The sequence below is a fragment of the Phyllobates terribilis genome, unplaced genomic scaffold (genome assembly GCF_046119375.1).
Source record: "Phyllobates terribilis strain yellow unplaced genomic scaffold, ASM4611937v1 Scaffold_9__5_contigs__length_417890890, whole genome shotgun sequence".
Lineage (NCBI taxonomy): Eukaryota > Metazoa > Chordata > Amphibia > Anura > Dendrobatidae > Phyllobates > Phyllobates terribilis.
The window spans coordinates 406,396,612-406,457,559 of record NW_027362769.1 but is presented as its reverse complement, the minus strand read 5'-3'; the positions used below and the strand labels follow the sequence as shown (position 1 = coordinate 406,457,559).

The 60,948-nt window shown below is 48.9% G+C and overlaps 1 protein-coding gene across 1 annotated transcript; it reads left to right on the top strand.

The window, feature by feature from the left end:
- The first annotated feature begins 695 nt into the window (after positions 1 to 695).
- On the top strand, positions 696 to 45,341 carry LOC141162646 (uncharacterized). The gene is made up of 11 exons (XM_073648974.1): positions 696 to 720; positions 873 to 1,149; positions 7,394 to 7,588; positions 7,948 to 7,982; positions 8,220 to 8,273; positions 8,547 to 8,600; positions 9,304 to 9,357; positions 10,914 to 10,967; positions 14,574 to 14,627; positions 14,910 to 14,962; positions 45,208 to 45,341. The coding sequence occupies exons 2-11, from the start codon at positions 885 to 887 to the stop codon at positions 45,221 to 45,223; spliced, it is 834 nt and encodes a 277-aa protein (XP_073505075.1). The 5' UTR covers positions 696 to 720; positions 873 to 884; the 3' UTR covers positions 45,224 to 45,341.
- Positions 45,342 to 60,948: the final 15,607 nt, after the last annotated feature.

Below are 60,948 nucleotides of genomic sequence, written 5' to 3'. Positions count from 1 at the left end.
TGCAGGTCCACACAGGATCCACGCTCAGGGAGGGAGATCACAATCCAAGTACCCAGAACCAAGATGGCTGTGGATTAAATATGAAATTTAAAGTGTCACTAAAATGTGAATCCTCCACCCTCACCCACTAGTTGGTTCCCCCTATGTCTTGGTTCCCCAGTCTCCCAACTTCCAGTAGGGGCAGCACCTAGTGACTACTAGCCCCCTCTGGTGTTAGAAGTGTGGTGTTGGATGTGGAGGTGGGGTCCTGACCATTGCACCATTCTTACCTCAAAGGAGGAACCCTACACCCCATTAAAGAGGTGCAGCATCCCTGTGGCGGTCGAACCCTCACGGGCGCCACAAAGGTGTAAAGGAGAGAGGGGCAGATGAGAGGGACAGAGGAGTGAGGGTAGAGGAAAGAGGAACAGGGTAAATTGGACATAAGAGAATGAGGGTAGAGTTAAGTTGTGGGCAGAAGAGGGAAGGGTAGAGGAGTGAGGAGAACAGAGGAGAATGGGCAGAAGAAATAAGAGCAGGGGAGAGGGAGGGCCGAAGATAAGACAGCTGACTAGAGGAGGCAGAGAATGGGACAGAGGATGAAAGAGTAAAGGAGAAAGGGTCAGAGAAGAGGAGTCAGAGTGGAAAGAGAGCAGAGGAGACAGGGTCAGTGGAAAGCGCCAGAGGCGAGGTGTTTTCCGATAATTTTTTCTCTGGGAAACACGTACAGCAGATGGAGAGGTACAGCGTAGCGAGAGGGCTGAAGATAGGAGGTATAATCAATGGGGAAGAGGGGGTTTGTGGACAGAAGGGCATACCAGAGGTGGCTGAGGAGAATGAGGGCTTGAGAGAGTAGTAGAAGAGAGGTGTTTTCTTATACTTTTTTCCTGTAGGACACATTAACGATGCGGGGAGTCGTCGTAGGGATCTTCTCGAGGGAGGGTGACAGCAGCTTCAGTTTCCTCAGTGATGCCCTGAGGACAAAGGACTCGTTCAAGGAGGTGCGGAGCTTCACTATAACCAACTCTGGCCTCTGTCAGTTCAGAGAGGAGGTTTCCCGCTGTGACTATGCCATCTTGTATCACTCGAAGAACCGCGGCAGACTGAACATCACCAACGTCACCGACTCCCTGTACGATGAGGAGATCACGCACCTGTCCAGAGAGTTAGGTAAGAAAATAAGCAACAGCCCCCAACACTTCCCCAATCAGCAACACTCCCCCCAAGAGTGAGATTCTCCACATGAGGGGTCAGAGCGGGAGATTCCCTACATGAGGGGTCAAAGCAGGAGATTCTCCACATGAAGGATCAGAGCGGGAGAATCTCCACATGAGGGGTCAGAGCAGGAGATTCTCCACATGAGGGGTCAGAGCAGGAGATTCTCCACATGAGGGGTCAGAGCAGGAGATTCTCCACATGAGGGGTCAGAGCGGGAGATTCTCCACATGAAAGGTCAGAGCAGGAGATTCTCCACATGAGGGGTCAGAGCGGTAGATTCTCCACATGAGGGGTCAGAGCAGAAGATTCTCCACATGAGGGATCAGAGCGGAAGATTCTCCACATGAGGGGTCAGAGCGGGAGATTCTCCACATGAGGGGTCAGAGCGGGAGATTCTCCACATGAGGGGTCAGAGCAGGAGATTCCCCACATGAGGGGTCAGAGCAGAAGATTCCCCACATGAGGGGTCAGAGCAGGAGATTCCCCACATGAGGGGTCAGAGCAGAAGATTCTCCCCATGAGGGATCAGAGCAGAAGATTCTCCACATGAGGGGTCAGAGCAGGAGATTCTCCACATGAGGGGTCAGAGCAGGAGATTCCCCACATGAGGGGTCAGAGCAGGAGATTCCCCACATGAGGGGTCAGAGCAGAAGATTCTCCACATGAGGGGTCAGAGCGGGAGATTCTCCACATGAGGGGTCAGAGCGGGAGATTCTCCACATGAGGGGTCAGAGCAGGAGATTCCCCACATGAGGGGTCAGAGCAGAAGATTCTCCACATGAGGGGTCAGAGCGGGATATTCTCCACATGAGGGGTCAGAGCGGGAGATTCCCTACATGAGGGGTCAGAGCGGGAGATTCTCCACATGAGGGGTTAGAGCAGAATATTCTCCACATGAAGGGTCAGAGCAGGAGATTCTCCACATGAGGGGTCAGAGCAGGAGATTCTCCACATGAGGGGTCAGAGCAGGAGATTCTCCACATGAGGGGTCAGAGAAGGAGATTCTCAACATGAGGGGTCAGAGCGGGAGATTCTCCACATGAGGGGTCAGAGCAGAAGATTCTCCACATGAGGGGTCAGAGCAGGAGATTCCCCGCATGAGGGGTCAGAGCGGGAGATTCCCCACATGAGGGGTCAGAGCAGAAGATTCTCCACATGAGGGGTCAGAGCAGAAGATTCTCCACATGAGGGATCAGAGCGGAAGATTCTCCACATGAGGGGTCAGAGCGGGAGATTCTCCACATGAGGGGTCAGAGCGGGAGATTCTCCACATGAGGGGTCAGAGCAGAAGATTCCCCACATGAGGGGTCAGAACAGGAGATTCCCCACATGAGGGGTCAGAGCAGAAGATTCTCCACATGAGGGATCAGAGCAGAAGATTCTCCACATGAGGGGTCAGAGCAGGAGATTCTCCACATGAGGGGTCAGAGCAGGAGATTCCCCACATGAGGGGTCAGAGCAGGAGATTCCCCACATGAGGGGTCAGAGCAGAAGATTCTCCACATGAGGGGTCAGAGCGGGAGATTCTCCACATGAGGGGTCAGAGCGGGAGATTCTCCACATGAGGGGTCAGAGCAGGAGATTCCCCACATGAGGGGTCAGAGCAGAAGATTCTCCACATGAGGGGTCAGAGCGGGATATTCTCCACATGAGGGGTCAGAGCGGGAGATTCCCTACATGAGGGGTCAGAGCGGGAGATTCTCCACATGAGGGGTTAGAGCAGAATATTCTCCACATGAAGGGTCAGAGCAGGAGATTCTCCACATGAGGGGTCAGAGCAGGAGATTCTCCACATGAGGGGTCAGAGCAGGAGATTCTCCACATGAGGGGTCAGATAAGGAGATTCTCAACATGAGGGGTCAGAGCGGGAGATTCTCCACATGAGGGGTCAGAGCAGAAGATTCTCCACATGAGGGGTCAGAGCAGGAGATTCCCCGCATGAGGGGTCAGAGCAGGAGATTCTCCACATGAGGGGTCAGAGCAGGAGATTCTCCACATGAGGGGTCAGAGCAGGAGATTTTCCACATGAGGGGTCAGAGCGGGAGATTCTCCACATGAGGGGTCAGAGCAGGGGATTCTCCACATGAAGGGTCAGAGCAGGAGATTCTCCACATGAGGGGTCAGAGCAGGAGATTCTCCACATGAGGGGTCAGAGCAGGAGATTCCCCACATGAGGGGTCAGAGCAGGAGATTCCCCACATGAGGGGTCAGAGCAGAAGATTCTCCACATGAGGGGTCAGAGCGGGAGATTCTCCACATGAGGGGTCAGAGCGGGAGATTCTCCACATGAGGGGTCAGAGCAGGAGATTCCCCACATGAGGGGTCAGAGCAGAAGATTCTCCACATGAGGGATCAGAGCGGGAGATTCTCCACATGAGGGGTCAGAGCGGGAGATTCCCTACATGAGGGGTCAGAGCGGGAGATTCTCCACATGAGGGGTCAGAGCAGAATATTCTCCACATGAGTGGTCAGAGCAGGAGATTCTCCACATGAGGGGTCAGAGCAGGAGATTCTCCACATGAGGGGTCAGAGCAGGAGATTCTCCACATGAGGGGTCAGAGAAGGAGATTCTCAACATGAGGGGTCAGAGCGGGAGATTCTCCACATGAGGGGTCAGAGCAGAAGATTCTCCACATGAGGGGTCAGAGCAGGAGATTCCCCGCATGAGGGGTCAGAGCAGGAGATTCTCCACATGAGGGGTCAGAGCAGGAGATTCTCCACATGAGGGGTCAGAGCAGAAGATTCTCCACATGAGGGGTCAGAGCAGGAGATTCTCCACATGAGGGGTCAGAGCAGGAGATTCCCCACATGAGGGGTCAGAGCGGCAGTTTCTCCACATGAGGGGTCAGAGCGGGAGATTCCCTACATGAGGGGTCAGAGCAGAAGATTCTCCACATGAGGGGTCAGAGCAGGAGATTCTCCACATGAGGGGTCAGAGCGGGAGATTCTCCACATGAGGGGTCAGAGCGGGAGATTCTCCACATGAGGGGTCAGAGCAGGAGATTCCCCACATGAGGGGTCAGAGCAGAAGATTCTCCACATGAGGGGTCAGAGCAGAAGATTCTCCACATGAGGGGTCAGAGCAGGAGATTCTCCACATGAGGGGTCAGAGCGGGAAATTCTCCACATGAGGGGTCAGAGCAGGAGATTCTCCACATGAGGGGTCAGAGCAGGAGATTCCCCACATGAGGGGTCAGAGCAGAAGATTCTCCACATGAGGGGTCAGAGCAGGAGATTCTCCACATGAGGGGTCAGAGCAGGGGATTCTCCACATGAAGGGTCAGAGCAGGAGATTCTCCACATGAGGGGTCAGAGCGGGAGATTCTCCACATGAGGGGTCAGAGCAGGAGATTCTCCACATGAGGGGTCAGAGCGGGAGATTCTCCACATGAGGGGTCAGAGCAGGTGATTCTCCACATGAGGGGTCAGAGCAGGAGATTCTCCACATGAGGGGTCAGAGCGGGAGATTCTCCACATGAGGGGTCAGAGCAGGTGATTCTCCACATGAAGGGTCAGAGCAGGAGATTCTCCACATGAGGGGTCAGAGCGGGAGATTCTCCACATGAGGGGTCAGAGCAGGAGATTCTCCACATGAGGGGTCAGAGCGGGAGATTCTCCACATGAGGGGTCAGAGCGGGAGATTCTCCACATGAAGGGTCAGAGCAGAAGATTCCCGACATAAGGGGATAGGGTGGGAAATTACAGGTACAAGTGGGTGTGCTAAATTGTCAGAAATGTAATCCTCCATTTTCAGCACCACGTGTTATCTCTGCACGTTACTCGTTGGCTCTTGTGTAACCATCAAGTTTGTTGCCTAGTTGGAGTGACGCGGTTGACCTGCCACCTGTGTTTGCCGACATCCTTCCACCATTTTCTGAGCCATTACATCCAATAATTTTAAATGAAGCCTCCCATCTCATCCAGAGGGTCCACACTCGGGCTCAGTGGGGAAAGGTTGGCTCATGTGTTGTGGGTTTGTGTAATGCACACGCCCGGGCTGAGCGGCGTGTGCGTGTGATTCCACTGGACCGTGCCGGAGAGTGAATGCCTGGAGGGGCGTAACTCTGTATTCACCCGATCCGACCAGGGTCGCACGACGGCATACGACGCCAGTGCACCAAGGAGGAACCGAGCAGAGGGACCAGGTGCTACTCCAGGACAGACCCCGGACACGGCTGTTAACCCACACAGGGAAATACAGGAACAGACTGGTAGGCTGGCACACAGACTGGTGGGAATAGGCTGGCACGACTGGTATGCAGGCAGGCGGGTATGCAGGCAGGGGGGCACTAGCAGGTAGGAACACAGGGGGAATAGGACCCAGTACACACTGGGACTCAGGAACAGAACCACAGATGTGGCGGACAAACACAGCAGAGTGAGGCCGCCCAGAGAGGTGAGAGAGAGCAGGGCAGGACAAGGCCGCCTGGAGCGGTGAGCAAAGGGTCAGAGCTGAGCGAGACTGCCGGAGCAGTGAGCAAGGAGTAAGAGCAGGACGAGGCCGCCTGGAGCGGTGAGCAAAGGAGTCAGAGCGGGCTAGAACCGCCAGAGCGGTGAGCAAAGGAGTCAGAGCAGGCTAGAACCGCCGGAGCGGTGAGCAAAGGAGTCAGAGCAGGCTAGAACCACCGGAATGGTGAGCAAAGGATTCAGAGCAGGCTAGAACCGCCGGAGCGGTGAGCAAAGGAGTCAGAGCAGGCTAGAACCGCCGGAGCGGTGAGCAAAGGAGTCAGAGCAGGCTAGAACCGCCGGAGCGGTGAGCAAAGGAGTCAGAGCAGGCTAGAACCGCCGGAGCGGTGAGCAAAGGAGTCAGAGCAGGCTAGAACCGCCGGAGCGGTGAGCAAAGGAGTCAGAGCAGGCTAGAACCGCCGGAGCGGTGAGCAAAGGAGTCAGAGCAGGCTAGAACCGCCGGAGCAGTGAGCAAAGTATCAGAGCAGGCTAGAACCGCCAGAGCGGTGAGCAAAGGAGTCAGAGCAGGCTAGAACCGCCGGAGTGGTGAGCAAAAGGAGTCAGAGCAGGCTAGAACCGCCGGAGCGGTGAGCAAGGCAGAGCAGGGGGGACAGGGCTCTGTTCACACGGAACAGACAGGAAGGGAAAGGCAGAGCCAGATACCCACAGGGTACTTGCAGTGAAGTAGCGAGTGGACCACTAACTCACAAACGGGAGTACGGAGACAACAAGCAGGAGTTAGGTACGAGTTCAGACTCTGCAGAAAAAGGAAGGGAACGGACATAGAGGCAAAACAGGTAAAGGATAGGAGAGAGTTCAGACTGGAACTGAGTGTACGGAGGAGACCGACACTGCAGCGGAATACAGGAGCGGGTCTGGGAATACGGCCCCCAGAGAGGCGGGACGAACAGGCAAGGAGCGTGTTCAGACAGGACAGACAAGATACAGGAGCGGGTCTAGGTAATCGGCCCCTAGAAGGCGGGAGGAACAGGCTAGGAGCGTGTTCAGACAGGACAGACAAGATACAGGAGCGGGTCTAGGTAATCGGCCCCTAGAAGGCGAGAGGAACAGGCTAGGAGCGTGTTCAGACAGGACAGACAAGATACAGGAGCGGGTCTAGGTAATCGGCCCCTAGAAGGCAGGAGGAACAGGCAAGGAGCGTGTTCAGACAGGCCTGGAAATACAGCCTCCAGGATAGGCAGACAAGAGAACACAGAAGGGACCTGGCACATTCAGAGTGCAAGAGCACACTGAATGAAACACAATGCTCAGGCAGGGATTGATTGGAGCAGCTGGGTTATATACCAGGTGACAGACAGCAATAGGCTGAGGACGCACAAGGGGTGTGACCCACAGCAGGTACAAAAAGCAGGAAGTGATCGGGCGCCGCCCTTAAGCAGCAGAAACAGACACAAACAGACAGCATGGAGGGAAGCCAGAGAGACATTCTGGACTGAAGATCAAGTGCGCGCTCTTGCACAGTGGGAGATGGACCACTATGCAAGGACGCCGCCAGGTATGTTACAGTTTGTATGTCCTTTTCCGTTTATACTTTCTCATCCTTTGGGTGAACTTAGACATTTGTCCTTCTTCAATCGTATTAACTATGTTACTATCCCACCTTATGAGGTGGTTCGGACCCCACGACCCAAACCAACCGTCCCTTCGTCCATACAAGGCCAATCCTTCCCACCACGTTGTATCTTTCTGGTTCTCTCATTACCTTGTAAAATCTGCCTCTTTCCCGTAGGAAGGGAGAATGTGATTGTGGTGGCCGACGACCTGGACTGCAGCTCTTCAGAGATGAGGACGAGGATTCTCCAGGGTCAACCTCTCATTGAAGAAATGGCCGCTGGTCTTTTCCTCATTAGCAAAGAAGACAAAAATTCACCAGAACTTTTAAATGAAAAACTCCATCTAATAACATCTTGCATCTCCAGAAAAGGTGGCTACCTCTCCCCCCTTCCCAGCAGAAAGTCTCAGCACAAGCTCAGATGCTAATAACTGGGTGGACGTCTCTCCATCTCTCTGAAGACAAGGAAACCCCATCAGTGCCGGGTGCTCGGCTATCTGATCCCTCTGGGGGAACCATGATCAGAGCACCCTCTGTCTGGTGTAATGGAGCAGGATGTGACCTGCTATCAGGCGGTGGGAGTGGAGACATGTCTGGCCGTTATTAGTTTGGGGTCCGGATACTGCTCTGCTGTTGTTCTCAGGACATCTGGAGCCTTGGTGGTTCTCGAGGACTATCATGGTGGAGATGTCTCATGTGTCACCAGTCTCATTTATGTTTCTTATCTACAGCTTTTAAGAAGTGTGGAAAGAACCAGAGCGTCCCAGTAAGTAGAAGTCCTGGATGATGGTCTATAGTTGTGTCCACACTCTTCACATCTCAGTCTATAGAGCTGATGTCTATAGCTGGTGCAGCCTATAGGCTCCATCTTATCATTCACATTGGGGGGGGGGGCGCTGTCTCTTTACCCTCCACTGGTCGGACCAGCATGCTTTGCTCTCTCCGGCACCGTTTGCACTTTCTGCAGATATAACATTGATTATGATTTTGTGTTTGTTTTTAGGCGGTGATGGACCTTGTGCAGCACCTCTTCTATGTGCCGGGGCCGGTTGTCGCGGTGCGTAATATGGATACGTTATATACCATAGAGAGGACTTCTAGTTACTACATCGGGAACCCCCAAGTCAGCACAGAGGCAATAAAAGTCCAAGGGTTCATTTGGTAAAATCTGACAATAAACCCGTCCACTGAACTAGAGCCCTGCCGGGACCTTCCACAGCTCATCAGTGCTCAGTATTTGGAGGCGGTGGCCTGAGCTACCATCATTACAGCCTTTCTGGAATATGAAGCTGATTTTATCTGACATCAGATGTGATTTGTGTCATTACAGGTGGTGATGTCAGCCATTCTGTTTTCGTACAATACGTTCATCATCTGGGTCATGGTAAGTAATAGAATCCCTCTTTTTTGGGGATTATTTTAATAGACTGTCAGAGATAATTCTTCACAATGTTTTATGATAATTTAGGGTGTTGAGGGAGGGCACCAACGTCCCTTCACGGTTGACCAAGTGAGTGTCAAATTATTATGTTGATTGCGCAATCCAACAGAAAACCAAACGGAGGCAATGCTCTGTATGGGAGGATTCAAAGAATCTCTAATCTCATTTATTTCTACTTAGCATTTTATATTGTTTTGAGTATATCAATAGCCAATCACCTACAGCCATACTACAGGCGTGAACCAATGTTAGTACAATTATTACGGAAATACACATATGGTCATATTATCGTTAGTTCGGTGCATGGTGGAAATTTACAAGGTTATACATGCCGGCTCAGACCAGTTAGATAACAGGAGCAGGGGGTCTCATAGAATGTTCTTGTGAGAAAAGGTCAGTGTGGGAAAGTTGCATGAGAAAAGAAGGAAAGAATGTATGTTGTGCAAGGAGTGATAATAACATGATTTTAAAGCAAGCAGACAAAATGGAGTTGCTCTAGCATGAGTATCAATATGTCCTTTACACTTGGATAGCATGAATATTAATATGTCCTTTACACTTGGATAGCATGAATATTAATATGTCCTTTACAAGGGATTTTTGAAGTTTTTATCTAAATCCAGACCTGATTTGATGTTTTCTTTAGATGCCAGTGAGAGCACTTCACATCGTCTATAATCAGTCGATTCAGGGCATCATGGTAAGAAGCTTCATGTGATGATGGGGGTGATACTTTCCCAAATACCAGGTCCACCACTGACCATCCATCACATCTCACGCTTTACAGCCTGTTCTTGTCAGTCACACTAGGGGGCGCCTTGTGCTTAGCAATCACTGCTTAGATGATGATCTATGGTTCTGTTCACACTCTTCTCAGGCTTTAGAGCTGATGTCTATAGATCAGTGCAGCTTTTTAGCTCCTTCTCATCATTCACACTGGGGGGCGCTCTCTCTTCACTATTCCCTGGTCGGACCAGCATGCTTTGCACCCTCCGGCTCCTGCACTGTTTGTATTTTCTGCAGATGTTAGATTGATGGGCTTTTGCATTGTGAAGCCTTGAGGATCTTGTGCAGCTCCTCTACAATGTGCCGGGGCAGTTTGTTGTGGTGGGTATGTAACGTGGCGCGGGGGCAGTAGCTGTGGTTGAGGTACTCATCTCTTACGCCCTGGCACATTTCATGAAAGTGGGGGTCCGGACTGGGTGTGTGGACTTTTTCTGCGAGGGCGCTACGCTCGTGCAGGCCGCATGTAACCGATGTTGCTGGCTGGCCAGGACCAGATGTTTCACAGGTCAATGAGGGAGACCACCATTCACTAATAAACTCTTTACTGAATGGTAATATATACAAGACACAGAGGGTGCAAAGTCTTATGGACGTTTCCTTTACAACTCAAAGCATTTTCCACTCAGTTTCCTTCCTCTGTAGTTTACTCCGGGGTCTTCTACATCCACTGTTTATCCCTACTTCACCACAATCCGGCTCTAACGCTACAGTCCTCATTAACAAGTCTACTTTACTTGTTCTGCAGTTTCGGATCCTTCTTTCCCTTTAAGGTGTCAGTATGGCCGGTAATGCTGACGCTTTAGGCCTCCCACCCAGGACTCTGCTCATCCCACGTACTCAGTCCTGTTTAGGCCCGTTACCTTCCAGTGTTACAACCCCGGGGTCTCATTTCTAGGCGTCCTCTCCTAGGACCAGTCTGCAGAAGGCCACTGTCTCTCAGACACTTATGCTCAGGATCTCGCTATCCCTTCTCTTCGGTCTCCTCTCATTTACGGTCACCCTAGAATGCAGTACTGCTCGCCTGGGACCTTTTGGTTCTCTTACTCTGCACCTCAGGCCCAGTTCTTCACTACCAAGAAGTCCTTTCTAATTTCGCTACATAGTTCCTTCCTCTCTGGGCTAGTCCCAACTGTTAACTCTCACTGTCCTGTCAGCTAGCTGTTGCTGGGCAGAACACAGCTTCATCGCTAACAATATAAAACAATAAACAGATACGTTATATACCATAGAGAGGACCTCTAGTTACTACATCAGAAATCCCCCGTGTGCACAGAGTCTATAAAAGTCAAAGGTTTCATTAGGTAAAATTCGGCAACAAACCCGTCCACCGAACTACTGCCCTGCCGGGACCTTCCACAGCTCATCAGTGCTCAGTATTTGGAGGCGGTGGCCTGAGCGGCCATCATTACAGCCTTTGTGGAATATGAAGCTGATTTTAGCTGACGTCAGATGTGATTTGTGTCATTACAGGTGGTGATGTCAGCCATTCTGTTTTCATACAATACGGTCATCATCTGGGTCATGGTAAGTAATAGACGTCATGTGCTTTACCCAACCAGAGCACCCGGCTGACGTCATTACAAAAGGAAAGAACGAGGGCGCAGGCGACACAATAATTGTTCTATGTTTGCAAAATCCTGCATCAAACCTCAGCTTTTCATGGACTTGTGCTCCATCCATCTCTGGAATCGGAGAATCCTCTCCTGAGCCCTGCCAGGACCTTTCATGCACTGATATCGCAGTATGTCAGGTCCTCAGTTCTCAGTACTGTACGGCCTCATCCAAGTCAATATAAAAGTCCAATCATTATTTCACTGAGGCCGTTTTCACACACACAGGAGGGAGGATGATTTATGCTTCCCTGACACGAGCCCCCCGTTACTGACACAGGAGGGAGGATGATTTATGCTTCCCTGACACGAGCCCCCGTTACTGACACAGGAGGGAGGATGATTTATGCTTCCCTGACACGAGCCCCCCGCTACTGACACAGGAGGGAGGATGATTTCCTCTTCCCTGACACGAGCCCCCCGTTACTGACACAGGAGGGAGGAAGGTTTCTGCTTCCCTGACACGAGCCCCCCCGTTACTGACACAGGAGGGAGGATGATTTCCTCTTCCCTGACACGAGCCCCCCGTTACTGACACAGGAGGGAGGATGATTTCCTCTTCCCTGACACGAGCCCCCCGTTACTGACACAGGAGGGAGGAAGATTTCTGCTTCCCTGACACGAGCCCCCCGTTACTGACACAGGAGGGAGGAAGATTTCTGCTTCCCTGACACGAGCCCCCCGTTACTGACACAGGAGGGAGGAAGATTTCTGCTTCCCTGACACGAGCCCCCCGTTACTGACACAGGATGGAGGATGATTTCCTCTTCCCTGACACGAGCCCCCCGTTACTGACACAAGAGGGGATGATGATTTCCTCTTCCCTGACACGAGCCCCCCGTTACTGACACAGAAGGGAGGATGATTTCCTCTTCCCTAACATGAGCCCCCCGTTACTGACACAGGAGGGAGGATAAGTTCCTCTTCCCTGACACGAGCCCCCCGTTACTGACACAGGAGGGAGGATGAGTTCCTCTTCCCTGACACGAGCCCCCCGTTACTGACACAGAAGGGAGGATGATTTCCTCTTCCCTGACACAAACCCCCCGTTACTGACACAGGAAGGAGGATGATTTCCTCTTCCCTGACACGAGACCCCCGTTACTGACACAGGAGGGAGGATGATTTCGTCTTCCCTGACACGAGCCCCCCCGTTACTGACACAGGAGGGAGGATGATTTCCTCTTCTCTGACACGAGCCCCCCGTTACTGACACAGGAGGGAGGATGATTTCCTCTTCCCTGACACGAGCCCCCCGTTACTGACACAGGAGGGAGGATGATTTCTGCTTCCCTGACACGAGCCCCCCCGTTACTGACACAGGAGGGAGGATGATTTCCTCTTCTCTGACACGAGCCCCCCGTTACTGACACAGGAGGGAGGATGATTTCCTCTTCCCTGACACGAGCCCCCCGTTACTGACACGAGAGGGAGGATGATTTCCTCTTCTCTGACACGAGCCCCCCGTTACTGACACGAGAGGGACGATGATTTACTCTTCTCTCACACGAGCCCCCCGTTACTGACACAGGAGGGGGGATGATTTCCTCTTCCCTGACACGAGCCCCCCGTTACTGACACAGGAGGGAGGATGATTTCCTCTTCCCTGACACGAGCCCCCCCGTTACGGACACAAGAGGGAGGATGATTTCCTCTTCCCTGACACGAGCCCCCCCGTTACTGACACAGGAGGGAGGATGATTTCCTCTTCCCTGACACGAGCCCCCCGTTACTGACACAGAAGGGAGGATGATTTCCTCTTCCCTGACACGAGCACCCGTTACTGACACGAGAGGGAGGATGATTTCCTCTTCCCTGACACGAGCCCCCCGTTACTCTAGACAGGAGGGAGGATGATTTCCTCTTCCCTGACACGAGCCCCCCGTTATTGACACAGGAGGGAGGATGATTACCTCTTCCCTGACACGAGCCCCCTTGTTACTGACACAGGAGGGAGGATGATTTCCTCTTCCCTGACACGAGCCCCCCGTTACTGACACAGGAGGGAGGATGATTTCCTCTTCCCTGACACGAGCCCCCCGTTACTGACACAGGAGGGAGGATGATTTCCTCTTCCATGACACGAGCCCCCTGTTACTAACACAGGAGGGACCATGATTTCCTCTTCTCTGACACGAGCCCCCCGTTACTGACACAGGAGGGAGGATGATTTCCTCTTCCCTGACACGAGCCCCCTGTTACTGCCACAGGAGGGAAGATGATTTCCTCTTCTCTGACACGAGCCCCCTGTTACTGACATGAGAGGGGACGATGATTTCCTCTTCCCTGACACGAGCCCCCCCCATTACTGACACGAGTGGGGATGATGATTTCCTCCTCCTTGACATGAGCCCCCCGTTACTGACACAAGAGGGAGGATGATTTCCTCTTCCTTGATATGAGCCCCCCGTTACTCTACACTTGAGGGAGGATGATTTCCTCTTCTCTGACACAAGCCCCCCGTTACTCTACACAGGAGGGAGGATGATTTCCTCTTCCCTGACACGAGCCCCCCGTTACTGACACAGGAGGGAGGATGATTTCCTCTTCCCTGACACAAGACCCCCGTTACTGACACAGGAGGGAGGATGATTACCTCTTCCCTGACACGAGCCCCCTTGTTACTGACACAGGAGGGAGGATGATTTCCTCTTCCCTGACACGAGCCCCCCGTTACTGACACAGGAGGGAGGATGATTTCCTCTTCCCTGACACGAGCTCCCCGTTACTGACACAGGAGGGAGGATGATTTCCTCTTCCCTGACACGAGCCCCCTGTTACTGACACAGGAGGGACCATGATTTCCTCTTCTCTGACACGAGCCCCCCGTTACTGACACAGGAGGGAGGATGATTTCCTCTTCCCTGACACGAGCCCCCTGTTACTGCCACAGGAGGGAAGATGATTTCCTCTTCTCTGACACGAGCCCCCTGTTACTGACATGAGAGGGGACGATGATTTCCTCTTCCCTGACACGAGCCCCCCCCATTACTGACACGAGTGGGGATGATGATTTCCTCCTCCTTGACATGAGCCCCCCGTTACTGACACAAGAGGGAGGATGATTTCCTCTTCCCTGATATGAGCCCCCCGTTACTCTACACTTGAGGGAGGATGATTTCCTCTTCTCTGACACAAGCCCCCCGTTACTCTACACAGGAGGGAGGATGATTTCCTCTTCCCTGACACGAGCCCCCCGTTACTCTACACAGGAGGGAGGATGATTTCCTCTTCCCTGACACGAGCCCCCCGTTACTCTACACAGGAGGGAGGATGATTTCCTCTTCCCTGACACAGGAGGGAGGTAGCTCGGTGCTTGTCAGGATATGACGCCGTTGATGTTGGAGGTGTGATCTCATCGCTCTGGGAATAATCGTGTAGTTTGATCTTTTCTTATTTTTCATTTATGAAACTATTAATTCACAAAACCGGCAGAGATAATTCTTCACAATGTTTTCTGATATTTTAGGAATTTTGGAGATTTTATCTAGATCCCGACCTGATTTGATGTTTTCTTTAGATGCCGGTGAGAGCACTTCAGCTCGTCTGTAATGAGTCGATTCTGGGCGTCATGGTAAGAAGCTTCATGTGATGATGGGGGTGACACTTTCTCAAATTCCACGTCCACCACTGACCATCCGTCACATCTCATGTTTGTCCTTGTCAGTCACACTAGGGGGCGCCTTGCAATCTCTGCTTGGACCCTCCGGGCCCTGTCCTGTGGTCTCTCATTGTTCTCTATGGCTGGTGCCCCATACTCTGAGGAGCGGTGCATTGTTCTCTCGTCCGTCCGACCTCCAGATTTATAAATTCACATTGTAACAATTCTTTACATTGAATTTATGCTTCATCTTAGATGGTGCGGAAATTCGTCCTGATCATCTATCATGCAATAACCGGCCCCCCACGGTAAGTCCTAACATTTTCCTATTTCTGAATGATGCTGAGAGTTATGCTTCTTGCAGTTTTTAGGGATGCCGCTCACTCCTCCTCATCTATTCATCTTCTGACTTCCTCTCCTCCTCTATTCATCTTCTGACTTCCTCTCCTCCTCTATTCATCTTCTGGCTTCCTGTCCTCATCTATTCATCTTCTGACTTCCCGTCCTCATCTATTCATCTTCTGACTTCCTCTCCTCCTCTATTCATCTTCTGACTTCCTCTCCTCCTCTATTCATCTTCTGACTTCCTCTCCTCATCTATTCATCTTCTGACTTCCTCTCCTCCTCTATTCATCTTCTGACTTCCTCTCCTCCTCTATTCATCTTCTGACTTCCCGTCCTCATCTATTCATCTTCTGACTTCCTCTCCTCCTCTATTCATCTTCTGACTTCCTCTCCTCCTCTATTCATCTTCTGACTTCCTCTCCTCCTCTATTCATCTTCTGGCTTCCTGTCCTCATCTATTCATCTTCTGACTTCCCGTCCTCATCTATTCATCTTCTGACTTCCTGTCCTCATCTATTCATCTTCTGACTTCCACTCCTCATCTATTCATCTTCTGACTTCCTCTTCTCATCTATTCATCTTCTGACTTCCTCTCCTCATCTATTCATCTTCTGACTTCCACTCCTCATCTATTCATCTTCTGACTTCCTGTCCTCATCTATTCATCTTCTGACTTCCTGTCCTCATCTATTCATCTTCTGACTTCCTCACCTCCTCTATTCATCTTCTGACTTCCACTCCTCATCAATTCATCTTCTGACTTCCTCTCCTCATCTATTCATCTTCTGACTTCCTCTCCTCCTCTATTCATCTTCTGACTTCCTCTCCTCCTCTATTCATCTTCTGACTTCCTCTCCTCCTCTATTCATCTTCTGACTTCCTCTCCTCCTCTATTCATCTTCTGGCTTCCTGTCCTCATCTATTCATCTTCTGACTTCCTGTCCTCATCTATTCATCTTCTGACTTCCACTCCTCATCTATTCATCTTCTGACTTCCTCTCCTCCTCTATTCATCTTCTGACTTCCACTCCTCATCTATTCATCTTCTGACTTCCACTCCTCATCTATTCATCTTCTGACTTCCTCTCCTCATCTATTCATCTTCTGACTTCCTCTACTCCTCTATTCATCTTCTGACTTCCACTCCTCCACTATTCATCTTCTGACTTCCACTCCTCATCTATTCATCTTCTGACTTCCTCTCCTCCTCTATTCATCTTCTGACTTCCTCTCCTCCTCTATTCGTCTTCTGACTTCCTCTCCTCATCTATTCGTCTTCTGACTTCCACTCCTCATCTATTCGTCTTCTGACTTCCACTCCTCATCTATTCGTCTTCTGACTTCCTCTCCTCCTCTATTCATCTTCTGACTTCCTCTCCTCATCTATTCATCTTCTGACTTCCTCTCCTCCTCTATTCATCTTCTGACTTCCACTCCTCATCTATTCGTCTTCTAAATTCCACTCCACATCTATTCGTCTTCTGACTTCCACTCCCCATCTATTCATCTTCTGACTTCCTCTCCTCCTCTATTCATCTTCTGACTTCCACTCCTCATCTATTCATCTTCTGACTTCCTCTCCTCCTCTATTCATCTTCTGACTTCCTCTCCTCCTCTATTCATCTTCTGACTTCCTCTCCTCCTCTATTCATCTTCTGACTTCCACTCCTCATCTATTCATCTTCTGACTTCCACTCCTCATCTATTCATCTTCTGACTTCCACTCCTCATCTATTCGTCTTCTGACTTCCACTCCTCATCTATTCGTCTTCTGACTTCCACTCCTCCTCTATTCATCTTCTGACTTCCTCTCCTCATCTATTCGTCTTCTGACTTCCACTCCTCATCTATTCGTCTTCTGACTTCCACTCCTCATCTATTCGTCTTCTGACTTCCACTCCTCATCTATTCGTCTTCTGACTTCCACTCCTCATCTATTCGTCTTCTGACTTCCACTCCTCATCTATTCGTCTTCTGACTTCCTCTCCTCATCTATTCGTCTTCTGACTTCCACTCCTCATCTATTCGTCTTCTGACTTCCACTCCTCATCTATTCGTCTTCTGACTTCCACTCCTCATCTATTCGTCTTCTGACTTCCACTCCTCATCTATTCATCTTCTGACTTCCACTCCTCATCTATTCATCTTCTGACTTCCTCTCCTCCTCTATTCATCTTCTGACTTCCTCTCCTCATCTATTCGTCTTCTGACTTCCACTCCTCATCTATTCGTCTTCTAAATTCCACTCCACATCTATTCGTCTTCTGACTTCCACTCCTCATCTATTCGTCTTCTGACTTCCACTCCTCATCTATTCGTCTTCTGACTTCCACTCCTCATCTATTCGTCTTCTGACTTCCACTCCTCATCTATTCGTCTTCTGACTTCCACTTCTCATCTATTCGTCTTCTGACTTCCACTCCTCATCTATTCATCTTCTGACTTCCTCTCCTCCTCTAGTCATCTTCTGACTTCCTCTCCTCCTCTATTCATCTTCTGACTTCCTCTCCTCCTCTATTCGTCTTCTGACTTCCTCTCCTCCTCTATTCGTCTTCTGACTTCCACTTCTCATCTATTCGTCTTCTGACTTCCTCTCCTCCTCTATTCATCTTCTGACTTCCTCTCCTCCTCTATTCATCTTCTGACTTCCTCTCCTCCTCTGTTCATCTTCTGACTTCCTCTCCTCCTCTATTCATCTTCTGACTTCCTCTCCTCATCTATTCCCGTCACCGTTTACAGGTGAAGAAAAATGTCAGAGGATAATGACGAGATATTAGATGAGCAGATGACGCAGTATAACTCTCACCACTAGATGGCACTGTAATGCTCTACAGTAAACCTGGATGACTGTTCTGTGTGCTGCTCCTCTAGAGCGCACCGTGTGGTCAGAGGTGGTATTACACCCTAGAAATAAACAAATGGTCTCTTGTAGAAATGCTAAGGGATCTCTCACACTGACATATAATATGGAGGCGTGTAATGCAAGAAAACATTACATTGCACTCTGACCAATGTTAGTAAATGAGTCAGTGCTCACCTGCGATTTTTTTTCTCAGCTTGAATCGGACTGAGAAAAAAAATTGCAGCAAGCTGGGATTGTCTGCGAGAATCAGATCGCTTTCGCCAATGCAAGTCAATGGGAGCGAGAGAAAAAAAAAAAAAAAATTGCACCGCTCAATGACCATGATTATATCGTCTGATTTTTCTGCACATATCTCAAAAGGAACCCGACATTTCATCATCCAAGTATAGTAAATTCACAGCCAGAACCGTCAGAAGAGAATAGATAGAATAGATAGATAGATAGAAATATGTCAGTGAGATATATAATGAGTGCTTTGCGTCTGTGTATCCTACTGTACTTCTACTTAGCTAATGAATAAAAAATGGCATGGGGTGCCCCCTATTTTTAATAACCAGTAAAGATTTAGCAGACAGCTGTGAGCTGATCTTAATAGTCTGGGAAGGGGCCAATATCCATGGACCTTCCAAGCCTTTTAATATTAATCACAGTTGTCTGTTTAACCTTTACTGGTTATTAAAAAGGGGTTATCTAAAAAAAAAAAAGTGTGGGAGTCCCCTCTATTTTTAGTAACCAGCAAAGGCGAAGAAGACAGGGGGGCTGATATTAACAGGCTGGGAAGGTCCATGGATATTTACCCCGTCCCAGCCTAATAAGACCAGCCCTCAACCGCACCAGAAATAGCACATCCGGTGACATCAAGCCCACGAGGTAGTAATAGGGTTGTCTTACAGACATCTCTCCATCACTAACCCCAGGGCTTGATGTCTGATAGACCCCTCTCCATCACTAACCCCAGGGCTTGATGTCTGATAGACCCCTCTCCATTACTAACCCCAGGGCTTGATGTCTGATAGACCCCTCTCCATTACTAACCCCGGGGCTTGATGTCTGATAGACCCCTCTCCATTACTAACCCCAGGGCTTGATGTCTGATAGACCCCTCTCCATTACTGACCCCAGGGCTTGATGTCTGATAGACCCCTCTCCATTACTAACCCCAGGGCTTGATGTCTGATAGACCCCTCTCCATTACTAAACCCGGGGCTCAATGTCTGATAGACCCCTCTCCATTACTGACCCCAGGGCTTGATGTCTGATAGACCCCTCTCCATTACTAACCCCAGGGCTTGATGTCTGATAGACCCCTCTCCATTATCATCTCCAGGGCTTGATGTCTGATAGACCCCTCTCCATTACTAACCCCAGGGCTTGATGTCTGATAGACCCCTCTCCATTACTAACCCCAGGACTTGATGTCTGATAGACCCCTCTCCATTACTAACCCCAGGGCTTGATGTCTGATAGACCCCTCTCCATTACTAACCCCAGGACTTGATGTCTGATAGACCCCTCTCCATTACTAACCCCAGGGCTTGATGTCTGATAGACCCCTCTCCATTACTAACCCCAGGGCTTGATGTCTGATAGACCCCTCTCCATTACTAACCCCAGGACTTGATGTCTGATAGACCCCTCTCCATTACTAACCCCAGGGCTTGATGTCTGATAGACCCCTCTCCATTACTAACCCCAGGGCTTGATGTCTGATAGACCTCTCTTCATTACTAACCCCAGGGCTTGATGTCTGATAGACCCCTCTCCATTACTAACCCCAGGGCTTGATGTCTGATAGACCCCTCTCCATTACTAACCCCAGGGCTTGATGTCTGATAGACCCCTCTCCATTACTGACCCCAGGGCTTGATGTCTGATAGACCCCTCTCCATTACTAACCCCAGGGCTTGATGTCTGATAGACCCCTCTCCATTACTAACCCAGGGGCTTGATGTCTGATAGACCCCTCTCCATTACTAACCCCAGGACTTGATGTCTGATAGACCCCTCTCCATTACTAACCCCAGGACTTGATGTCTGATAGACCCCTCTCCATTACTAACCCCAGGGCTTGATGTCTGATAGACCCCTCTCCATTACTAACCCCAGGGCTTGATGTCTGATAGACCTCTCTTCATTACTAACCCCAGGGCTTGATGTCTGATAGACTCCTCTCCATTACTAACCCCAGGGCTTGATGTCTGATAGACCCCTCTCCATTACTAACCCCAGGGCTTGATGTCTGATAGACCCCTCTCCATTACCATCTCCAGGGCTTGATGTCTGATAGACTCCTCTCCATTACTAACCCCAGGGCTTGATGTCTGATAGACTCCTCTCCATTACTGACCCCAGGGCTTGATGTCTGATAGACCCCTCTCCATTACTGACCCCAGGGCTTGATGTCTGATAGACCCCTCTCCATTACTGACCCCAGGGCTTGATGTCTGATAGACTCCTCTCCATTACTAACCCCAGGGCTTGATGTCTGATAGACCCCTCTCCATTACTAACCCCAGGGCTTGATGTCTGATAGACCCCTCTCCATTACTAACCCCAGGGCTTGATGTCTGATAGACCCCTCTCCATTACCATCTCCAGGGCTTGATGTCTGATAGACTCCTCTCCATTACTAACCCCAGGGCTTGATGTCTGATAGACCCCTCTCCATTACTAACCCCAGGGCTTGATGTCTGATAGACCCCTCTCCATTACCATCTCCAGGGCTTGATGTCTGATAGACTCCTCTCCATTACTGACCCCGGGGCTTGATGTCTGATAGACTCCTCTCCATTACTGACCCCAGGGCTTGATGTCTGATAGACCCCTCTCCATTACTGACCCCGGGGCTTGATGTCTGATAGACTCTTCTCCGTTACTAACCCCAGGGCTTGATGTCTGATAGACCCCTCTCCCTTACTAACCCCAGGGCTTGATGTCTGATAGACCCCTCTCCATTACTAACCCCAGGGCTTGATGTCTGATAGACCCCTCTCCATTACTAACCCCAGGGCTTGATGTCTGATAGACCCCTCTCCATTACCATCTCCAGAGCTTGATGTCTGATAGACTCCTCTCCATTACTAACCCCAGGGCTTGATGTCTGATAGACCCCTCTCCATTACTAACCCCAGGGCTTGATGTCTGATAGACCCCTCTCCATTACTGACCCCAGGGCTTGATGTCTGATAGACCCCTCTCCATTACTAACCCCAGGGCTTGATGTCTGATAGACCCCTCTCCATTACTAACCCCAGGACTTGATGTCTGATAGACCCCTCTCCATTACTAACCCCAGGGCTTGATGTCTGATAGACCCCTCTCCATTACTAACCCCAGGGCTTGATGTCTGATAGACCCCTCTCCATTACTGACCCCAGGGCTTGATGTCTGATAGACTACTCTCCATTACTAACCCCAGGGCTTGATGTATGATACACCCCTCTCCATTACCATCTCCAGGGCTTGATGTCTGATAGGCCCCTCTCCATTACTGACCCCAGGGCTTGATGTCTGATAGACTCCTCTCCATTACTAACCCCAGGGCTTGATGTCTGATAGACCCCTCTCCATTACTAACCCCAGGGCTTGATGTCTGATAGACCCCTCTCCATTACTGACCCCAGGGCTTGATGTCTGATAGACTACTCTCCATTACTAACCCCAGGGCTTGATGTATGATACACCCCTCCATTACTAACCCCAGGGCTTGATGTCTGATAGACCCCTCTCCATTACTAACCCCAGGGCTTGATGTCTGATAGACCCCTCTCCATTACTAACCCCAGGGCTTGATGTCTGATAGACCCCTCTCCATTACCATCTCCAGAGCTTGATGTCTGATAGACTCCTCTCCATTACTAACCCCAGGGCTTGATGTCTGATAGACCCCTCTCCATTACTAACCCCAGGGCTTGATGTCTGATAGACCCCTCTCCATTACTGACCCCAGGGCTTGATGTCTGATAGACCCCTCTCCATTACTAACCCCAGGGCTTGATGTCTGATAGACCCCTCTCCATTACTAACCCCAGGGCTTGATGTCTGATAGACCCCTCTCCATTACTAACCCCAGGACTTGATGTCTGATAGACCCCTCTCCATTACTAACCCCAGGGCTTGATGTCTGATAGACCCCTCTCCATTACTAACCCCAGGGCTTGATGTCTGATAGACCCCTCTCCATTACTAACCCCAGGACTTGATGTCTGATAGACCCCTCTCCATTACTGACCCCAGGGCTTGATGTCTGATAGACTACTCTCCATTACTAACCCCAGGGCTTGATGTATGATACACCCCTCTCCATTACCATCTCCAGGGCTTGATGTCTGATAGGCCCCTCTCCATTACTGACCCCAGGGCTTGATGTCTGATAGACTCCTCTCCATTACTAACCCCAGGGCTTGATGTCTGATAGACCCCTCTCCATTACTAACCCCAGGGCTTGATGTCTGATAGACCCCTCTCCATTACTGACCCCAGGGCTTGATGTCTGATAGACTACTCTCCATTACTAACCCCAGGGCTTGATGTATGATACACCCCTCTCCATTACCATCTCCAGGGCTTGATGTCTGATAGACCCCTCTCCATTACTGACCCCGGGGCTTGATGTCTGATAGACCCCTCTCCATTACTAACCCCAGGGCTTGATGTCTGATAGACCCCCCTCCATTACTAACCCCAGGGCTTGATGTCTGATAGACTCCTCTCCATTACTAACCCCAGGGCTTGATGTCTGATAGACCCCTCTCCATTACTAACCCCAGGGCTTGATGTCTGATAGACCCCTCTCCATTACTAACCCCAGGGCTTGATGTCTGATAGACCCCTCTCCATTACCAACCCCAGGGCTTGATGTCTGATAGACTCCTCTCCATTACTAACCCCAGGGCTTGATGTCTGATAGACCCCTCTCCATTACTAACCCCAGGGCTTGATGTCTGATAGACCCCTCTCCATTACCATCTCCAGGGCTTGATGTCTGATAGACCCCTCTCCACTACTAACCCCAGGGCTTGATGTCTGATAGACCCCTCTCCATTACTAACCCCAGGGCTTGATGTCTGATAGACCCCTCTCCATTACTGACCCCAGGGCTTGATGTCTGATAGACCCCTCTCCATTACTGACCCCAGGGCTTGATGTCTGATAGACCCCTCTCCATTACTAACCCCAGGGCTTGATGTCTGATAGACCCCTCTCCATTACTAACCCCAGGGCTTGATGTCTGATAGACCCCTCTCCATTACTAACCCCAGGGCTTGATGTCTGATAGACTCCTCTCCGTTACTAACCCCAGGGCTTGATGTCTGATAGACCCCTCTCCATTACTGATCCCTGGGCTTGATGTCTGATAGACCCCTCTCCATTACTGAACCCAGGGCTTGATGTCTGATAGACCCCTCTCCATTACTGACCTCAGGGCTTGATGTCTGATAGACTCCTCTCCATTACTAACCCCGGGGCTTGATGTCTGATAGACCCCTCTCCATTACTGATCCCTGGGCTTGATGTCTGATAGACTCCTCTCTATTACTAACCCCAGGGCTTGATGTCTGATAGACTCCTCTCCATTACTAACCCCAGGGCTTGATGTCTGATAGACCCCTCTCTATTACTAACCCCAGGGCTTGATGTCTGATAGACTCCTCTCTATTACTAACCCCAGGGCTTGATGTCTGATAGACCCCTCTCCATTACCATCTCCAGGGCTTGATGTCTGATAGACCCCTCTCTATTACTAACCCCAGGGCTTGATGTCTGATAGACTCCTCTCCATTACTAACCCCAGGGCTTGATGTCTGATAGACCCCTCTCCATTACTAACCCCAGGGCTTGATGTCTGATAGACTCCTCTCTATTACTAACCCCAGGGCTTGATGTCTGATAGACTCCTCTCTATTACTAACCCCAGGGCTTGATGTCTGATAGACCCCTCTCCATTACCATCTCCAGGGCTTGATGTCTGATAGACCCCTCTCTATTACTAACCCCAGGGCTTGATGTCTGATAGACTCCTCTCCATTACTAACCCCAGGGCTTGATGTCTGATAGACCCCTCTCCATTACTAACCCCAGGGCTTGATGTCTGATAGACCCCTCTCCATTACTAACCCCAGGACTTGATGTCTGATAGACTACTCTCCATTACCATCTCCAGGGCTTGATGTCTGATAGACCCCTCTCTATTACTAACCCCAGGGCTTTATGTCTGATAGACCCCTCTCCATTACTAACCCCAGGGCTTGATGTCTGATAGACCCCTCTCCATTACTAACCCCGGGGCTTGATGTCTGATAGACCCCTCTCCATTACTAACCCCAGGGCTTGATGTCTGATAGACCCCTCTCCATTACTAACCCCAGGGCTTGATGTCTGATAGACCCCCCTCCATTACTGACCCCGGGGCTTGATGTCTGATAGACCCCTCTCCATTACTGACCCCAGGGCTTGATGTCTGATAGACTCCTCTCCATTTCTGACCCCAGGGCTTGATGTCTGATAGACCCCTCTCCATTACTAACCCCAGGGCTTGATGTCTGATAGACCCCTCTCCATTACTAACCCCAGGGCTTGATGTCTGATAGACTCCTCTCCGTTACTAACCCCAGGGCTTGATGTCTGATAGACCCCTCTCCATTACTGATCCCTGGGCTTGATGTCTGATAGACCCCTCTCCATTACTGAACCCAGGGCTTGATGTCTGATAGACCCCTCTCCATTACTGACCCCAGGGCTTGATGTCTGATAGACTCCTCTCCATTACTAACCCCGGGGCTTGATGTCTGATAGACCCCTCTCTATTACTGACCCCAGGGCTTGATGTCTGATAGACCCCTCTCCATTACTGATCCCTGGGCTTGATGTCTGATAGACTCCTCTCTATTACTAACCCCAGGGCTTGATGTCTGATAGACCCCTCTCCATTACTAACCCCAGGGCTTGATGTCTGATAGACCCCTCTCTATTACTAACCCCAGGGCTTGATGTCTGATAGACTCCTCTCTATTACTAACCCCAGGGCTTGATGTCTGATAGACTCCTCTCTATTACTAACCCCAGGGCTTGATGTCTGATAGACCCCTCTCTATTAGTAACCCCAGGGCTTGATGTCTGATAGACCCCTCTCCATTACTAACCCCAGGGCTTGATGTCTGATAGACCCCTCTCCATTACTAACCCCAGGACTTGATGTCTGATAGACTACTCTCCATTACCATCTCCAGGGCTTGATGTCTGATAGACCCCTCTCTATTACTAACCCCAGGGCTTTATGTCTGATAGACTCCTCTCCATTACTAACCCCAGGGCTTGATGTCTGATAGACCCCTCTCCATTACTAACCCCGGGGCTTGATGTCTGATAGACCCCTCTCCATTACTAACCCCAGGGCTTGATGTCTGATAGACCCCTCTCCATTACTAACCCCAGGGCTTGATGTCTGATAGACCCCTCTCCATTACTGACCCCAGGGCTTGATGTCTGATAGACTCCTCTCCGTTACTAACCCCAGGGCTTGATGTCTGATAGACCCCTCTCCATTACTAACCCCAGGGCTTGATGTCTGATAGACTCTTCTCCGTTACTAACCCCAGGGCTTGATGTCTGATAGACCCCTCTCCATTACTGACCCCAGGGCTTGATGTCTGATAGACTCTTCTCCGTTACTAACCCCAGGGCTTGATGTCTGATAGACCCCTCTCCATTACTAACCCCAGGGCTTGATGTCTGATAGACCCCTCTCCATTACTGACCCCAGGGCTTGATGTCTGATAGACCCCTCTCCATTACTAACCCCAGGGCTTGATGTCTGATAGACCCCTCTCCATTACTAACCCCAGGGCTTGATGTCTGATAGACCCCTCTCCATTACTAACCCCAGGGCTTGATGTCTGATAGACCCCTCTCCATTACTAACCCCAGGGCTTGATGTCTGATAGACCCCTCTCCATTACTGACCCCAGGGCTTGATGTCTGATAGACCCCTCTCCATTACTGACCCCAGGGCTTGATGTCTGATAGACCCCTCTCCATTACTGACCCCAGGGCTTGATGTCTGATAGACTCCTCTCCATTACTAACCCCGGGGCTTGATGTCTGATAGACTCCTCTCCATTACTGACCCCTGGGCTTGATGTCTGATAGACCACTCTCCATTACTGATCCCAGGGCTTGATGTCTGATAGACCCCTCTCCATTACTAACCCCAGGGCTTGATGTCTGATAGACCCCTCTCCATTACTGACCCCAGGGCTTGATGTCTGATAGACCCCTCTCCATTACTAACCCCAGGGCTTGATGTCTGATAGACCCCTCTCCATTACTAACCCCAGGGCTTGATGTCTGATAGAACCCTCTCCATTACTGACCCCAGGGCTTGATGTCTGATAGACCCCTCTCCATTACTAACCCCGGGGCTTGATGTCTGATAGACTCCTCTCCATTACTAACCCCAGGGCTTGATGTCTGATAGACCCCTCTACATTACTAACCCCTGGGCTTGATGTCTGATAGACCACTCTCCATTACTGATCCCAGGGCTTGATGTCTGATAGACCCCTCTCCATTACTAACCCCGGGGCTTGATGTCTGATAGACTCCTCTCCATTACTAACCCCGGGGCTTGATGTCTGATAGACTCCTCTCCATTACTGACCCCTGGGCTTGATGTCTGATAGACCACTCTCCATTACTGATCCCAGGGCTTGATGTCTGATAGACACCCCTCTCCATTACTGACCCCAGGGCTTGATGTCTGATAGACCCCTCTCCATTACTGACCCCAGGGCTTGATGTCTGATAGACCCCTCTCCATTACTAACCCCAGGGCTTGATGTCTGATAGACCCCTCTCCATTACTAACCCCAGGGCTTGATGTCTGATAGACCCCTCTCCATTACTAACCCCAGGACTTGATGTCTGATAGACTACTCTCCATTACCATCTCCAGGGCTTGATGTCTGATAGACCCCTCTCCATTACTGACCCCAGGGCTTGATGTCTGATAGACCCCTCTCCATTACTAACCCCAGGGCTTGATGTCTGATAGACCCCTCTCCATTACCATCTCCAGGGCTTGATGTCTGATAGACCCCTCTCCATTACTAACCCCAGGGCTTGATGTCTGATAGACCCCTCTCCATTACCATCTCCAGGGCTTGATGTCTGATAGACCCCTCTCCATTACTAACCCCGGGGCTTGATGTCTGATAGACCCCTCTCCATTACTAACCCCAGGGCTTGATGTCTGATAGACCCCTCTCCATTACTAACCCCAGGGCTTGATGTCTGATAGACTCCTCTCCACTACTAACCCCAGGGCTTGATGTCTGATAGACCCCTCTCCATTACTGACCCCAGGGCTTGATGTCTGATAGACTCCTCTCCACTACTAACCCCAGGGCTTGATGTCTGATAGACCCCTCTCCATTACTGACCCCAGGGCTTGATGTCTGATAGACTCCTCTCCATTACTGACCCCAGGGCTTGATGTCTGATAGACCCCTCTCCATTACTAACCCCAGGGCTTGATGTCTGATAGACCCCTCTCCATTACTGACCCCAGGGCTTGATGTCTGATAGACCCCTCTCCATTACTGACCCCAGGGCTTGATGTCTGATAGACCCCTCTCCATTACTGACCCCAGGGCTTGATGTCTGATAGACTCCTCTCCATTACTAACCCCAGGGCTTGATGTCTGATAGACCCCTCTCCATTACTAACCCCAGGGCTTGATGTCTGATAGACCCCTCTCCATTACTGACCCCAGGGCTTGATGTCTGATAGACTCCTCTCCGTTACTAACCCCAGGGCTTGATGTCTGATAGACCCCTCTCCATTACTAACCCCAGGGCTTGATGTGTGATAAACCCCTCTCCATTACTAACCCCAGGGCTTGATGTCTGATAGACCCCTCTCCATTACTGACCCCAGGGCTTGATGTCTGATAGACCCCTCTCCATTACTAACCCCAGGGCTTGATGTCTGATAGACCCCTCTCCATTACTAACCCCAGGGCTTGATGTCTGATAGACCCCTCTCCATTACTAACCCCAGGGCTTGATGTCTGATAGACCCCCCTCCATTACTAACCCCAGGGCTTGATGTCTGATAGACCCCCCTCCATTACTAACCCCAGGGCTTGATGTCTGATAGACTCCTCTCCGTTACTAACCCCGGGGCTTGATGTCTGATAGACCCCTCTCCATTACTAACCCCAGGGCTTGATGTCTGATAGACCCCCCTCCATTACTAACCCCAGGGCTTGATGTCTGATAGACCCCCCTCCATTACTAACCCCGGGGCTTGATGTCTGATAGACCCCTCTCCATTACTAACCCCAGGGCTTGATGTCTGATAGACCCCCCTCCATTACTAACCCCAGGGCTTGATGTCTGATAGACCCCTCTCCATTACTGACCCCAGGGCTTGATGTCTGATAGACTCCTCTCCATTACTAACCCCAGGGCTTGATGTCTGATAGACTCCTCTCCACTACTAACCCCAGGGCTTGATGTCTGATAGACCCCTCTCCATTACTTACCCCAGGGCTTGATGTCTGATAGACTCCTCTCCATTACTGACCCCAGGGCTTGATGTCTGATAGACTCCTCTCCACTACTAACCCCAGGGCTTGATGTCTGATAGACCCCTCTCCATTACTGACCCCAGGGCTTGATGTCTGATAGACCCCTCTCCATTACTAACCCCAGGGCTTGATGTCTGATAGACCCCTCTCCATTACTAACCCCAGGGCTTGATGTCTGATAGACCCCTCTCCATTACTAACCCCAGGACTTGATGTCTGATAGACCCCTCTCCATTACTAACCCCAGGGCTTGATGTCTGATAGACCCCTCTCCATTATTAACCCCAGGGCTTGATGTCTGATAGACCCCTCTCCATTACTGACCCCAGGGCTTGATGTCTGATAGACTACTCTCCATTACTAACCCCAGGGCTTGATGTATGATAGACTCCTCTCCATTACTAACCCCAGGGCTTGATGTCTGATAGGCCCCTCTCCATTACTGACCCCAGGGCTTGATGTCTGATAGACCCCTCTCCATTACTAACCCCAGGGCTTGATGTCTGATAGACCCCCCTCCATTACTAACCCCAGGGCTTGATGTCTGATAGACTCCTCTCCATTACTAACCCCAGGGCTTGATGTCTGATAGACCCCTCTCCATTACTAACCCCAGGGCTTGATGTCTGATAGACCCCTCTCCATTACTAACCCCAGGGCTTGATGTCTGATAGACCCCTCTCCATTACTGACCCCAGGGCTTGATGTCTGATAGACTACTCTCCATTACTAACCCCAGGGCTTGATGTATGATACACCCCTCTCCATTACCATCTCCAGGGCTTGATGTCTGATAGACCCCTCTCCATTACTGACCCCGGGGCTTGATGTCTGATAGACCCCTCTCCATTACTAACCCCAGGGCTTGATGTCTGATAGACCCCCCTCCATTACTAACCCCAGGGCTTGATGTCTGATAGACTCCTCTCCATTACTAACCCCAGGGCTTGATGTCTGATAGACCCCTCTCCATTACTAACCCCAGGGCTTGATGTCTGATAGACCCCTCTCCATTACTGACCCCAGGGCTTGATGTCTGATAGACCCCTCTCCATTACTAACCCCAGGGCTTGATGTCTGATAGACCCCTCTCCATTACTAACCCCAGGGCTTGATGTCTGATAGACCCCTCTCCATTACTAACCCCAGGACTTGATGTCTGATAGACCCCTCTCCATTACTAACCCCAGGGCTTGATGTCTGATAGACCCCTCTCCATTACTAACCCCAGGGCTTGATGTCTGATAGACCCCTCTCCATTACTGACCCCAGGGCTTGATGTCTGATAGACTACTCTCCATTACTAACCCCAGGGCTTGATGTCTGATAGACCCCTCTCCATTACTAACTTCAGGGCTTGATGTCTGATAGACCCCTCTCCATTACTGACCCCAGGGCTTGATGTCTGATAGACTACTCTCCATTACTAACCCCAGGGCTTGATGTATGATACACCCCTCTCCATTACCATCTCCAGGGCTTGATGTCTGATAGGCCCCTCTCCATTACTGACCCCAGGGCTTGATGTCTGATAGACTCCTCTCCATTACTAACCCCAGGGCTTGATGTCTGATAGACCCCTCTCCATTACTAACTTCAGGGCTTGATGTCTGATAGACCCCTCTCCATTACTGACCCCAGGGCTTGATGTCTGATAGACTACTCTCCATTACTAACCCCAGGGCTTGATGTATGATACACCCCTCTCCATTACCATCTCCAGGGCTTGATGTCTGATAGACCCCTCTCCATTACTGACCCCGGGGCTTGATGTCTGATAGACCCCTCTCCATTACTAACCCCAGGGCTTGATGTCTGATAGACCCCCCTCCATTACTAACCCCAGGGCTTGATGTCTGATAGACTCCTCTCCATTACTAACCCCAGGGCTTGATGTCTGATAGACCCCTCTCCATTACTAACCCCAGGGCTTGATGTCTGATAGACCCCTCTCCATTACTAACCCCAGGGCTTGATGTCTGATAGACCCCTCTCCATTACCAACCCCAGGGCTTGATGTCTGATAGACTCCTCTCCATTACTAACCCCAGGGCTTGATGTCTGATAGACCCCTCTCCATTACTAACCCCAGGGCTTGATGTCTGATAGACCCCTCTCCATTACTAACCCCAGGGCTTGATGTCTGATAGACCCCTCTCCATTACTAACCCCAGGGCTTGATGTCTGATAGACCCCTCTCCATTACTGACCCCAGGGCTTGATGTCTGATAGACCCCTCTCCATTACTAACCTCGGGGCTTGATGTCTGATAGACCCCTCTCCATTACCATCTCCAGGGCTTGATGTCTGATAGACCCCTCTCCACTACTAACCCCAGGGCTTGATGTCTGATAGACCCCTCTCCATTACTAACCCCAGGGCTTGATGTCTGATAGACCCCTCTCCATTACTGACCCCAGGGCTTGATGTCTGATAGACCCCTCTCCATTACTGACCCCAGGGCTTGATGTCTGATAGACCCCTCTCCATTACTAACCCCAGGGCTTGATGTCTGATAGACCCCCCTCCATTACTGAACCCGGGGCTTGATGTCTGATAGACCCCTCTCCATTACTGACCCCAGGGCTTGATGTCTGATAGACTCCTCTCCATTACTGACCCCAGGGCTTGATGTCTGATAGACCCCTCTCCATTACTAACCCCAGGGCTTGATGTCTGATAGACCCCTCTCCATTACTAACCCCAGGGCTTGATGTCTGATAGACTCCTCTCCGTTACTAACCCCAGGGCTTGATGTCTGATAGACCCCTCTCCATTACTGATCCCTGGGCTTGATGTCTGATAGACCCCTCTCCATTACTGAACCCAGGGCTTGATGTCTGATAGACCCCTCTCCATTACTGACCCCAGGGCTTGATGTCTGATAGACTCCTCTCCATTACTAACCCCGGGGCTTGATGTCTGATAGACCCCTCTCTATTACTGACCCCAGGGCTTGATGTCTGATAGACCCCTCTCCATTACTGATCCCTGGGCTTGATGTCTGATAGACTCCTCTCTATTACTAACCCCAGGACTTGATGTCTGATAGACTCCTCTCTATTACTAACCCCAGGGCTTGATGTCTGATAGACTCCTCTCTATTACTAACCCCAGGGCTTGATGTCTGATAGACCCCTCTCCATTACCATCTCCAGGGCTTGATGTCTGATAGACCCCTCTCTATTACTAACCCCAGGGCTTGATGTCTGATAGACTCCTCTCCATTACTAACCCCAGGGCTTGATGTCTGATAGACCCCTCTCCATTACTAACCCCAGGGCTTGATGTCTGATAGACCCCTCTCCATTACTAACCCCAGGACTTGATGTCTGATAGACTACTCTCCATTACCATCTCCAGGGCTTGATGTCTGATAGACCCCTCTCTATTACTAACCCCAGGGCTTTATGTCTGATAGACTCCTCTCCATTACTAACCCCAGGGCTTGATGTCTGATAGACCCCTCTCCATTACTAACCCCGGGGCTTGATGTCTGATAGACCCCTCTCCATTACTAACCCCAGGGCTTGATGTCTGATAGACCCCTCTCCATTACTAACCCCAGGGCTTGATGTCTGATAGACCCCCCTCCATTACTGACCCCGGGGCTTGATGTCTGATAGACCCCTCTCCATTACTGACCCCAGGGCTTGATGTCTGATAGACTCCTCTCCATTACTGACCCCAGGGCTTGATGTCTGATAGACCCCTCTCCATTACTAACCCCAGGGCTTGATGTCTGATAGACCCCTCTCCATTACTAACCCCAGGGCTTGATGTCTGATAGACTCCTCTCCGTTACTAACCCCAGGGCTTGATGTCTGATAGACCCCTCTCCATTACTGATCCCTGGGCTTGATGTCTGATAGACCCCTCTCCATTACTGAACCCAGGGCTTGATGTCTGATAGACTCCTCTCCATTACTAACCCCAGGGCTTGATGTCTGATAGACCCCTCTCCATTACTAACCCCAGGGCTTGATGTCTGATAGACCCCTCTCCATTACTGATCCCTGGGCTTGATGTCTGATAGACCCCTCTCCATTACTGAACCCAGGGCTTGATGTCTGATAGACTCCTCTCCATTACTAACCCCAGGGCTTGATGTCTGATAGACCCCTCTCCATTACTAACCCCAGGGCTTGATGTCTGATAGACCCCTCTCCATTACTGACCCCAGGGCTTGATGTCTGATAGACTCCTCTCCATTACTAACCCCGGGGCTTGATGTCTGATAGACCCCTCTCTATTACTGACCCCAGGGCTTGATGTCTGATAGACCCCTCTCCATTACTGATCCCTGGGCTTGATGTCTGATAGACTCCTCTCTATTACTAACCCCAGGGCTTGATGTCTGATAGACTCCTCTCCATTACTAACCCCAGGGCTTGATGTCTGATAGACCCCTCTCTATTACTAACCCCAGGGCTTGATGTCTGATAGACTCCTCTCTATTACTAACCCCAGGGCTTGATGTCTGATAGACTCCTCTCTATTACTAACCCCAGGGCTTGATGTCTGATAGACCCCTCTCCATTACCATCTCCAGGGCTTGATGTCTGATAGACCCCTCTCTATTACTAACCCCAGGGCTTGATGTCTGATAGACTCCTCTCCATTACTAACCCCAGGGCTTGATGTCTGATAGACTCCTCTCCATTACTAACCCCAGGGCTTGATGTCTGATAGACCCCTCTCTATTACTAACCCCAGGGCTTGATGTCTGATAGACTCCTCTCTATTACTAACCCCAGGGCTTGATGTCTGATAGACTCCTCTCTATTACTAACCCCAGGGCTTGATGTCTGATAGACCCCTCTCCATTACCATCTCCAGGGCTTGATGTCTGATAGACCCCTCTCTATTACTAACCCCAGGGCTTGATGTCTGATAGACTCCTCTCCATTACTAACCCCAGGGCTTGATGTCTGATAGACTCCTCTCCATTACTAACCCCAGGACTTGATGTCTGATAGACTACTCTCCATTACCATCTCCAGGGCTTGATGTCTGATAGACCCCTCTCTATTACTAACCCCAGGGCTTTATGTCTGATAGACTCCTCTCCATTACTAACCCCAGGGCTTGATGTCTGATAGACCCCTCTCCATTACTAACCCCGGGGCTTGATGTCTGATAGACCCCTCTCCATTACTAACCCCAGGGCTTGATGTCTGATAGACCCCTCTCCATTACTAACCCCAGGGCTTGATGTCTGATAGACCCCTCTCCATTACTGACCCCAGGGCTTGATGTCCGATAGACTCCTCTCCGTTACTAACCCCAGGGCTTGATGTCTGATAGACCCCTCTCCATTACTAACCCCAGGGCTTGATGTCTGATAGACTCTTCTCCGTTACTAACCCCAGGGCTTGATGTCTGATAGACCCCTCTCCGTTACTGACCCCAGGGCTTGATGTCTGATAGACTCTTCTCCGTTACTAACCCCAGGGCTTGATGTCTGATAGACCCCTCTCCATTACTAACCCCAGGGCTTGATGTCTGATAGACCCCTCTCCATTACTGACCCCAGGGCTTGATGTCTGATAGACCCCTCTCCATTACTAACCCCAGGGCTTGATGTCTGATAGACCCCTCTCCATTACTAACCCCAGGGCTTGATGTCTGATAGACCCCTCTCCATTACTAACCCCAGGGCTTGATGTCTGATAGACCACTCTCCATTACTAACCCCAGGGCTTGATGTCTGATAGACCCCTCTCCATTACTGACCCCAGGGCTTGATGTCTGATAGACCCCTCTCCATTACTGACCCCAGGGCTTGATGTCTGATAGACCCCTCTCCATTACTAACCCCAGGGCTTGATGTCTGATAGACTCCTCTCCATTACTGACCCCTGGGCTTGATGTCTGATAGACCACTCTCCATTACTGATCCCAGGGCTTGATGTCTGATAGACCCCTCTCCATTACTAACCCCAGGGCTTGATGTCTGATAGACCCCTCTCCATTACTGACCCCAGGGCTTGATGTCTGATAGACCCCTCTCCATTACTAACCCCAGGGCTTGATGTCTGATAGACCCCTCTCCATTACTAACCCCAGGGCTTGATGTCTGATAGAACCCTCTCCATTACTGACCCCAGGGCTTGATGTCTGATAGACCCCTCTCCATTACTAACCCCGGGGCTTGATGTCTGATAGACTCCTCTCCATTACTAACCCCAGGGCTTGATGTCTGATAGACCCCTCTACATTACTAACCCCTGGGCTTGATGTCTGATAGACCACTCTCCATTACTGATCCCAGGGCTTGATGTCTGATAGACCCCTCTCCATTACTAACCCCGGGGCTTGATGTCTGATAGACTCCTCTCCATTACTAACCCCGGGGCTTGATGTCTGATAGACTCCTCTCCATTACTGACCCCTGGGCTTGATGTCTGATAGACCACTCTCCATTACTGATCCCAGGGCTTGATGTCTGATAGACCCCTCTACATTACTAACCCCAGGGCTTGATGTCTGATAGACACCCCTCTCCATTACTGACCCCAGGGCTTGATGTCTGATAGACCCCTCTCCATTACTGACCCCAGGGCTTGATGTCTGATAGACCCCTCTCCATTACTAACCCCAGGGCTTGATGTCTGATAGACCCCTCTCCATTACTAACCCCAGGGCTTGATGTCTGATAGACCCCTCTCCATTACTAACCCCAGGACTTGATGTCTGATAGACTACTCTCCATTACCATCTCCAGGGCTTGATGTCTGATAGACCCCTCTCCATTACTGACCCCAGGGCTTGATGTCTGATAGACCCCTCTCCATTACTAACCCCAGGGCTTGATGTCTGATAGACCCCTCTCCATTACCATCTCCAGGGCTTGATGTCTGATAGACCCCTCTCCATTACTAACCCCAGGGCTTGATGTCTGATAGACCCCTCTCCATTACCATCTCCAGGGCTTGATGTCTGATAGACCCCTCTCCATTACTAACCCCGGGGCTTGATGTCTGATAGACCCCTCTCCATTACTAACCCCAGGGCTTGATGTCTGATAGACCCCTCTCCATTACTAACCCCAGGGCTTGATGTCTGATAGACTCCTCTCCACTACTAACCCCAGGGCTTGATGTCTGATAGACCCCTCTCCATTACTGACCCCAGGGCTTGATGTCTGATAGACTCCTCTCCACTACTAACCCCAGGGCTTGATGTCTGATAGACCCCTCTCCATTACTGACCCCAGGGCTTGATGTCTGATAGACTCCTCTCCATTACTGACCCCAGGGCTTGATGTCTGATAGACCCCTCTCCATTACTAACCCCAGGGCTTGATGTCTGATAGACCCCTCTCCATTACTGACCCCAGGGCTTGATGTCTGATAGACCCCTCTCCATTACTGACCCCAGGGCTTGATGTCTGATAGACCCCTCTCCATTACTGACCCCAGGGCTTGATGTCTGATAGACTCCTCTCCATTACTAACCCCAGGGCTTGATGTCTGATAGACCCCTCTCCATTACTAACCCCAGGGCTTGATGTCTGATAGACCCCTCTCCATTACTGACCCCAGGGCTTGATGTCTGATAGACTCCTCTCCGTTACTAACCCCAGGGCTTGATGTCTGATAGACCCCTCTCCATTACTAACCCCAGGGCTTGATGTGTGATAAACCCCTCTCCATTACTAACCCCAGGGCTTGATGTCTGATAGACCCCTCTCCATTACTGACCCCAGGGCTTGATGTCTGATAGACCCCTCTCCATTACTAACCCCAGGGCTTGATGTCTGATAGACCCCTCTCCATTACTAACCCCAGGGCTTGATGTCTGATAGACCCCTCTCCATTACTAACCCCAGGGCTTGATGTCTGATAGACTCCTCTCCGTTACTAACCCCGGGGCTTGATTTCTGATAGACCCCTCTCCATTACTAACCCCAGGGCTTGATGTCTGATAGACCCCCCTCCATTACTAACCCCAGGGCTTGATGTCTGATAGACCCCCCTCCATTACTAACCCCGGGGCTTGATGTCTGATAGACCCCTCTCCATTACTAACCCCAGGGCTTGATGTCTGATAGACCCCCCTCCATTACTAACCCCAGGGCTTGATGTCTGATAGACCCCTCTCCATTACTGACCCCAGGGCTTGATGTCTGATAGACTCCTCTCCATTACTAACCCCAGGGCTTGATGTCTGATAGACTCCTCTCCACTACTAACCCCAGGGCTTGATGTCTGATAGACCCCTCTCCATTACTGACCCCAGGGCTTGATGTCTGATAGACTCCTCTCCATTACTGACCCCAGGGCTTGATGTCTGATAGACCCCTCTCCATTACTAACCCCAGGGCTTGATGTCTGATAGACCCCTCTCCATTACTGACCCCAGGGCTTGATGTCTGATAGACCCCTCTCCATTACTGACCCCAGGGCTTGATGTCTGATAGACCCCTCTCCATTACTGACCCCAGGGCTTGATGTCTGATAGACTCCTCTCCATTACTAACCCCAGGGCTTGATGTCTGATAGACCCCTCTCCATTACTAACCCCAGGGCTTGATGTCTGATAGACCCCTCTCCATTACTGACCCCAGGGCTTGATGTCTGATAGACTCCTCTCCGTTACTAACCCCAGGGCTTGATGTCTGATAGACCCCTCTCCATTACTAACCCCAGGGCTTGATGTCTGATAGACTCCTCTCCATTACTAACCCCAGGGCTTGATGTCTGATAGACTCCTCTCCGTTACTAACCCCAGGGCTTGATGTCTGATAGACCCCTCTCCATTACTAACCCCAGGGCTTGATGTCTGATAGACCCCTCTCCATTACTAACCCCAGGGCTTGATGTCTGATAGACTCCTCTCCATTACTAACCCCGGGGCTTGATGTCTGATAGACTCCTCTCCATTACTAACCCCGGGGCTTGATGTCTGATAGACTCCTCTCCATTACTAACCCCAGGGCTTGATGTCTGATAGACCCCTCTCCATTACTAACCCCAGGGCTTGATGTCTGATAGACCCCTCTCCATTACTAACCCCAGGACTTGATGTCTGATAGACCCCTCTCCATTACTTACCCCAGGGCTTGATGTCTGATAGACTCCTCTCCATTACTAACCCCAGGGCTTGATGTCTGATAGACTCCTCTTCATTACTAACCCCAGGACTTGATGTCTGATAGACCCCTCTCCATTACTTACCCCAGGGCTTGATGTCTGATAGACTCCTCTCCATTACTAACCCCGGGGCTTGATGTCTGATAGACCCCTCTCCATTACTAACCCCAGGACTTGATGTCTGATAGACCCCTCTCCATTACTTACCCCAGGGCTTGATGTCTGATAGACTCCTCTCCATTACTAACCCCGGGGCTTGATGTCTGATAGACCCCTCTCCATTACTAACCCCAGGGCTTGATGTCTGATAGACTCCTCTCCATTACTAACCCCGGGGCTTGATGTCTGATAGACTCCTCTCCATTACTGACCCCAGGGCTTGATGTCTGATAGACTCCTCTCCATTACTAACTCCGGGGCTTGATGTCTGATAGACCCCTCTCCATTACTGACCCCAGGGCTTGATGTCTGATAGACCCCTCTCCATTACTGACCCCAGGGCTTGATGTCTGATAGACTCCTCTCCATTACTAACCCCGGGGCTTGATGTCTGATAGACTCCTCTCCATTACTAACCCCAGGGCTTGATGTCTGATAGACCCCTCTCCATTACTGACCCCAGGGCTTGATGTCTGATAGACCCCTCTCCATTACTAACCCCAGGGCTTGATGTCTGATAGACCCCTCTCCATTACTGACCCCAGGGCTTGATGTCTGATAGACCCCTCTCCATTACTAACCCCAGGGCTTGATGTCTGATAGACTCCTCTCCATTACTGACCCCAGGGCTTGATGTCTGATAGACTCCTCTCCATTACTAACCCCGGGGCTTGATGTCTGATAGACTCCTCTCCATTACTAACCCCAGGGCTTGATGTCTGATAGACCCCTCTCCATTACTGACCCCAGGGCTTGATGTCTGATAGACTCCTCTCCATTACTAACCCCGGGGCTTGATGTCTGATAGACTCCTCTCCGTTACTAACCCCGGGGCTTGATGTCTGATAGACCCCTCTCCATTACTGACCCCGGGGCTTAATGTCTGATAGACCCCTCTCCATTACTAACCCCAGGGCTTGATGTCTGATAGACCCCTCTCCATTACTAACCCCAGGGCTTGATGTCTGATAGACCCCTCTTCATTACTGACCCCAGGGCTTGATGTCTGATAGACCCCTCTCCATTACTGACCCCTGGGCTTGATGTCTGATAGACCCCTCTCCATTACTGACCCCAGGGCTTGATGTCTGATAGACCCCTCTCCATTACTAACCCCAGGGCTTGATGTCTGATAGACCCCTCTCCATTACTAACCCCAGGGCTTGATGTCTGATAGACCCCTCTTCATTACTGACCCCAGGGCTTGATGTCTGATAGACTCCTCTCCATCACTAACCCCGGGGCTTGATGTCTGATAGACCCCTCTCCATTACTGACCCCAGGGCTTGATGTCTGATAGACTCCTCTCCATTACTAACCCCGGGGCTTGATGTCTGATAGACTCCTCTCCATTACTAACCCCAGGGCTTGATGTCTGATAGACCCCTCTCCATTACTAACCCCAGGGCTTGATGTCTGATAGACCCCTCTCCATTACTAACCCCAGGGCTTGATGTCTGATAGACCCCTCTTCATTACTGACCCCAGGGCTTGATGTCTGATAGACTCCTCTCCATCACTAACCCCGGGGCTTGATGTCTGATAGACCCCTCTTCATTACTGACCCCAGGGCTTGATGTCTGATAGACCCCTCTTCATTACTGACCCCAGGGCTTGATGTCTGATAGACTCCTCTCCATCACTAACCCCGGGGCTTGATGTCTGATAGACTCCTCTCCATTACTAACCCCAGGGCTTGATGTCTGATAGACCCCTCTCCATTATCATCTCCAGGGCTTGATGTCTGATAGACCCCTCTCCATTACTGACCCCAGGGCTTGATGTCTGATAGACCACTCTCCATTACTGACCCCTGGGCTTGATGTCTGATAGACCACTCTCCATTACTGATCCCAGGGCTTGATGTCTGATAGACCCCTCTACATTACTAACCCCAGAGCTTGATGTCTGATAGACCCCTCTCCATTACTAACCCCTGGGCTTGATGTCTGATAGACCCCTCTCCATCACTAACCCCGGGGCTTGATGTCTGATAGACCCCTCTCCATTACTGACCCCAGGGCTTGATGTCTGATAGACTCCTCTCCATTACTAACCCCGGGGCTTGATGTCTGATAGACTCCTCTCCATTACTAACCCCGGGGCTTGATGTCTGATAGACCCCTCTCCATTACTAACCCCAGGGCTTGATGTCTGATAGACTCCTCTCCATTACTAACCCCAGGGCTTGATGTCTGATAGACCCCTCTCCATTATCATCTCCAGGGCTTGATGTCTGATAGACCCCTCTCCATTACTGACCCCAGGGCTTGATGTCTGATAGACCACTCTCCATTACTGACCCCTGGGCTTGATGTCTGATAGACCCCTCTCCATTACTAACCCCAGGGCTTGATGTCTGATAGACCCCTCTCCATTACTAACCCCAGGGCTTGATGTCTGATAGACTCCTCTCCATTACTGACCCCAGGGCTTGATGTCTGATAGACCCCTCTCTATTACTAACCCCAGGGCTTGATGTCTGATAGACCACTCTCCATTACTAACCCCAGGGCTTGATGTCTGATAGACCTCTCTCCATTACTAACCCCGGGGCTTGATGTCTGATAGACTCCTCTCCATTGCTGACCCCGGGGCTTGATGTCTGATAGACTCCTCTCCATTACTAACCCCAGGGCTTGATGTCTGATAGACGCCTCTCCATTACTAACCCCAGGGCTTGATGTCTGATAGACCCCTCTCCATTACTGACCCCTGGGCTTGATGTCTGATAGATCCCTCTCCATTACTGACCCCGGGGCTTGATGTCTGATAGACCCCTCTCCATTACTAACCCCGGGGCTTGATGTCTGATAGACCCCTCTCCATTACTAACCCCAGGGCTCGATGTCTGATAGACCCCTCTCCATTACTAACCCCGGGGCTTGATGTCTGATAGACCCCTCTCCATTACTAACCCCAGGGCTCGATGTCTGATAGACCCCTCTCCATTATTAACCCCTGGGCCACCGCACCAGGGTAATCGGGAGGAGCTGATGCTAAGCTCCAGAATTGGTGCATCTAATGGATCTAATTCTAGTTATTAAAAATAGGGCGGAACCCCACGTAATTTTTTTTTTAGGGTCCCCCTTTTTTAATAACCAGTAAAGGCTAAGCACACAGCTGTGAGCTGATATTAATAGGCCCCTTCCCAGTTATTGGCCCCTTCCCAGACTATCAAGACCAGCTCACACCTGTCTGCTTAGCCTTTGCTGATTATTAAAAATAGGGGAGACCCCACATCATTTTATTTATTTATTAGATAAATAAAAGTACAGAAAACTAAACACACAAAGCACTGATTATAATCTCAATGACAGAGTCCTGCTCATTGTTATTGGCACCCGTGAAGTTTAAGTACATAATGTGGAATATTTCCTGAAAAATGAATCAAATTAAACAGTTTTTTGTATAGAGACTCGTGTTAAACACAAAAGAGCAAATGAGAAACAATAATTTAAAACCAAAAACAATGGGAGGGAAAAATAGAAAAACCTAAAGCCGCTGTCACTGGTATCTGCACCTTTGCATTAATTTAGTATGGAAACACATTGTGACTCACCTGTGGTAAATCACAAAAGAGATTTACCTGTGATTAATTGTCGGTGCCCATGTGACATGAATTAGCCAATGAATGATGACTTCAGTGTTTTAAGAAGCCTCATGGTAGGCCCTGTTCCTTTGTCACAATGGTGAAGACAAAGGAGCTGTCTGACGACATCAGAACTGCTATTATTAGTAAACACAAGACTTCCAAGGGGTATAAGGCCATCTCCAATGACCTTGGTATCCCAGTTTCAACAGTGTGCAATGTTATTAAGAAGTTTGCCAAGCATGGAACCCTCAAGAACCTCCCTGGATGTGGGGGAAAGAGGAAAATGACAAGAAATGTCTTTGAAGGTTGGTGTGAATGGTGGAAAAAAAAACACATCAAACATCCAAAGACCTGAAGGCCTACCTGGAACAGTCTGGGGTCATGGTTTCAACAAGTACCATACGCCACACAATAAACCAAACATAGCTTTATGGGAGAAGGCCAAGGAGGAAACCATTAATGAAGAAAAAACATAAAAAGGAACGACTGATCTTTGGAAAAGAGTACCTTGACAATCCACAGTCCTTCTGGGAAAATGTTCTGTGGACAGATGAAGCAAAATTAGAGTTTTTTGGCAATGCAAAGCAACAGTTTGTTTACAGACGGCGCACTGAAGTTTATAAGGAAAAGAACACCTTACCAACAGTTAAGCATGGTGGAGGATTCATAATACTGTGGGGTTGCTTTGCTGCATCCAGTACAGGAGGCCTTGACCATATCACAGCAATCATGAAATCAGAGAATTATCAAGAGATTTTACAGCAAAATGTCCTACCCAGTGTAAGAAAACTTGGATGGAGTGGAAGATCATGGGTCCTCCAGCAAGACAATGACCCAAAGCACAGATCCAAAAGTACACAGGGATGGGTGAAAAAGAAAAAAATGGATTGTTTTAAAATGGCCAGCAATGAGCCCTGACCTCAATCCCATAGAAAATCTTTGGGGTGAGCTGAAATCTGCCCTTGGGAAAAAGAACCCTGCAAACATTCAAGAGCTCTAACAAAACTGCAAAGGATGATGGGAGAAAACTCTAGCTGAGAAGTGCAAGAAGCTTATAGATGGTGTGTGCAGCCAAGTATTAATTAGGAGCCTTTATTGCTGCACATGCTGTTTATTCTCTTTCTTCTTTGAAATTGCAACATGGAAATTGAAAAACAATGTTTTATTCTTGTATTACTTTGGACACTAATTAAAAAATCCTGAGGATATAACTTTGGTACATTTCCATTTATTTCTGAAGATATTGTACAGTCTATGAAATAATGAAGAGGTGCCAATAATGTTGAGCAGCAGTCTTTATCTCTTTATATAACATTACTTTATTAGTTAGAAAGCAGGAAGTTACATAGAGAATTACAGTATGTAAAAGATTATGCTAAAAACACATTGCATACGGATGTCACACGGATGCGAGGTGACATCCCCGCAGTCACTTCGACCTCTTATCCACGACCTACCACAAATTTCCATAAACTCTCTAACCTTATACCCATCCGCCCAGCCCCCGCTCCACCAGTCCCTCTAACAGGAGCTCTCTGGAACACTTGCTCCGTCTGCAACAAACTTTCCTACATCCATGATCTTTTCATTACTAACAAACTTTCCTTCCTCGGCATCACAGAATCCTGGCTCACCCCCTCTGACACGGCCTCTCCAGCTGCACTTTCCTATGGTGGATTCCACCTTTCCCACACACCGCGCTCCAGCGGCGAACATGGCGGAGGAGTTGGTATCCTCCTGTCAGATAACTGCTCCTTCTCCCCAATTCCACTGCTGCCCTCTGTTACTTTCCCCTCTTTTGAGGTGCACTGTGTGCGCATCTACTCCCCCTCCAACCTCCAGCTGGCTGTCATCTACCGCCCCCTAGGGGAAGCCAGCACTTTCTTCGACCACTTCACCACCTGGCTGCTTCACTTCCTTTCCGCTGACATCCCCATTATCATCATGGGCGACTTCAACATCCCCATTGACACTTCCCTCTCAGCTGCCTCTAAGCTTCTATCCCTCACTTCCCCCCATCGGCCTCGCTCAATGGTCTTCCACAGCCACTCATAAAGATGGACACACACTGGACCTCATCTTCACCCGCCTCTGTTCCCTATCTAACCTCTCCAACTCACCTCTGCCACTGTCTGACCACAACCTACTTACATTGTCTTCCCTCTCCTCCCCATGTATACAATCCCACTCCACCAACTTGCACACCCTCGCAGAAATCTCAAACACCTTGACCTACACTCACTCTCTGAATCGCTTCTCCCTCTTACAGACATAAGTTCCTTACATGATACAGATGTTGTTGCTGTTTTATATAACACCACAACTGCTGCAGCCCTCAATTCGGTCGCCCCCTTACATATACCAAAGCTCACACAATCAACAGGCAACCCTGGCACAACAGCCTGACTAAAGAACTGAGGCGGGCCTCCAAGGTTGCTGAGCAGAGATGGAAAAAGTCCCACTCCCATGAGCGCTTCATCGCATTCGAACAGTCCCTCACTACTTTCAGGTCCACACTCACTGCTGCAAAACAAACCTGCTTCTCACCTCTCATATCCTCCCTGTCTCACAACCCTAAACAGCTATTCAACACTTTAAATTCTCTCGTCCTCCAGTGCCTCCTCCCTCTCCTCTCATCTCAGCCGAGGACTTTGCCTTATTCTTCAAGCAGAAGATTGATACCATCATGCAAAGCTTTTGCATAAAGTCCCCACAGCCCCTTCTCTTATCTACTCAATCCTACTCCTCCAAAACCAGCTTCGCCGCCATTCCTCCTTACTCTCCAAGTCACACCTCACCACCTGTGAACTTGACCCAATCCTGTCCCACCTCATCCCTAACCTTACTAAAGTCTTCATCCCAACTCTAATGCATCTCTTCAACCTGTCACTAACAACTGGTGTCTTCCCCTCATGCTTCAAACATGCCTCAGTCACACCCATCCTCAAAAAGCCCTCCCTTGACCCATCCTCTCTGACTAGCTATCGCCCCATATCACTTCTCCCCTATGCCTCAAAACTACTGGAACAACATGTCCACCTTGAACTGTCCTCCCACCTCTCCTCATGCTCCCTTTTTGACCCCTTACAATCTGGCTTCCGACTGCATCACTCCACTGAAACTGCCCTGACTAAAGTCACCAATGACCCACTGACCGCCAAATCCAAGCGACACTACTCTATCCTCCTCCTCCTGGACTTGTCCTCCTCCTCCTGGACCTGTCATCTGCCTTCGACACAGTGGACCATTCCCTCTTACTTCAGACTCTCTCATCTCTCGGCATCACAGACTTGGCCCTATCCTGGATCTCCTCATACCTAACAGACCGGACATTCAGTGTTTCTCCCTCACTCACACACCACCTCCTCGCCTTGGCCCCTATCTGTCGGTGTCCCCCAAGGTTCAGTTCTAGGACCCCTGCTCTTCTTAATCTACACCTTTGGCCTGGGACAGCTCATAGAGTCTCATGGCTTTCAGTATCACCTCTATGCTGATGACACACAGATCTACCTCTCTGGACCCGATATCTCCTCCTTACTAACCAGAATCCCACTATGTCTATCCGCTATTTCATCTTTCTTCTCTGCCAGATTCCTAAAACTTAACATGGACAAAACAGAATTCATCATCTTTCCACCGTCTCATTCATCTCCCCCCAACTGACCTATCTATCAACGTCAATGGCTGCCCACTCTCCCCAGTCCATCAAGCTCGCTGCCTCGGGGACCCCGGACTCTGATCTCTCCTTCACACCACATATCCAAGCCCTCTCCACTTCCTGCCGACTCCAACTCAAAAATATCTCCCGGGCAGGGTCCTCTCTCCCTCTGTACCAGTTTGCCGTTGCGTTTTTGTTTAAGATTATTCTTTCTTAGACTTAGACTTTCTTGGGGTCTTGCAGGTACAGACACACGTGACAACGAGAACAAGACCCCGGACCCAGCCGCCATCTCCACCAATCAACGACATCGGCTGAAGATTAACGAAACCTCACGACTTGTATCTGACGTCATGTTACAATAAATATTCTGAGAAGAGAGGTTATTGTGGGGGCGTCTGACAAGAGCGGGGGTCCGAGACACAAAATATCAGGGGCAGCTACAACCTTACACTCAGGAGCCCCAGAGATGAGGGGCCACTGCCGCCCCCAGAGCCGGAGGACCTGTGCGCTATGATGAGATACTGGACGGCAGAGGACCCATGTAAGGTTCTTATACGGGGGTCTCCTGTGTCCGATCCTGCAACATATCACATAGAATCCACTGCAGGTACAAGGCAGAGATCTACACAGTGCCCCCATAATAACAGTGACATCCACAGTGCTCCCATAGTAACAGTGACATCCACAGTGCTCCCATAATAACAGTGATATCCACAGTGCTCCCATAATAACAGTGACATCCACAGTGCTCCCATAATAACAGTGACATCCACAGTGCTCCCATAATAACAGTGATATCCACAGTGCTCCCATAATAACAGTGATATCCACAGTGCTCCCATAATAACAGTGACATCCACAGTGCCCCCATAATAACAGTGATATCCACAGTGCTCCCATAATAACAGTGACATCCACAGTGCTCCCATAATAACAGTGACATCCACAGTGCCCCCATAATAACAGTGACATCCACAGTGCTCCCATAATAACAGTGATATCCACAGTGCTCCCATAATAACAGTGACATCCACAGTGCCCCCATAATAACAGTGATATCCACAGTGCTCCCATAATAACAGTGACATCCACAGTGCCCCCATAATAACAGTGATATCCACAGTGCTCCCATAATAACAGTGACATCCACAGTGCTCCCATAATAACAGTGATATCCACAGTGCTCCCATAATAACAGTGACATCCACAGTGCCCCCATAATAACAGTGATATCCACAGTGCTCCCATAATAACAGTGACATCCACAGTGCTCCCATAATAACAGTGATATCCACAGTGCTCCCATAATAACAGTGATATCCACAGTGCTCCCATAATAACAGTGACATCCACAGTGCTCCCATAATAACAGTGACATCCACAGTGCTCCCATAATAACAGTGACATCCACAGTGCTCCCATAATAACAGTGACATCCACAGTGCTCCCATAATAACAGTGATATCCACAGTGCTCCCATAATAACAGTGACATCCACAGTGCTCCCATAATAACAGTGACATCCACAGTGCTCCCATAATAACAGTGACATCCACAGTGCTCCCATAATAACAGTGATATCCACAGTGCCCCCATAATAACAGTGATATCCACAGTGCTCCCATAATAACAGTGACATCCACAGTGCCCCCATAATAACAGCGACATCCACAGTGCCCCATAATAACAGTGACATCTACAGTGCTCCCATAATAACAGTGACATCCACAGTGCCCCCATAATAACAGCGACATCCACAGTGCCCCATAATAACAGCGACATCTACAGTGCTCCCATAATAACAGTGACATCCACAGTGCTCCCATAATAACAGTGACATCCACAGTGCTCCCATAATAACAGTGATATCCACAGTGCCCCCATAATAACAGTGATATCCACAGTGCTCCCATAATAACAGTGACATCCACAGTGCTCCCATAATAACAGTGACATCTACAGTGCTCCCATAATAACAGTGACATCCACAGTGCTCCCATAATAACAGTAACATCCACAGTGCTCCCATAATAACAGTGATATCCACAGTGCTCCCATAATAACAGTGATATCCACAGTGCTCCCATAATAACAGTGACATCCACAGTGCTCCCATAATAACAGTGATATCCACAGTGCTCCCATAATAACAGTAACATCCACAGTGCTCCCATAATAACAGTGACATCCACAGTGCTCCCATAATAACAGTGACATCCACAGTGCTCCCATAATAACAGTGACATCCACAGTGCCCCCATAATAACAGTGACATCCACAGTGCTCCCATAATAACAGTGATATCCACAGTGCTCCCATAATAACAGTGATATCCACAGTGCTCCCATAATAACAGTGACATCCACAGTGCTCCCATAATAACAGTGACATCCACAGTGCTCCCATAATAACAGTGACATCCACAGTGCTCCCATAATAACAGTGACATCCACAGTGCCCCCATAATAACAGTGACATCCACAGTGCTCCCATAATAACAGTGATATCCACAGTGCTCCCATAATAACAGTGATATCCACAGTGCTCCCATAATAACAGTGACATCCACAGTGCTCCCATAATAACAGCGACATCCACAGTGCCCCCATAATAACAGTGACATCCACAGTGCTCCCATAATAACAGTGATATCCACAGTGCTCCCATAATAACAGTGATATCCACAGTGCCCCCATAATAACAGTGATATCCACAGTGCTCCCATAATAACAGTGATATCCACAGTGCTCCCATAATAACAGTGACATCCACAGTGCTCCCATAATAACAGCGACATCCACAGTGCCCCCATAATAACAGCGATATCCACAGTGCCCCCATAATAACAGCGACATCCACAGTGCCCCCATAATAACAGTGATATCCACAGTGCTCCCATAATAACAGTGACATCCACAGTGCCCCCATAATAACAGTGATATCCACAGTGCCCCCATAATAACAGTGACATCCACAGTGCCCCCATAATAACAGTGACATCCACAGTGCTCCCATAATAACAGTGATATCCACAGTGCTCCCATAATAACAGTGACATCCACAGTGCTCCCATAATAACAGTGACATCCACAGTGCCCCCATAATAACAGTGATATCCACAGTGCTCCCATAATAACAGTGACATCCACAGTGCCCCCATAATAACAGTGACATCCACAGTGCTCCCATAATAACAGTGACATCCACAGTGCCCCCATAATAACAGTGACATCCACAGTGCTCCCATAATAACAGCGATATCCACAGTGCCCCCATAATAACAGCGATATCCACAGTGCTCCCATAATAACAGTGATATCCACAGTGCTCCCATAATAACAGTGATATCCACAGTGCTCCCATAATAACAGTGACATCCACAGTGCTCCCATAATAACAGTGACATCCACAGTGCTCCCATAATAACAGTGACATCCACAGTGCCCCCATAATAACAGTGACATCCACAGTGCCCCCATAATAACAGTGATATCCACAGTGCTCCCATAATAACAGTGACATCCACAGTGCTCCCATAATAACAGTGATATCCACAGTGCTCCCATAATAACAGTGACATCCACAGTGCTCCCATAATAACAGTGATATCCACAGTGCTCCCATAATAACAGTGATATCCACAGTGCCCCCATAATAACAGTGACATCCACAGTGCCCCCATAATAACAGTGACATCCACAGTGCTCCCATAATAACAGTGATATCCACAGTGCTCCCATAATAACAGTGATATCCACAGTGCTCCCATAATAACAGTGATATCCACAGTGCCCCCATAATAACAGTGACATCCACAGTGCTCCCATAATAACAGTGATATCCACAGTGCTCCCATAATAACAGTGACATCCACAGTGCCCCCATAATAACAGTGATATCCACAGTGCTCCCATAATAACAGTGACATCCACAGTGCCCCCATAATAACAGTGACATCCACAGTGCTCCCATAATAACAGTGATATCCACAGTGCTCCCATAATAACAGTGATATCCACAGTGCTCCCATAATAACAGTGATATCCACAGTGCTCCCATAATAACAGTGACATCCACAGTGCCCCCATAATAACAGTGATATCCACAGTGCTCCCATAATAACAGTGACATCCACAGTGCCCCCATAATAACAGTGATATCCACAGTGCTCCCATAATAACAGTGACATCCACAGTGCCCCCATAATAACAGTGATATCCACAGTGCTCCCATAATAACAGTGATATCCACAGTGCTCCCATAATAACAGTGATATCCACAGTGCTCCCATAATAACAGTGATATCCACAGTGCCCCCATAATAACAGTGACATCCACAGTGCTCCCATAATAACAGTGATATCCACAGTGCTCCCATAATAACAGTGACATCCACAGTGCCCCCATAATAACAGTGACATCCACAGTGCTCCCATAATAACAGCGATATCCACAGTGCCCCCATAATAACAGCGATATCCACAGTGCTCCCATAATAACAGTGATATCCACAGTGCTCCCATAATAACAGTGATATCCACAGTGCTCCCATAATAACAGTGACATCCACAGTGCTCCCATAATAACAGTGATATCCACAGTGCTCCCATAATAACAGCGATATCCACAGTGCTCCCATAATAACAGTGACATCCACAGTGCCCCCATAATAACAGTGACATCCACAGTGCCCCCATAATAACAGTGACATCCACAGTGCCCCCATAATAACAGTGATATCCACAGTGCCCCCATAATAACAGTGACATCCACAGTGCCCCCATAATAACAGCGATATCCACAGTGCCCCCATAATAACAGCGATATCCACAGTGCTCCCATAATAACAGTGATATCCACAGTGCTCCCATAATAACAGTGATATCCACAGTGCTCCCATAATAACAGTGATATCCACAGTGCTCCCATAATAACAGTGACATCCACAGTGCCCCCATAATAACAGTGACATCCACAGTGCCCCCATAATAACAGTGATATCCACAGTGCTCCCATAATAACAGTGACATCCACAGTGCTCCCATAATAACAGTGATATCCACAGTGCCCCCATAATAACAGTGATATCCACAGTGCTCCCATAATAACAGTGACATCCACAGTGCCCCCATAATAACAGTGACATCCACAGTGCCCCCATAATAACAGTGACATCCACAGTGCTCCCATAATAACAGTGACATCCACAGTGCTCCCATAATAACAGTGACATCCACAGTGCCCCCATAATAACAGTGACATCCACAGTGCCCCCATAATAACAGCGACATCCACAGTGCTCCCATAATAACAGTGACATCCACAGTGCTCCCATAATAACAGCGACATCCACAGTGCTCCCATAATAACAGTGACATCCACAGTGCTCCCATAATAACAGTGACATCCACAGTGCCCCCATAATAACAGTGACATCCACAGTGCTCCCATAATAACAGTGATATCCACAGTGCTCCCATAATAACAGTGATATCCACAGTGCCCCCATAATAACAGTGACATCCACAGTGCCCCCATAATAACAGTGACATCCACAGTGCCCCCATAATAACAGTGACATCCACAGTGCTCCCATAATAACAGTGACATCCACAGTGCCCCCATAATAACAGTGACATCCACAGTGCTCCCATAATAACAGTGACATCCACAGTGCTCCCATAATAACAGTGACATCCACAGTGCTCCCATAATAACAGTGACATCCACAGTGCTCCCATAATAACAGTGACATCCACAGTGCCCCCATAATAACAGTGACATCCACAGTGCCCCCATAATAACAGTGACATCCACAGTGCTCCCATAATAACAGTGACATCCACAGTGCTCCCATAATAACAGTGACATCCACAGTGCCCCCATAATAACAGTGACATCCACAGTGCCCCCATAATAACAGTGACATCCACAGTGCCCCCATAATAACAGTGATATCCACAGTGCTCCCATAATAACAGTGACATCCACAGTGCTCCATAATAACAGTGATATCCACAGTGCTCCCATAATAACAGTGACATCCACAGTGCTCCCATAATAACAGTGACATCCACAGTGCTCCCATAATAACAGCGACATCCACAGTGCTCCCATAATAACAGTGACATCCACAGTGCTCCCATAATAACAGTGACATCCACAGTGCTCCCATAATAACAGTGACATCCACAGTGCTCCCATAATAACAGCGACATCCACAGTGCTCCCATAATAACAGTGACATCCACAGTGCTCCCATAATAACAGTGACATCCACAGTGCCCCCATAATAACAGTGACATCCACAGTGCTCCCATAATAACAGTGACATCCACAGTGCTCCCATAATAACAGCGACATCCACAGTGCTCCCATAATAACAGTGATATCCACAGTGCTCCCATAATAACAGTGACATCCACAGTGCTCCCATAATAACAGTGACATCCACAGTGCTCCCATAATAACAGTGATATCCACAGTGCTCCCATAATAACAGTGACATCCACAGTGCTCCCATAATAACAGCGACATCCACAGTGCTCCCATAATAACAGTGATATCCACAGTGCTCCCATAATAACAGTGACATCCACAGTGCTCCCATAATAACAGCGACATCCACAGTGCTCCCATAATAACAGTGATATCCACAGTGCTCCCATAATAACAGTGATATCCACAGTGCCCCCCATAATAACAGTGATATCCACAGTGCTCCCATAATAACAGTGACATCCACAGTGCTCCCATAATAACAGTGACATCCACAGTGCTCCCATAATAACAGTGATATCCACAGTGCCCCCATAATAACAGTGACATCCACAGTGCTCCCATAATAACAGTGATATCCACAGTGCCCCCATAATAACAGTGACATCCACAGTGCTCCCATAATAACAGTGACATCCACAGTGCTCCCATAATAACAGTGACATCCACAGTGCTCCCATAATAACAGTGACATCCACAGTGCTCCCATAATAACAGTGATATCCACAGTGCCCCCATAATAACAGTGACATCCACAGTGCTCCCATAATAACAGTGACATCCACAGTGCTCCCATAATAACAGTGATATCCACAGTGCTCCCATAATAACAGTGACATCCACAGTGCTCCCATAATAACAGTGACATCCACAGTGCCCCATAATAACAGTGACATCCACAGTGCCCCCATAATAACAGTGATATCCACAGTGCTCCCATAATAACAGTGATATCCACAGTGCCCCCATAATAACAGTGACATCCACAGTGCTCCCATAATAACAGTGACATCCACAGTGCTCCCATAATAACAGTGATATCCACAGTGCCCCCATAATAACAGTGATATCCACAGTGCCCCCATAATAACAGTGATATCCACACTGCTCCCATAATAACAGTGATATCCACAGTGCCCCCATAATAACAGTGACATCCACAGTGCTCCCATAATAACAGTGATATCCACAGTGCTCCCATAATAACAGTGATATCCACAGTGCCCCCATAATAACAGTGACATCCACAGTGCTCCCATAATAACAGCGATATCCACAGTGCCCCCATAATAACAGTGACATCCACAGTGCTCCCATAATAACAGTGACATCCACAGTGCTCCCATAATAACAGTGACATCCACAGTGCTCCCATAATAACAGTGATATCCACAGTGCCCCCATAATAACAGTGACATCCACAGTGCCCCCATAATAACAGTGATATCCACAGTGCTCCCATAATAACAGTGATATCCACAGTGCTCCCATAATAACAGTGACATCCACAGTGCTCCCATAATAACAGTGACATCCACAGTGCTCCCATAATAACAGTGATATCCACAGTGCTCCCATAATAACAGCGACATCCACAGTGCCCCCATAATAACAGTGATATCCACAGTGCTCCCATAATAACAGTGACATCCACAGTGCCCCCATAATAACAGTGATATCCACAGTGCCCCCATAATAACAGTGATATCCACAGTGCCCCCATAATAACAGTGATATCCACAGTGCCCCCATAATAACAGTGATATCCACAGTGCCCCCATAATAACAGTGATATCCACAGTGCTCCCATAATAACAGTGATATCCACAGTGCTCCCATAATAACAGTGATATCCACAGTGCCCCCATAATAACAGCGACATCCACAGTGCTCCCATAATAACAGTGACATCCACAGTGCTCCCATAATAACAGTGACATCCACAGTGCCCCCATAATAACAGTGACATCCACAGTGCTCCCATAATAACAGTGATATCCACAGTGCTCCCATAATAACAGTGACATCCACAGTGCTCCCATAATAACAGTGACATCCACAGTGCTCCCATAATAACAGTGATATCCACAGTGCTCCCATAATAACAGCGACATCCACAGTGCCCCCATAATAACAGTGATATCCACAGTGCTCCCATAATAACAGTGACATCCACAGTGCCCTCATAATAACAGTGATATCCACAGTGCCCCCATAATAACAGTGATATCCACAGTGCCCCCATAATAACAGTGATATCCACAGTGCCCCCATAATAACAGTGATATCCACAGTGCCCCCATAATAACAGTGATATCCACAGTGCTCCCATAATAACAGTGATATCCACAGTGCTCCCATAATAACAGCGACATCCACAGTGCTCCCATAATAACAGTGACATCCACAGTGCTCCCATAATAACAGCGACATCCACAGTGCTCCCATAATAACAGTGATATCCACAGTGCCTCCATAATAACAGTGACATCCACAGTGCTCCCATAATAACAGTGATATCCACAGTGCCCCCATAATAACAGTGATATCCACAGTGCCCCCATAATAACAGTGATATCCACAGTGCCCCCATAATAACAGTGATATCCACAGTGCTCCATAATAACAGTGACATCCACAGTGCTCCCATAATAACAGTGATATCCACAGTGCCCCCATAATAACAGTGACATCCACAGTGCTCCCATAATAACAGCGATATCCACAGTGCCCCCATAATAACAGTGACATCCACAGTGCTCCCATAATAACAGTGATATCCACAGTGCTCCATAATAACAGTGACATCCACAGTGCTCCCATAATAACAGTGATATCCACAGTGCCCCCATAATAACAGTGACATCCACAGTGCTCCCATAATAACAGCGATATCCACAGTGCCCCCATAATAACAGTGACATCCACAGTGCCCCCATAATAACAGTGACATCCACAGTGCTCCCATAATAACAGCGATATCCACAGTGCCCCCATAATAACAGTGATATCCACAGTGCTCCCATAATAACAGTGACATCCACAGTGCTCCCATAATAACAGTGATATCCACAGTGCTCCCATAATAACAGTGATATCCACAGTGCTCCCATAATAACAGTGACATCCACAGTGCTCCCATAATAACAGCGATATCCACAGTGCCCCCATAATAACAGTGACATCCACAGTGCCCCCATAATAACAGTGACATCCACAGTGCTCCCATAATAACAGTGACATCCACAGTGCTCCCATAATAACAGTGATATCCACAGTGCCCCCATAATAACAGTGACATCCACAGTGCTCCCATAATAACAGTGACATCCACAGTGCCCCCATAATAACAGTGATATCCACAGTGCCCCCATAATAACAGTGATATCCACAGTGCTCCCATAATAACAGTGACATCCACAGTGCCCCCATAATAACAGTGATATCCACAGTGCCCCCATAATAACAGTGATATCCACAGTGCCCCCATAATAACAGTGACATCCACAGTGCTCCCATAATAACAGTGACATCCACAGTGCCCCCATAATAACAGTGATATCCACAGTGCCCCCATAATAACAGTGATATCCACAGTGCCCCCATAATAACAGTGACATCCACAGTGCTCCCATAATAACAGTGACATCCACAGTGCCCCCATAATAACAGTGATATCCACAGTGCTCCCATAATAACAGTGACATCCACAGTGCCCCCATAATAACAGTGATATCCACAGTGCCCCCATAATAACAGTGATATCCACAGTGCCCCCATAATAACAGTGACATCCACAGTGCTCCCATAATAACAGTGACATCCACAGTGCTCCCATAATAACAGTGACATCCACAGTGCTCCCATAATAACAGCGATATCCACAGTGCCCCCATAATAACAGTGACATCCACAGTGCCCCCATAATAACAGTGATATCCACAGTGCTCCCATAATAACAGTGACATCCACAGTGCTCCCATAATAACAGTGACATCCACAGTGCTCCCATAATAACAGCGATATCCACAGTGCTCCCATAATAACAGTGACATCCACAGTGCTCCCATAATAACAGTGATATCCACAGTGCTCCCATAATAACAGTGATATCCACAGTGCTCCCATAATAACAGTGACATCCACAGTGCTCCCATAATAACAGCGATATCCACAGTGCCCCCATAATAACAGTGACATCCACAGTGCCCCCATAATAACAGTGACATCCACAGTGCTCCCATAATAACAGTGACATCCACAGTGCTCCCATAATAACAGTGATATCCACAGTGCCCCCATAATAACAGTGACATCCACAGTGCTCCCATAATAACAGTGACATCCACAGTGCCCCCATAATAACAGTGATATCCACAGTGCCCCCATAATAACAGTGATATCCACAGTGCTCCCATAATAACAGTGACATCCACAGTGCCCCCATAATAACAGTGATATCCACAGTGCCCCCATAATAACAGTGATATCCACAGTGCCCCCATAATAACAGTGACATCCACAGTGCTCCCATAATAACAGTGACATCCACAGTGCCCCCATAATAACAGTGATATCCACAGTGCTCCCATAATAACAGTGACATCCACAGTGCCCCCATAATAACAGTGATATCCACAGTGCCCCCATAATAACAGTGATATCCACAGTGCCCCCATAATAACAGTGACATCCACAGTGCTCCCATAATAACAGTGACATCCACAGTGCTCCCATAATAACAGTGACATCCACAGTGCTCCCATAATAACAGCGATATCCACAGTGCCCCCATAATAACAGTGACATCCACAGTGCCCCCATAATAACAGTGATATCCACAGTGCTCCCATAATAACAGTGACATCCACAGTGCTCCCATAATAACAGTGACATCCACAGTGCTCCCATAATAACAGCGATATCCACAGTGCTCCCATAATAACAGTGACATCCACAGTGCTCCCATAATAACAGTGATATCCACAGTGCTCCCATAATAACAGTGATATCCACAGTGCTCCCATAATAACAGTGACATCCACAGTGCTCCCATAATAACAGCGATATCCACAGTGCCCCCATAATAACAGTGACATCCACAGTGCCCCCATAATAACAGTGACATCCACAGTGCTCCCATAATAACAGTGACATCCACAGTGCTCCCATAATAACAGTGATATCCACAGTGCCCCCATAATAACAGTGACATCCACAGTGCTCCCATAATAACAGTGACATCCACAGTGCCCCCATAATAACAGTGATATCCACAGTGCCCCCATAATAACAGTGATATCCACAGTGCTCCCATAATAACAGTGACATCCACAGTGCCCCCATAATAACAGTGATATCCACAGTGCCCCCATAATAACAGTGATATCCACAGTGCCCCCATAATAACAGTGACATCCACAGTGCTCCCATAATAACAGTGACATCCACAGTGCCCCCATAATAACAGTGATATCCACAGTGCCCCCATAATAACAGTGATATCCACAGTGCCCCCATAATAACAGTGACATCCACAGTGCTCCCATAATAACAGTGACATCCACAGTGCCCCCATAATAACAGTGATATCCACAGTGCTCCCATAATAACAGTGACATCCACAGTGCCCCCATAATAACAGTGATATCCACAGTGCCCCCATAATAACAGTGATATCCACAGTGCCCCCATAATAACAGTGACATCCACAGTGCTCCCATAATAACAGTGACATCCACAGTGCTCCCATAATAACAGTGACATCCACAGTGCTCCCATAATAACAGCGATATCCACAGTGCCCCCATAATAACAGTGACATCCACAGTGCCCCCATAATAACAGTGATATCCACAGTGCTCCCATAATAACAGTGACATCCACAGTGCTCCCATAATAACAGTGACATCCACAGTGCTCCCATAATAACAGTGATATCCACAGTGCCCCCATAATAACAGTGACATCCACAGTGCCCCCATAATAACAGTGACATCCACAGTGCCCCCATAATAACAGCGATATCCACAGTGCCCCCATAATAACAGCGATATCCACAGTGCCCCCATAATAACAGTGACATCCACAGTGCTCCCATAATAACAGTGATATCCACAGTGCTCCCATAATAACAGTGACATCCACAGTGCCCCCATAATAACAGTGACATCCACAGTGCTCCCATAATAACAGTGATATCCACAGTGCCCCCATAATAACAGCGATATCCACAGTGCCCCCATAATAACAGTGACATCCACAGTGCCCCCATAATAACAGTGATATCCACAGTGCCCCCATAATAACAGTGACATCCACAGTGCTCCCATAATAACAGTGATATCCACAGTGCTCCCATAATAACAGTGACATCCACACTGCTCCCATAATAACAGTGATATCCACAGTGCTCCCATAATAACAGTGACATCCACAGTGCTCCCATAATAACAGCGATATCCACAGTGCTCCCATAATAACAGTGACATCTACAGTGCTCCCATAATAACAGTGATATCCACAGTGCTCCCATAATAACAGTGATATCCACAGTGCCCCCATAATAACAGTGACATCCACAGTGCCCCCATAATAACAGTGACATCCACAGTGCCCCCATAATAACAGTGACATCCACAGTGCCCCCATAATAACAGTGATATCCACAGTGCCCCCATAATAACAGTGATATCCACAGTGCCCCCATAATAACAGTGATATCCACAGTGCTCCCATAATAACAGTGACATCTACAGTGCTCCCATAATAACAGTGATATCCACAGTGCTCCCATAATAACAGTGATATCCACAGTGCTCCCATAATAACAGTGATATCCACAGTGCCCCCATAATAACAGTGACATCCACAGTGCCCCCATAATAACAGTGACATCCACAGTGCCCCCATAATAACAGTGATATCCACAGTGCCCCCATAATAACAGTGATATCCACAGTGCCCCCATAATAACAGTGATATCCACAGTGCTCCCATAATAACAGTGATATCCACAGTGCTCCCATAATAACAGTGATATCCACAGTGCCCCCATAATAACAGTGACATCCACAGTGCCCCCATAATAACAGTGATATCCACAGTGCCCCCATAATAACAGTGATATCCACAGTGCCCCCATAATAACAGTGACATCCACAGTGCCCCCATAATAACAGTGACATCCACAGTGCCCCCATAATAACAGTGACATCCACAGTGCCCCCATAATAACAGTGACATCCACAGTGCCCCCATAATAACAGTGATATCCACAGTGCCCCCATAATAACAGTGATATCCACAGTGCCCCCATAATAACAGTGATATCCACAGTGCCCCCATAATAACAGTGATATCCACAGTGCCCCCATAATAACAGTGATATCCACAGTGCCCCCATAATAACAGTGACATCCACAGTGCCCCCATAATAACAGTGATATCCACAGTGCTCCCATAATAACAGTGACATCCACAGTGCCCCCATAATAACAGTGATATCCACAGCGCCCCCATAATAACAGTGACATCCACAGTGCCCCCATAATAACAGTGACATCCACAGTGCCCCCATAATAACAGTGATATCCACAGTGCCCCCATAATAACAGTGATATCCACAGTGCCCCCATAATAACAGTGATATCCACAGTGCCCCCATAATAACAGTGATATCCACAGTGCTCCCATAATAACAGTGACATCCACAGTGCTCCATAATAACAGTGACATCCACAGTGCTCCCATAATAACAGTGACATCCACAGTGCTCCCATAATAACAGCGATATCCACAGTGCCCCCATAATAACAGTGATATCCACAGTGCTCCCATAATAACAGTGACATCCACAGTGCTCCCATAATAACAGCGATATCCACAGTGCCCCCATAATAACAGTGACATCCACAGTGCCCCCATAATAACAGTGACATCCACAGTGCCCCCATAATAACAGTGATATCCACAGTGCCCCCATAATAACAGTGATATCCACAGTGCCCCCATAATAACAGTGATATCCACAGTGCTCCCATAATAACAGTGACATCCACAGTGCTCCATAATAACAGTGACATCCACAGTGCTCCCATAATAACAGTGACATCCACAGTGCTCCCATAATAACAGCGATATCCACAGTGCCCCCATAATAACAGTGATATCCACAGTGCTCCCATAATAACAGTGACATCCACAGTGCTCCCATAATAACAGCGATATCCACAGTGCCCCCATAATAACAGTGACATCCACAGTGCCCCCATAATAACAGTGACATCCACAGTGCCCCCATAATAACAGTGATATCCACAGTGCCCCCATAATAACAGTGATATCCACAGTGCCCCCATAATAACAGTGATATCCACAGTGCTCCCATAATAACAGTGATATCCACAGTGCTCCCATAATAACAGTGATATCCACAGTGCCCCCATAATAACAGTGACATCCACAGTGCCCCCATAATAACAGTGATATCCACAGTGCCCCCATAATAACAGTGACATCCACAGTGCCCCCATAATAACAGTGATATCCACAGTGCTCCCATAATAACAGTGATATCCACAGTGCTCCCATAATAACAGTGACATCCACAGTGCTCCCATAATAACAGTGATATCCACAGTGCTCCCATAATAACAGTGACATCCACAGTGCTCCCATAATAACAGTGATATCCACAGTGCTCCCATAATAACAGTGATATCCACAGTGCCCCCATAATAACAGTGATATCCACAGTGCTCCCATAATAACAGTGATATCCACAGTGCTCCCATAATAACAGTGATATCCACAGTGCTCCCATAATAACAGTGATATCCACAGTGCCCCCATAATAACAGTGATATCCACAGTGCCCCCATAATAACAGTGATATCCACAGTGCCCCCATAATAACAGTGATATCCACAGTGCTCCCATAATAACAGTGACATCCACAGTGCTCCCATAATAACAGTGACATCCACAGTGCCCCCATAATAACAGTGATATCCACAGTGCTCCCATAATAACAGTGACATCCACAGTGCTCCCATAATAACAGTGATATCCACAGTGCTCCCATAATAACAGTGATATCCACAGTGCTCCCATAATAACAGTGATATCCACAGTGCTCCCATAATAACAGTGACATCCACAGTGCTCCCATAATAACAGTGATATCCACAGTGCCCCCATAATAACAGTGATATCCACAGTGCTCCCATAATAACAGTGATATCCACAGTGCTCCCATAATAACAGTGACATCCACAGTGCTCCCATAATAACAGTGATATCCACAGTGCCCCCATAATAACAGTGACATCCACAGTGCTCCCATAATAACAGTGATATCCACAGTGCCCCCATAATAACAGTGACATCCACAGTGCCCCCATAATAACAGTGATATCCACAGTGCCCCCATAATAACAGTGATATCCACAGTGCTCCCATAATAACAGTGACATCCACAGTGCTCCCATAATAACAGTGACATCCACAGTGCTCCCATAATAACAGTGACATCCACAGTGCCCCCATAATAACAGTGACATCCACAGTGCTCCCATAATAACAGTGATATCCACAGTGCTCCCATAATAACAGTGATATCCACAGTGCTCCCATAATAACAGTGATATCCACAGTGCTCCCATAATAACAGTGATATCCACAGTGCTCCCATAATAACAG

What these genes read in the sequence shown, in the direction of transcription:
- LOC141162646 (XM_073648974.1), top strand. Translation starts at nt 885, where the DNA reads ATGCGGGGAGTCGTCGTAGGGATCTTCTCGAGGGAGGGTGACAGCAGC. An exon ending in CGGTCATCATCTGGGTCATG is followed by an intron (nt 10,968 to 14,573) that starts GTAAGTAATAGA and finishes TGTTTTCTTTAG; the next exon opens with ATGCCGGTGAGAGCACTTCA. An exon ending in AGTCGATTCTGGGCGTCATG is followed by an intron (nt 14,628 to 14,909) that starts GTAAGAAGCTTC and finishes GCTTCATCTTAG; the next exon opens with ATGGTGCGGAAATTCGTCCT.